This window comes from Lygodium microphyllum, chromosome 4, assembly GCF_053477565.2.
Source record: "Lygodium microphyllum isolate KBCC chromosome 4, Lygodium_microphyllum_v1.1.10, whole genome shotgun sequence".
NCBI lineage: Eukaryota > Viridiplantae > Streptophyta > Polypodiopsida > Schizaeales > Lygodiaceae > Lygodium > Lygodium microphyllum.
Genome location: NC_141138.1, coordinates 161,164,786 through 161,236,874, shown reverse-complemented (window position 1 = coordinate 161,236,874; position 72,089 = coordinate 161,164,786). Strand labels below are relative to the sequence as shown.

Here is a 72,089-nt window from a genome sequence, read left to right as displayed (position 1 = left end):
CTTCTTGCACTGTATGCCGGCACAGGGCGGGATGCACTGTTGCACCATCAAATGTGCACAAGGCATACAACCTCTGCACAAGTGAATGTGAGGATTACATCAATGGGTTTCAAGAATGGGCTACCCTCTGTATCTTTCAACAGAGTGTGAGATAGAGGGTGGGCTGAGAATGACTGGTGTTTCTCCTCAATAAATTTCGAGAGATGAGATTGAGGAACGTTACAAAAATTGGAGTTCGGTATGTTTTTGTTTCCCTATGCACACACGAGCTGGGTCTCTGCCACCATCAGCACATGACACGTCACCCTGTTTTGTGCACTGCACTATAAGACTCCCTGGCCTTCCTCCTTGCACCTATGCTAGATGGGTGGAACACATGAATACACTATTAATTGTGCACACTGGCATACTCCCTCCCAATCAGTTTCCCCTTGTTCAATTCTAAATTGGCCGTGAGTTATGGGATTTCATGCTTATTCATTGAGCGATGTGCGTCATGGGGTGAGCGACTATTCTATCATCCTCTTGAGTGCCTGGAGCTGAGAGATCTATTCTTCATCATCAACCCTTGAATTGACAGACTTTATCAACAAAACTACCTCACTGGGTGCTATTGCATGACCCCTGCCATGTTGGATGTATTCTGTGGCGTGCCCTGGTTCCTCTTGCCGTCGACGACTTCAATCTTTCTACATCAACAACGACAATTCCCTTCAACCATCTATGAAATGGGCCAAGTGTTCCTAACCCTACTTTTTCTGTTTGCCAGTGTATATTATGTCTTAAGTGTGGGGACCCCAACGTCCAGTCCGTTGAGAAGTCCGTGGCTGTGTCGATCAATCTATTCTAGCCGGTAAGGTCTTAAGTGTGGGGACACGTCCCTACGCGTCTGATGTGCATACCCCTTGCATATGTCATTACCCAATCATGCGAGTCTACCCTATATTAATTCTACCCTGACGAGGGTTTCTTCCTTACCCACCCACCCTCGTACCCCCTGTCGTCGTGGCCGTTTCCCTTATGGTTGCTTTTCTTGCGCACTTTTTTCCTTTTCTATGAGAACATCCCCTACGTTCACCAAAATCCTAATCCAACCTTAGAACCCTACCTTAGAACCCTGTTTGTCCCTTTGAATCACCCACTTTTCCTTTTTACAACCCCCTATTCCAGTTTATCTTTTTGCGTTATTAATTTTTGAAGCTTTTCCTGCACAATTGGATGTATTTCCATGCGAACACGCCCTTATCATTTCAAAATTGTGCTCTGACGTACCAGCCCTCTCCTTACGCCTTCCCTTGGACATTTTTCCTTTTACCCGCCTATTATTTTGATATACCATTTGTCTGTAATTAATTTTTGTACGATTTCGTGTCTTTTTCATGCGTGTTTTTGACATTTCCCCCTGTGAACTTGCCCTACCCTATTCTCCTCCGAATTCAATTCTGACATGATAGCCTTGTCTACCTACCCTTTCTGCACAATTATCATTTTTCTTCCGCCATATTTCAACCTCTCGATTTTGTGTTATTAATTTTTATTGGTGTTATCGAGCCCCATTTTATTGTTTTTTCCATGTGAACGCCTCCTAACCCCATCCGAACTGAAATTTGATATGAGAGCCCTGAAGATTCTATATGTCCTGAAATTTTTTCTTTTTTCCGCCCTCCCTTTCAGTGCACGGATCATTCGCTATTAATTTCTTAATCGCGTTTCAAATGTGATTTTTGGGTTTTTTCCATGCGAACGGGGTTTATTTTGCTGGCACTAAGTTCTCATGTGATAAGCTTGTTGAAAACAAAATTTTGCACATTTTCCCTTCTTCCCTCACTTCGTTTCGGCTAATGGATTTTTCGATATTAATTTTCGTATGCGTTTTCGAAGTCCCTTTTCACCTTTTTCGCATGCAAACCCCTCCTGATTCCCCTGGAACTACATGTTGATGTACCAGCCCTATGAATCCCCTTCTCGTGGACATTTTTCATTTTTAATGTCCTTTGTTCCGGTGACCCTATCTTTTTTTCCATGTGAACGGGTCTTATCTCCATTGGAACCATGTTCTCACATGATAGGCCTATCCAATATAACTTTTCCCACCATTTTCATTTTTCTCGTGTTTTATTTTGGTGAATGAATTTTTTGATATTAATTATCATATGGGTTTTCGGGTCTGTTTTTTGTCTTTTTTCCAATGGGAACGCCCTAATTTGATCCCTGACATCACATTGTACTTTTATATAGTCTCCTCCTCGCCTTCCGGTCCAATTTTTCTTTTTACGACAGTGTGTTCCAATGCACGGTTTGTGCATTATTAAATTTTCTTTGTTTTTTCGTATTCCTGCGTGGCTTGCCATGCGCGTGAACGTGTGCATTTTTTAATTTACGTGCCTCGAGACGCCCCTCGTCTTCCCGCCCTTTTGTCTTGACATCCTAGCTATGTCCCATCCCGTCACTGCAAGTTTTTTTTAAAATCCCCCCCCCCCCCCCCCCCCCCCCAAACCCCCCCGTGCATATGCACGGGACAAGGGCGCTCTTCCTTTTTTAGGCTTTTATTTTCTTAATTTAATTTAATTTTCCCTACGTTAATTATCTCCCCCCACTCATTGTTTTCATTTACCACAAAAATAATAAACCAACCAAAACTACAATTTACATTTAAAATCATGTTTTAAAAAAAAACCCCAATTAAACAAACAAAACCACAACAACAACCCGAACAGAATTTTTTAAAAAAAACAACAAAAACAAACTTTTTTCAAAAAACCCAAATAACACCCAAACACAAAGCAACAAAATTTAAAAAAAAAACAAAAAAAACAAACAACCAACAAAAACATTTTATTTTTAAAAAAATACGTGAAAAAATAAATATACCAAAAAAAGAAAACAAAACAAAACCACTACTAAAACACCCTTCCACAAACACAACCCACCCACAAAAAAATGATACTCATGCTTTTTTTTAAATTAAAAAATTTGTTTCTCCTCCCTCCCTGCACCTCTCTCTTCTCTTCTTGTTCCCTCATTTCTTCTTCTTCTTCTTCTCTCTCCTCTACCTTCTCCCTGCCTCGCCTCCTCCTCCGCCATTGCCTCTTCCTCCACTCCCTCTTTCTCTTCTCCCATTGCGCCCCTTGGTTTTGCCGCCCGCGCCCCCTGGCTCTATGTCCGTGCGCCCGTTGCGCCGCCGTTACGCCCCCTGGCTCTCTGTCCGTCGCGCCCCCTAGCTTTCCGCCCCGCTCCCTGGTCATTCTGCCACACGTCCTGGTCATTCCGTCGCCCGCCCGAGTTTGCCACTGCCCGACCGCCTGTAGCCCTCTCCCACACCCCTTTACCACCCCCCTGCCCGCCCCCTGTTTCCCTCCTTGACCACCCGTGATGCCAGGAAGCATATTCCACGGTGGATTCCGTGAGGTTTTACGGTGGATTCCGTAAACTTAGATGACCGGGGCTCATACGCAAAGAGGATTCTTTGTGCGAGAAGTTGATGGGGACGCCTGTCCTTTTCGGGCGTTTCATTAATTTAGTGTGTACATGGGTGATTCCATAGCGGGTGATTCCGCAAAATGCATATTAAATTAATAAACGTTTATGAGTTTAGAGTGCGCACTCGTAATAAATTAAGGTTAGGATTTATTTCTAACCAGTTGATTTATTTATGTAGCTGAAGACTGCTAGGTATTCACTTTTGTCGGTTTAATTGTGTTAATTTACTAACGATTGTGAATGCTTCAGTTGATGTGTAGAGATAGCAGCAGTGGCGGAGGAAAGCATTGAAGTCTAGGGGGTTTTCGATCTTTGGACTATATTTTGATAGGCGCCACGCCTATATTTTGTTATGTCTATTGAGACATCGATTATTTATTATTATTTTGTATGCGCTTATGCGCCTGGATATGTTATTTCTATTTGGACATTGAGATTGGGCGTGCCAGACTCTATAGGCACTGTCCATTAGCTTTATTTTCCTATTTTTGGTAGAAAGCAAACTCAAAAGCTTAAAGCTTGTCATATTTTTGTAATTGGGCTATTTTTGAGCATGAAGATTGGAAATATACATTAAATACATGCTTTGTGAAGCGCTCACACAAGGCATGGGGGAGATTGAACCCAATTTGTCTCTTGTCTCATGTCGTGCTTGCTTTTACATTGGTTTTTGTGCTAAAAAGTAGAGTACTTTGTTCTTGGGGACCTTTGGGAATTCACTACGTGAGCTACCTGCGTCCGATCTGCGCACCAGTGGTATCAGAGCGGAGCAGAGATCAAGGGCTTCCAATCGCTACCAATCTCGGGCGAAGGCGGAGCTCCAGGAACAAACGGCCTCTACAGTCAATCTCGTCGCGAACCGTCGATACAGGCAGACTTCTGGCGATCAAGAACCCCTATTTCCACTGTCAGATCGCGAAGGACCACTCTCTGTCGGCGGAGGACCACTCAAACACTTCCTTCATGAAGTCGTGGAGTTACAGATAAGATCTTTCCTAATCAAGTTTAGTTTGAGCTTAAAGCTTAGTCTTAAGCTTAAGAAACTTTAAAAAGCTTCAAATCGTTAATCGACTGGCAAGAAGACACCTCCGAAAATCGCGCGCAGTCAAAACGGCCCCCCCCCCACGATTGAAAAACGGCGGCCTTCTTCTTAAGCTTATTAAGCTTAAGCTTAATAAATTAAGCTTAAGTCATCAAGCTACTCTCAAGTCAGACAAGGCAGAGAAGTCTGTAAACTCCGGGTCCTGCGCATCAGAAGTCAAGTTTCGCAAGTCGACACTAATCAAGTCCTGCAAGTTCTGCAAGTCGGCTAAGTTCAGCAAGTTCACAACCCTGCAAGTCTGTTAAGTCTGCAACTCTGCAAGTCAGACTAAATCAGAACTGACTAACGCTCGAAACTCCTAGAAGACTTGTTCGTTTGCAAAAACTCAGAACTGGAAAGTTGTTCGCAGCAAGCTGTTTTACCTATCTGCAAGTTCGTTGAAGTACTTTCAGCAAACGGAGACAGAAATATTTCAGAATTTCTGAAAATTGAAGAAGAAAATACCCAAAAATACATAGCCTTGTAACCCCAAATTTGAGCTACGCTCATCCCGCTAACTGTTTTTGAGTGAGAAAGGTTTGTTGAGTTTTACAGGATGACTACCCCACATATGGATGATCCTATGGCTGAAGACGATCTACCCGAGCCTACCATGGAACAAAAGCTGGATCTTATCATGCTACAATTGGACGAAGAGCGAAGAGCTAGGCAAGCCTTGCAAGCGCAATTGACAAAGCTACAAGGAGCGTCCACTGATAAAGAAGAACCTCAAGCTGAAGATCTGATTCGCCGTACCATCGACGCCACTCTTGAAGCACAAACCATTCGCAAGGAATCCAAGATAAGTAAACGAAGTTTCAAGTTTCGCACTTTCAATGGCATAAGAGAAGGAAAGACTGTTTTATCATTCATTAGCCAGTTTGATGACTATTTCCATGAGGAAACTTATCCTGAGAAAGATAAAATCAAGTGTGTTACTAATCATCTGATAGATAGAGCATCACTTTGGTGGACTGTAGTCCGCAAGAGTATAGAATGTCCTGCTACATGGGAAGATTTTAAGAAGAAGTTCATGCAAAATTTTCTACCACCGCAATTTCATGAGAAGGCTATCAAGCAATGGGATTTACTCCAACAGCGTGACCGTGAGCCTATTCCACAGTATACAGAGCGTTTTTGGAATGCACTCCTACAGCTACGCATGCTTGAAGACGTACCAGAGACGACACATAAGCGGAAGTACATGTCTGGACTTCTTGGACATTACTACGCGGAGGTGAATATGTTCAAACCTGCTACCCTTGAAGACGCCATCTCCTTAGCTTACGACACTGAAGATAAGTTACGTGGAAGAGATCGACGACCACAGCCATTCCAAGCAAACGGTAATTATGGATCTAAACAATTCAATTCCAATTTCAGAAGGTTTAATCCAGGTCGTTTCTCATCACCATCTTTCCGCAAGAATTGGCCTAAACCACCTGCATTACCATCCACTGTCAATCCAAATCCTAAGCTTATCCAACAAGCAAATCCAAATATACCCAGACTCCCAGCCATTGCAAATAATGTGACCAAAGCCAAGCCAATCGTATGCTACAAGTGTCACCAGCCAGGCCATCTCGCAGCAAATTGTCATTCAAAGAAGCCATTAGCACATATCAACTACCTTGGAGCTATGGACGAGGACGAGCATGAGGATATGCCGGACTTCACTAAAGAAGAAGATGATCCTACTACTACTTCCGACACTTTACCAGGTATGCCTACTTTACATTCATTGTTGACTATGAAATGTATGGTGCATGGAAAAGAAAGAACTGTATTGCATGATGATGGTAGTACGCATGACTTTATTTCAGCAAAATTGGTAAAGGAATTAAAATTGCATACAGTACCTACGCATTATCGCATAAAAGCTGCATTTTTAGGCACTAGGTACAATGGCACACAAGAAGTTCAAGATCTAGAAATTCAAATTGGTCCATATATTGAAAGAAGAAATTTCTTAGTTGTCCCATTACAATCTAGCGACATTATTCTAGGAATGCCATGGAGACACCAACATAATCCCAATATAGATTATTCCACACACACAATGAATATTAATTTTCAAGGAAAATCTATTACATTATTTGGTATGCATGCATCTCATATGTTTCCACTGCTTTCGCATACTCAAGCAAAACGTGCACTACGCAAGAATACTAAATCATATCTCATCTGGGTGAATGAATTACACGCAAAAGAAACTCATATGCACCCTAGGCATAAGGAATTTCTTGCATATTTTAAGGATTGTTTTGCAGAAGACCTACCACCAGGTTTACCTCCATCACGTCCAGAAGACCATAAGATTGACCTAATACCTGGCACACAACCACCTTGCAAAGCCCCATATAGGCACAATCAAATAGAGCAAAAAGAAATCCAGAGTCAAGTAGAAGAATTACTAAATAGAGGTTTAATTCGACCTAGCAGTTCCCCATTCGGTGCACCTGTGCTCTTAGTCAAGAAAAAGAATAATACTTATCGGATGTGTATTGACTACCGAGCATTAAACAAGATCACTGTAAAGAATAGGTATCCTATACCTAGAGTTGATGACCTTATGGACAAACTGCAAGGATCTTCTATATTTAGTAAAATTGACCTTAAATCTGGATATCATCAGGTGAGGTTAGATAGATCCAACATATTTAAGACTGCATTCAGGACACAGTTTGGCCATTACGAATTCTTAGTTATGCCATTCGGATTAACTAATGCACCTGCCACTTTCAGTAGAATGATGAACCGTATTTTTCTAAAATATCAGTATTGTGTGATTGTTTTCTTTGATGATATTTTAGTATTCAGTCAAAGTGAAAAAGAGCATTATGAGCATTTATCATTAGTTTTTCAATTACTGAAAGAAAATCAATTGTTTGCAAATCCTGACAAGAGTGAATTCTTTAAGATAGAAATAGAATATCTAGGTCATATTGTATCAAAAGAAGGAATAAAAGTTGATCCTAAGAAAATTGAAGCAATATTGCATTGGCCTATTCCTAAAAATGTACATGAATTACGTTCATTCCTTGGTCTTGCTAGTTTCTATAGGAAGTTTGTACGTAATTTCTCATTACTTGCTTTACCATTGACCAAACTTCTTAAGAAAGGCATTGTTTATCAATGGACCGAAAACCAGCAGAAATCCTTTGATTTACTTAAACGTGCATTGACCAATGCCCCTGTTCTACAATTACCTGACTTTAACAGACCATTCTTTCTAGTTGTGACAGATGCTAGCGGATCAGGAATAGGAGCCGTGCTAATGCAAGACAACCATCCAATAGCATATTCTAGTTCTAAGCTGAAACCCTCTGAGCTTAAATATTCCACTTATGACAAGGAACTCTTAGCAGTTGTACAAGCATTGAAACAATGGAAGCATTATTTAATGGGTTCAGAATTCATGATAAAGACTGACCAGCAAAGCATTAGACATCTACTTAGCCAACCCCAAATTTCTGACCGTCATATCAAATGGGCTTCATTCATTCAAAGTTTCCATCCTATCATTCAATACCAACCTGGAAAAGAAAATGTAGTTGCCGATGCATTGAGTAGAAGACCTGCAATTCATAACATTTCTATCATATCTTTTGATTCTTTGATTGCTATGAAAGACACATATCACCAGGATATTACTTTTCATTCTGATTGGCAAAAATTAGTTCAAAATAATTTCATTCCTGTTGATTCATTGTCATATAATAATGGATTTATGTTCTTTGAAAAGAGACTGTGTGTTACTATTCCATTCCGATCTTTTGTTTTGAATGAAATTCATTGTCCCCCATATCAAGGTCATAGAGGTATCATTTCTACATTACGCATGTTAACTGAAGATTTTTATTGGCCGCATATGGATGCAGATGTGTCTAATTTTGTTTCTGAATGTCTGATTTGTCAAAGAATAAAGAGACATCATGGTAAACAGTATGGGTTATTAATGCCTTTATCTATTCCATCTAAACCTTGGGAACATATATCTATGGATTTCATTACTGGCTTACCAAATACTAAATCTAACCATGACATGATTTGGACAATTGTAGATAGATTTAGTAAGCAAGCATATTTCATTGCATGTAAGAAAACTTTAACAGCATCACAAGCAGCACAGTTATTTTTGAAAACTGTTTTTACTAACCATGGATTGCCGAAAGTGATCATTTCAGATAGAGATTATCGATTTTGTAATAATTTCTGGATTACACTGTTTGCAAATCTAGGCACAAAGATTGATTTCTCATCTGCATTTCATCCAGAAACAAATGGACAAACAGAAGCCACAAATAGCACCATTTTAGATCTTTTACGTGCATACACTATCTCTAAACCTCAGACATGGGATACTCATTTACATTTATTACAATTTGCATATAATAATACACCGCACACATCTACAAAGAAAGCACCTTTTGAAGTTATTTATGGATATAGATTATCTACACCTGTTGCATCTTTGTCTAATAGAATACAAAGTGCTGATGATATTGCTGTTATGCATAACACTATTTTTGATGAAGTAAAGGATATGATTGCTAAAGCCCAACAATCATATACCAAACAAGCCAACAAGAAAAGACAAGCCATGAATTTTAAAATTGATGATTATGTTTGGCTTAGAATAGAAAAGCGTAGACTGCAAAATGTAGATAGACATCCAGTTGTTAAATTAGCCCCTAGATTCTACGGACCATTTAGAATCATTCATAAGATTAATGACAATGCATTCAAGTTAGAATTGCCATCCCATTGGAAAATTCATAATACATTTCATATTAGTTTATTGAGACCATTTAGAGGACAATTACCTATCCACCATGTCTATGAAAACCCACCTTTACTAGAAGAAGAGACTGAAATCCTTGAACCAGAAGCCATCATAGACACTGATTACATGACCACTAGAACTGGCCGAAGGTACTCTAGATATCTCGTGAAATTTAAGAACCATCCTGTAGAAGAAGCACAATGGATGCACGCTAGAGACCTAAATGCTTTCCCCACTCTGTTAGCTCCACATTGAGCTAATAGCAATTGAGGTCAATTGCTATCCCACCCCGGGGGTATGATGCCATGAGGCATATTCCACGGTGGATTCCGTGAGGTTTTACGGTGGATTCCGTAAACTTAGATGACCGGGGCTCATACGCAAAGAGGATTCTTTGTGCGAGAAGTTGATGGGGACGCCTGTCCTTTTCGGGCGTTTCATTAATTTAGTGTGTACATGGGTGATTCCATAGCGGGTGATTTCGCAAAATGCATATTAAATTAATAAACGTTTATGAGTTTAGAGTGCGCACTCGCAATAAATTAAGGTTAGGATTTATTTCTAACCAGTTGATTTATTTATGTAGCTGAAGACTGCTAGGTATTCACTTTTGTCGGTTTAATTGTGTTATTTTACTAACGATTGTGAATGCTTCAGTTGATGTGTAGAGATAGCAGCAGTGGCGGAGGAAAGCATTGGAGTCTAGGGGGTTTTCGATCTTTGGACTATATTTTGATAGGCGCCACGCCTATATTTTGTTATGTCTATTGAGACATTGATTATTTATTATTATTTTGTATGCGCTTATGCGCCTGGATATGTTATTTCTATTTGGACATTGAGATTGGGCGTGCCAGACTCTATGGGCACTGTCCATTAGCTTTATTTTCCTATTTTTGGTAGAAAGCAAACTCAAAAGCTTAAAGCTTGTCATATTTTTGTAATTGGGCTATTTTTGAGCATGAAGATTGGAAATATACATTAAATACATGCTTTGTGAAGCGCTCACACAAGGCATGGGGGAGATTGAACCCAATTTGTCTCTTGTCTCATGTCGTGCTTGCTTTTACATTGGTTTTTGTGCTAAAAAGTAGAGTACTTTGTTCTTGGGGACCTTTGGGAATTCACTACGTGAGCTACCTGCGTCCGATCTGCGCACCAACCCGTGACCCCCTCCCCCAAATTTGGCCACCCCCCAAATTTAACACCTTGCCAAATTTGGCCCCCACCCCCCAAATTTGGACCCCCTACCACATTCAGCCCCCACCCACCAAATCCCCCCCCCGCCACCCAAAAAAATTGGACCCCCTACCAAATTTGGCTCCCACCCCCTCAATTGGCCCCCACCCACTAAATTTGCACCCCCCCCTACATTTGCCCCCCCTTCTAAACCCCCCTCTTACCCCCACTTCTAAGCCCCCTTCCCATGCCCTTTCTAAGCCCCCCCCCAACTCCCTTTCCCCACCGAGGCCTCGTAGCCCTTGTTCCCCCCCTTGGGCCCTATGCACAACACGCGGGATCGTCATGTGCAGGTGCCAAGGCGTGCTTGAGTGTTCATGAGCTGCCAGCAAGTGGTCACGTGCGAGGACACACGTTTGGTCTTCTTCGTGTGGTGGTGCATGCTCACCCATTTCCACACAGCCATTCACACGTAGTCTCGAGTACCTATCTTTAATTTCAAAACTCAGTTAAAAACCCGAGAAAACACCTAAAATCCTAAAAATTCTTTTAAAAATCATAAAAATTCAATTAAAAATAGAAATTTTATTGAAAATTCCTTTAGCAAATTGGAAAATTTTTTGGTTTCTTTTCTTAGTTGAAATGCAAAAAATAAATTGTAGACAAATTACAAATATTAAAAATCCTTCAAAATCCATTGAAAATTGAATAAAATTCATTTAAAAAGCAATAATAATAATAAATAATTTTAAAATAATCTTTAAAAAATTTTCCAACTCATCTGAATATTTTTAGAATGTTTCATATATTGAAAATGCTTTGCTAAATGGTCCAACTATTATTTTAAGGCAAAAATGTTAAATTCAATACCTAAATTCATGGAAAAATCATTTTCAATTCCAAAAATAAGCTGAAAAATACTAGATAAATCCATAAACATTGTTGAAATTTGATGGTCTATTTTTTATTCACGGTGGATTGCTAAAATCTCACCATCAAAATTTATAATATCTTCATGTGTCTCATTTATCTCATTTTAATCATATTAAAAAAATAAAAAATAAAAAAACAACCTAACAACACAATCAACAAAAACAAAAACAAAATAAATCGTGCACACCAAACAAATATACTTTCACTAACCTTGCCTTGACGTGTCATATCATTTTCAGTTTGTGGTTTTTTTCCTTTTTAAACTACTGATTTGCATCTTGGGATTGAGATGTGTGCATTCCATTTCATTGCATACACACATATCCACTTTCAGGTACTTTGTTTTTTCCCTTCCTATTTTTTATTTTTCGCTACCCCAAAATTAATGATCAATTCTTAAAATGAATCCTAAACACCACCATGGCATGCGTGCTCGTGTCAAACACACATTTTTCTAATAAATTAAAATCAACCCACCATTCACTTTGCATGCGCTACGTGTGCTTCAGAGGCACCTTAATTTCAAATAAAAATGAACCAGTCATCATCACCAAAATGCACGTGCTGAAAAATAAGAGTGCTTCAGACACATCAAATTTTTAATCAATGAATATGCATTTAGAGACCTGAGTGTGGGTATCAAAGTCTGGGATTCGTTAAAAGCACTATTTTACATTAATAAATTATAACTAACAATTTAAAAATGAACCATTGTTTTCTTATTAAGGTTTACAACCTAATAAAATTTCAACCATTATTAATAATTTATTAAAATGAACCCTTCACTAAAATCATTCCTCTCACTGCACTTTTTTTCCTTTTTCAATAAATACGCTTCGTGGGATGACACGTGCAGTCTTTCCAGTTGTCATTGCTCATAGAAGTTCTGGTTATGTCCTGAGAAGGTTATTGAGGTATTATGGTTTGATTGTGTGACACAATTATGGGTGCGGTCTGTAGTTTTCTTTTCTGCCTGATACGGTGTCTTGGGTGCATGTTTGTTGCATAGCATGAAGCTTTTGGTTACATATGTGTAGAGGTCATGCCGAATTTTTTCTAGGATGTGGATTGTTTGGGTTGGTCAATCGGTTAGTCACATTTGTGTGTGTGTATGCTTATTCTAATGATAGATATTTTATTGTTTTGCAAGCATTCATTGTGATTGTCTATGTGTGGTGTGTGTGTGTGTATTCCATCTGAATGGCGCCTCAAGCTCCTCCTCCTATTCAGTATGTCCCATTGATAAGTAGGGATTATTCTTCCCTACTGAATTTGAGCCTATTGTGAAAGCTGGCCTTGCATCTTTTGTGGCTATTCCACTCCCTCTGATTTTAGAGGATCCAGTCCTTTTTGATGAGTTTCTCAGGTCATACGGTAAGAAATCAAGCTTGGTTCGTGGTACTTCCATGGTCCTGACAAGGCTTTGTTTCTTCCCTACAAAGAAGAACCCTTTGTCACAGCCAGACTGTTATTCTCAAATGAAGAGATCCTCAAGCTATTACAGAAGCAGACTAAAAAGGTCCTCGATGTCAAGAAGATGATTAACACTTCATGAGTGTCTTTCTCAATTATCACTGATCCTCTCTCGAAGCTAATTTGCCAATTTCTCCAGGACAGGTTCATGCCTGCCAAGACACCATCTCAATATTTATCCAAAGAGCTCTTCACAACCTCTAGGATGGTTTTAAAAGGGGTTGCCATTAACTAGAGTACTTACCTTCTTATGAAGATGGACCAACATTTTGTTAAGGTAACTAGAGGAAATGTTACCAATGTAACCTATGGTTCACATTTATATGCTTTCTTGATATATTCAGGCCTTAAGAAGGGTGTTTTACCTCCTCATCCATTTGATCTACTCCCTCTCCCTCCACCTTTAGAAGATTCAGAACCCATTGACATTGAGGATACTGACTTCCCTCCTCCATTGGTCATTCGATGGAAGCGCTTGAAGCGTGTAGCAGAGACAATTCCACCAGTCATTCCTTCAGTGTCAGTTCCTGCTACCTCTAGAAGTGATCTCCCTGCCTACCTCACATGCAACAACTTATTCAGGGCATATAGAGAGGGTTCTTTGGATATATCAGTTCCTTTGCTGAATAGCTTAGTGACAAGGGATGTCATTCCTTTCCTTTGTAATGACATCCAGAGTTCTATTGAACTCTCAGTGACAGCTTGTGTTCAATAGTTATATGCTTCTTTCTATGAAGAATTAATGCAATCCAAAGATCAGATGCATAAGGCAACCACAGAGTTAGCCTCTGCTAAAGACACTCTTTCCGATCTATTTAAGTAGGTGGAGCAACAACAGATAAAATGATTGAGACCCAGAGAGAAGAAATATCTTCTTTGAAAACTCAGTTTAGCAGAAGCTCAATCAGAGGTAACTAGAGTTTCGGAAGAGAAAGAGAAAATATCCAAAGAAGCTCAAGAGTTTAAGACTCTTCTGGATAAAAAACTGTCAGCTTTGCAGACTGCTCACAATACAGTGGAATCCCAAGCTTCCTAGATTAAACAGTTGAAGGATCAACTGGCGCAATTACGATCCATCCCTCTAAGTCCTAGTGTCCCCATGATTTCTTCTATATCTCAGCAAGACTTCGTAGTTCTCCAGAGATATGCCACATTATGTCCGTTGTTTCAAGCTAAAGTGGAAAGATTATAGTCCAAGATGGATTTATTATGGTCTACATTTAAGCAATTTCACGAGTATGTTCCTCCTGACCATTCCTTTTTTGTCCACTATTAGCTGCAGAAGTTGACCTTCTATATTAAGCTTTCAATGATGGATCTCCCTCTTCCAAAGGATGGTTGGAGTGGAGCTTGGTCTTCTGATTTACTAACAGAAGTTATCCGTATGGCCTTTGAAGATTTTGTGATGACGGATACCATGTTGCTGTCTTATATGTATCTATGAGGTGATCTGTTAATTTCAGATGATGTAGATCTGGCTTGGTATGTAGGGGATGTGGTCTTACAAGGTACCTTATATGTCAACCATTTGGAGTTGAGGATAGATGAAATGTTCTAATGCTATTCTTCTAAAGTGGCTACTTGCCTTGACACTTTATGGCATTCAATAATTGATTTTGTAGTCTTGAACCAACGACAAAATACAACCTCTACTCGGGTGCAGAATACTAACCAACTGAGGGTGGATCTTCTAGCTTATCTTTCTAAGAACCATCCATTTGATTCATCCTTCTTTGATGCCTACCATCGACGATCTATTTTAGGTCCCTTTGTTCCTAGCTTATTGTATTATTAACAATACCTTCTAATTTTCTTGCTTATCAATTAACACATTTCCTAATTGATTCTCCTAAATTTTTAGCTAATCCTTCTTTAGCTTATTCCTCATTTTATGATTTTGCCTATCCATCTCTTCATCCTCTTTTACTCATTCCTCTTCCACCTCCTACCACTTCTATTTCTCAACCCCCTCAGTTGGTTAGTGGATATGAAGGATTTGATTAGCAAATTCCAAGAAGAAGAGGATGGAGCTCAACTAATTCTCTCACAAGACCACAGATTATGTTGAGAATCTGCTAATCACACCCTATGTATGCCCCTTTGTATGGAAGAGCTAGGCTAGGAAGATGTAGTCCATTTGAGAGCGGAGTTTTGATGCCAAGAATTGCTTAAAAATAGCCAAAAATTACGAATACCAAGGGAAAAATATTCAACGTCGAAGGCGACGGCTCCAGCTAGGACGATTTTAAGCACAAAGTGAAATACGACTCTTAAAAGACGCCCGAGCGACATTTGTTGATTTTTTATAATTTTTTAGACTGCCATGTGGGTTGTCAGGAGTTGCCAGCCAATGCGGGATGTCAAGCCGAATGCGCAGAAATTTACAGCACTCGATTTGGACACCGGACGGGAAAATGGCCGGGAAATGGCCAATAAATGGGCAAGATGCGAAAGGGTGGACTTCTTTTTGGCTAAATGAGTGGTGACCTTTGGGAGCCCAAGACATTTTATGACACATGACATCAACCATAAAATTGTGGACATGAGGAGGAGAACAAAATGTGAGAATATGACACTTGCATCACGCCGTTTTTTTCGCCATGATCTTGGGGAATCCATCATGCAGCCTGCACACAACCCCCCCAAGTGACTATGGGGCTTGACTACCTTCTCCCTGCTGATCATATCGCCGCCTCTCGCTCACGCAATGATGGCTTAGATGAAGATTTCTGATTTTAGTCTTTCTCTCTCCTCTCTCTCTCTCCCTTAAGGGGTTGTTCTTGTGTGGAAGAAGACAATGAAGAATGATGGAGGAAAGCTTGTCCGGATGAGACCGGATTGCTTCCGGATGGATGAAGACATGAAGAGTGCTGTTCTTGAAGATGCTGAGCATTAGATGCATGCTGAAAATCAATCCCGTAATCAAGACCAAGAAACCGAGACCTGAAAATAAGCGGTAATGCTATTTTTATAAAGAAAAATGATCTTTTTATGCTATTTGCTTTATGAAACCTTGTTCATATGGGATGAAAGTTTATTATGATATTTTTTTCCATGAGTTTCAACTATTTGCAACCTGAAAATCAGAAAACATAAGGCTACATGGCTGGAATTAGTGTTAAAATACATGAAAACACGTGTTTTAAGGGTAAAATTGGGGATTTTGCTATATTAATGAGAAATATGATATGTCACACCAACTAAATTTGAGTTTTTGCTGTCAATGAACCTAAGGGCCACAGCCCACAATCAACTTTCATTTTTAGTCATTATTTATTTAAAAAATAGGAAAAAATATCAAAAAATAGAGAAAATGGATTTAAAAAATAGAGAAAAATTGAAAACGGACTGAGGAAAATTAGGAAAAATTATATCTATGTTTGTGCAATGTATAAAGATGGAAAAGCACAAGGTTGGCCTCGGTTTGTCCCTGTTTCTATATTTTGTGCGTATTTAGTAGGTTTTTAAAAGGAAAAAATGCATAGAAACCCTATCTAACCGATCAATGATGCAAAATGCTAAGAGTTCGATGAGGAGGGGCTGAAACGCTGAAAGATAAAGAAGAGATTTGATTTATTTATTGCACTTAGCATACATATAGGAACCGGTTTAAATAAAGAGGATGGTAGCATGAGTATATGGCTCGGTGCCTCCTTTCAACGCAGCACGCGCTAGTGAATTTCATGGAAAGAATGCTTTATGCACCATGCACGATGCTGATATTTCTTTTGTCTGAGCACATAGCTATACACGATTTGCATTAAGCATAATAATTAAAAGGTATCAGAAAAACCTCATGGATGCATGGCACTTGTCTTCCTTAGGTTGTGACCAACGATGAGCGTGAGAGGATGTCCTAAGCTGTAGGTTAGTCGTTGGGTCCTAAGGGGAAATTGTAGTGAGGAATAATACATCCTGGAACGTAAACTATTGGTACCTTGAGAGGAGTTTGTGCTCGTTTGTGTTATATGTTTAGCAACGCATCAAAGGGCCAATCCTTGCGATGTAGGAGAGCTGCAGTGGGGCTCCGACTATTAGTCGGTGGAGTGCCTCCGATGTGTGTGTGACGAGGCATTATGCCTATGTACTAAGGGTTCTCCCTTTAAGAAGCTTAAGGAAAATGTTGGACTATAAACTATAAACGCATAAATTAAGCTTTAGGGCAGTTTGTTCTTTAGCATTAGATTGACACTCCTTGTCCGCGAGTCCGTGAGGATGTTTGTGTGTCATGAACATGAAGTCCGGCTAGTGCTATAGCCAGTGCCGGCCCATTTTAGGTCCCATCACCATTCTAAGAAGAGAGGCAAAATCCCATATGCACAGTGGATGTTAAGTGCTACCAAAGAACTCTATATAATGATGTACTTGAACTATCACTTTCATATGATGATAATGCAATAGTACTTGTCTCTTTCTATCAAGTGTCTGTATCATTGTCAGTACTACACAAGAATGTCTTTATGAGTCCAAGTCTCAATCTTGGAACCTAATTCACTTGTGTAATAACAATTGCCTTCTTTGTCAATGTCATCATGAGTTCTCTCTTCATCTTCCATCCTCCATAGCTTCCGCAGCTTGCCATGCTCTAGATCCCGCATCTCTAATAGATTAATTGGCCATTAATTCCAAGAGACTAGACAATCGCTAGTCAATTGTACCAAAATTATCTCCATTTTTCCCAACAATATTCACAATCTCTAGATCCTTCAATGAGATTGACAACTCATTTTGCTTGGTACCTAGCATATATGCATAGGCATTCCCATAACGATAAAAAGGCCATTCCCAAGCTTTGTATGAATGTCAATGTGAACATTGATTCTCAACAATTGGATGTCCTATATTTTCATGCCCTTTGTTTACCTAGCAAATACCTTGTTTTGCTAGAATGGATGGCCTTCAATTCTTTGAGAATCCTCCAAAATATTTTGTATATGAGTCTTTATCCATGGATCACTTTTGTAATCATCAAGCTTTCAAGAGGCATCATCTTCACTAATACCCCTAAATGTATCTTCTATGCTTCTTAATGATATATTTTTTGGAGGTGCCATTTAGATGGTTGTTTTGTATTTGTGATGTATTAATTTTTATGTGATAAGTTCATGCTGGTTGAATAATTTGTTTGAGAACTCTCTTTTCAACTATTGATATTGATGGTGATGGTGGATGGCAAGCCTACGATGCAAAGTTGAGGAACCTCTTATATCCTTTACGAATTTGTTATGAGTTTCTATTGTTTATAAGATGTGTTAATGCATAACGATGTTTTCCTTTAGTAGTATTCTTTCTTAGATACATGTGATAAGTTGGGGTTGTGCTTGGGTGATTATTGAAGATACTAAAGAAGATCGAATTCAGCTCTTTACTAAACTTACATTCTTCTTTTCCTTAGGTCACGAGGACACTTTCTTTCTAAATGTGGGGATATGTTTGTTGAGAGTGGATAAAGATTGAATTTTTGACTGATTTTTGTTGTTTTTGAGGCCTAAATGGTTGATTTTTTATGGATTTTGAGTAATGTTTGGTTATTTTTAAAAGTATTTGAGAATTTTTTGGATGATATTGATTTCTTTTTGGAAGCTCATGATGATTCTTAGTAGAAATATGAGGCTAATAGGTTCTGATGCCTTCTGTTTAGCTTCTGTTTTGTTCTGATTTTCTTCTATATGAAGCATGGATTGATTATTGATGAAGGTTGAGTATTTTAAAATATTATTAGATAGTTTTTGATAGTTTGGAATGGTTTTGGTATGAATTATGAGGATTTGATGTTCTATGATGACCTTCTGTAGAGGCTCTATCTCTGCTCTGTTCCTGTTCTGTTCTGTTCTGTAGATCTTCTGTAAGTGTTTTGTAGAATGTATGTGTGACTTTGGGAAATTTTTCTAAATTTTGAAAAGGATTAATCTAAGTTCAAAAGAGCTCAAACAAATGGAAGAAGTAATTGCTGAAAACTGAAGAGAATACTGAAGTGACAGTGACGTTAGTGAGCTATGAAGAGACACTATAGTGGCTCTGGTGCCCTTTCATACCTCCCATACCTCTTGGGAGGTGCATCCATGACCTAAGAAGGGTTATTAAGTTCCATTCTTGAGTATTTTAGTGAGGAGATGATGTACTATTGAGAGAGAGAGAGAGAGAGAGAGAGAGAGAGAGAGAGAGAGAGAGAGAGAGAGAGAGAGAGAGAGAGAGAGAGAGAGAGAGAGAGAGAGAGAGAGAGAGAGTCAATTCTATAAAAAACAATGTGTCTGTCTATGAAATATTGAGAGAGAGTGCTATGAAGACATTGAAGATGAATACTATGTGATTATTTCCATTCAAAAATGGTGTATTCTTTTATGTTCTTGTTTGTTATGATGGATTCTATGAAGATATTGAAGATTATGGTTGATTCTATCAAATTTGTGGGAGATATCTACTATGATGATGCGTGAAGATTTGTTGTTTTCTTTATTTTGGTCATCAAAAGAATGAAATAAAAGCTTGTTGATGTTACAAGATAGATTTTGGCGTAGTATAATTCCCTTTTCCTTGGTGTTCCTCTTGGGGCTCCACCATCTCCTCTCTTCATCTTCTTCTCTTCTCTTGTCTCTCGCGGCTATGGAGGATGGATCTTGACGGAGAGGGATTGAGGTTTCTTGAGCTTGCCTCAAGGATCGCGGAGCCACCAGTGTGCAAGAGAGAGGAAGGTACTCAATCAAGCATCAAGGTAAGCTCACTGCATCCCATGGGTAGGGATAATGCGTTGGCTATGTGAGAGGTAGCCATGGCCGCTTGGCTTTAAATGCTTGACCAATAAGCGGTCCATAGGTCTCCGGGGTTGAGCTAGAGAGCTCCCTTCAACCAAAAAATTAAATAATAAAAACCAAAACCAAGAAATCATCCCAAACTGGGAAACGCTCAATTTGTGACCTAGCTCCAAGCCCACACACCTAGCCATAAGCTACATGCTCTCCTAAGGAGTGGTTGAGACCTTTGCACCAATAAGGACCCAAGCCCTAATCATATGCTTGACCTCGAGACCACACTCATGCCTTATTAACTGAGTTATCAATCTAGTTAAATGGGAGGGTCTAGACACAATGGTCAACATAATGGATTGGTTAGGAAACTTAGTAGGAAGTTTGATAACTTCCAAGCCACAATAGATAGCTTTCAATAGGCCATGAGCTTTGATATGTCTATCTTGACTCTTAAGACTATGGAATGGAAACTAGCCCAACTAAGGGGCAAGGGACAATTTATTCTCAACCACTTGGTGGACCTAAACAATGACACCAAGTTGTAGCTTGTCACCATGTAAGCAAAAATGGATGCCATGTCTGTTAGAATGCTATTCAATGGAGGAGTGCCAACTAGCTCTTCACAAGATTCACTCTCTAATCTTGTGTAAGAATTGATTGGTCCACCAAACTCATATCCTTCAGGTAGGAGCATACATTGCATAGACCATTCTAATAGGGATGGAAAACACTCCAATAGAGAGAGACCAATCAAAATTTCATTAGTGACCAAACAACTAGATAAGTATACGGCCAATGAAGATCCATACAACTTCTTAGAGCAATTTGAGCAAGTTTGTGATGTGAATAATCTCACATGTGACATAAGGTGGGCATAAGCCTTCGGGCTTTTCCTAGGTGGGAAAGAATACACCTAATTTAGTGGTTTGGATGTCATGGAGAAGACTTCCCTTGTGCTATTAAAGTATTTTTTCATCAAGTGTTTACCGAAGTAGGCTATGGGAACAACCTTATTGTTTGACTAATGAACATTAAGTAGCAAGAAGGAGAGAGTATGAGGGACTATTTCTCTAAAGTCAAAATCCTCTTCAACCACATCCCAATTGCTGAGAGACCTATGCCTAAAGTAGACAGAAGGCCTTCATCAAGGGTATCCATCATGAGAGGGTATATGAAGCTTTGGTTGAAAACTCTAAGTTAAACCTCTTTATCATAAAATATGTCTTGGATGAGGCTATCTATGTGGATGCCCTCCATAAGGAACACAACATAGATAAGCACCCTATAGGCTCCCAACACAAGAAAACCACACTGGAAATTCCTTTATAAAAAATAAGAGAACTCTAAAACTACTTATTGACATCAAGAAGAAATGCCAAGAATTTCTTAAGATGGTAGTCCCTTAAAATTTAAAGACCCTTCCTCTAGACTATGTACTCTATACACTATTGTGGAGATCACCTTCCTTTGGAATGTTTGATTGAGACCACCACAAGTATACAACAATTGCAAACATTTTAGCCATGATGTAGCTTATTGTAGAGCCTCAAAGGCTCTATGGCCCAAACTTTGCTTACCCATAATACAACAAATGGGTCAACTACCCATTTGGCAACCCCCACTCACGTAACCATTAGCACTTCCAACTCCATAATGCCCTTGAATAGCTATATAGTGAGTAGAGATCAATCCCTCAAGGATACCTAGATCCCCGATCATCACACATTTTCCTAGTGATGCTCTAGTCCACTTAACAGAGGAACCCATAGAAGAAGAGGACTACACAAATCTCTTTATATGTTATGATAAAGAAGGGTATCCAATCCTCAAGGATTATTAATCGGTTCCCATCATGATCTTAGGATGAGGCCTTAGGTGAGGGATACCCTCCACCAAAGATCCTATTGTATGCTAGACTTGTGGGCAACCAAGACATGTGTCATCATCGTGCCCACAAAGGCAAGAGCAAGTAAAAGGGAACAAAGCATGCCAACATTTCCTAGAATGCAAAATTACACATATGTATTCCAATTGTCCACAACATAAGGTAAATAGTAACAAGGCAATTGTGCCCTTTATTTCCCTAAGAATATTCGATATAGAGATGATCAAAGACAAATAAACTATTCCTGCTCCCGTACAAGCTATCACTCGTGCTCAATGCAAAGTCAGAGGAATTAGTATTGAGGGGTTGAAAACCCTAAATGGATTAGCTATTGGCAAGAAAAGTGCCAAGAAATGAAGAAGACACAAATTAAAGAGTGAAGACCTCTACTCACAACACCACCTATGATCATTGTCTCTAATGCCAAAAGTGCCACTACTACACCACCTACCAAAGAAGAGATGATAGCAAAGACAAAATTAAGTAATGGATAAAGAATGCTCAAGATGAGACAAAGGAAGTACAAGTTGATGAGATGATTAACCTCCCTAGCTTGTCTCATATGTCTAATGCATTTAACCAAGCACAAACATAAAAACTTGATGAGCTCACAACATTGAGTGAGGCACTACCCTTGAAACAAGAGGTTTCACTTGATGCAAGTTGATCACAATATCTCTACGACCACATTGAGCTTGCAATAATTGCCTCACTTGCATTAACACATGTCAAGATTCCACTTAGAACTCTACTAAAAGGTAGCCCAATGATCCGGAAAGGATTGAAGGTTTGGGTAGAAAGTCTTAATCCTAGCCGATCTCACCATGCCAAACACCAACCATAATGTACATCCAACATTGGGTGCCCTAGGGGCTGACACATTCTAAGAGGCTGTTGAATGGCATATAGTACTTCCTGTGGAAACCCTTGAAGCCACCACACATGGTGAAATAGTCAAATAATCTGTAAGTCGGAACAAGGGGGGCAACAAAAAGGAAAAATGTCTAAGGAATAATGGGTGAAAGGGTGGTCAAGCCAAATGCAATTCGAGTACAACGAAGGTGCATTCATATGGAAAAAAAGGGCAAAAATGTGTAAGGAAACACAATGAAAAATTAATAACAAAAAATTGGATGCTCAAAATGAGGGGAATTGAAAAGAAAATATTTTTGGGGGACTAATAGCTCGAGGCTATCCAAAAAGATCGTCATTTTGATGAGAAAAGAGCATATTCACAATGAAAAAAAAAACGGATGCAAAAATAAACCCGCAAATACGCAAAAACAAATAACGGCCAATTTGTGCATAAAAAAGAAGGGCTATAAAAAGAAAAAGTGTTTCAGAAAAGGGAAAGATTAGGGCTATCATATGAAATTGTACTTCCAATGCAAAAAATGAATATTCACATAGAAACAAACCCTAATCACGTAAAAATTCTTCAAAAATTAATAACTCAATAATCGTGGCTCGAAACTGAGGGCTGTAAAAAGTAAAAGTGGCTAGTTTTAAGTGACGAACAAGGTGTAAAGTGGGATATGGGTTCCAATGAATGTAGGATGTGTTCACATGGAAAAGTGTCAAAATAAAGAACAAAGATAGACAGAGAAGAAATGGTCTCGAGGATAGGGTGAAAAGAGGACGGTTGGGTGAGAAAGAAACCCCATCAGAAAAAATCAAGACAAGGTATATATGAATGATCATATAGGGGTGTTTCCATGAGGATACACAAAACAGATGTGTAGGAACACGTCCCCACACTTAAAATGGGACCAACACTTATAAAAAAAGGGGTAGGGCTAGAAAAACTTAGCCCAATTTGTAGATGGTTGAGATGAACTGTTACTAACATGTGAAGGATCATAATCATCAGTAGTAGGAGAGGTACCACGGCTTGCCACATCATACTTGTCTAGCATGGCAGCATGGACTATACAGCAGGACCTAAAGAGGTAGCATTGTTGATGAAGAGTTGGTTAAGTTGTTAATGGCAAGGTATATGTCACTCAATCTCGATATTCACTTGTGTTGGAATGATAGATCATTTCCTCACCCCATAACTCACATCACTTGAAGAGAATGATTGAAACCCATATCTCACACCCGATTTAGAAATGAATAAGAGGGATGGTTGAGAGAGAGTATGCCAGTGTGCACAATTGATGGTGCATCAGTGCATCCCACCCATCTGGAATAGGTGCAAGAAGAAAGGCCATGGATCCTTATCATGCAATACACCAAACAAAGTGAGGTGTGTAGTGATGATGGTGGAGGTCTGTCTTGTGTGTGCAAAGGGAAACGAGAATGTACATGACTCCAATTATCACAATGTCCATCACCTCTCAATAATTGATTGAAGAGAACACTAGTCACATGCAACCTCCCCTCTGTCTCATGATGTGTTGATAAATATGGGAGGGAAACCTATTCTTGAATCCCATTGATGTAATCATCACTGTCACTCTTGCGTGAAGGTTATATGCCTTGTGTGCAATTGATGGTACAACCATACATCATGCCCTATGCTGACATACAGTATGAGAAGGAAATCCATGGCATCTTATAGTGCCATGCATAGGAACAAATTGTGGTTTGTGTGTTGAGAGACCCATCTTGTGAGCGTGCAATGCTCCATTCACACATTGCATCTCTCTTTTGAATACAAAGGGCCAAGGATTGGTCACTCACCCCACCCTCATTGTCTCACGTTCATTTGATAAATACAGAGGGAAACCCATACTCACATCCCCATCTGGTTAGGATGAGAGTGCACATCACTCAAAGGATTGTCCATGAAGATCCCTTGTTGCTAACATCAGGGTATTGAGGATGATGCATACTTAGGGAGATAGTCAACAAGTATGGTACTTGGATTGCATATTGGAAATATTATCTACTATAGGATTCAAATGTACTAAGGAAGTTGCACGATACAGTGCACCAAGGGAGGCGGCTTCAAAACTACATCCTGGAAGAGTTCTACTAGTGATTAAGCTGTCCTAGATAGTGGGGTATTGCCACCTTTTCCATAACCAGCTTCTTGACTAAGGGTGTTTGCCACCTTTTATTGGAATGAGACCTGTTATGATAGGGAATTTCTTCCTTTTCTTCCATAACATTGTTTATAATTATTTTCTTCTTCTTTTTTCTCTACTTTCGAGGGTATTTTTACCTTTTCTGGAATAATAGATCGGCATGACCGAAACCGAAGTCATTTTCTCTTATGATCGATAGATATTTAAGTTTTTTTAATTTTTTTATTTTTTTCAAAAAGGAGAATGGCAAGAGTACAATGTATCAGAACCATCCTCACTGCCTCATCTATTGGAGCAGATGAAAAGAGAACAAAACAAGGGTGGAAGGCAATGGTGAGGGGCTAGTAGAATGAGGTCACCCCATCTCAGGATAAGTAGAAGGGCTATTAGGAGTAATAGGAAAAAGCTTACTGATTGACGTGCAAGGGATGATCATCCCAATCACAATAATGGGCAACAATTGTCCTTATCAAGATCGAGCAGAGGATGCAATTGGTGACTTTGATTTGGCCATTGGCTCTGGGATAGTAGGATGGGGACTTGCAATGGTGGATCTTGTACAACTCCATCAATTCTTCCATAATCTTGTTAAGGAAGTGACTACCTCTATCACTTACTAGCTTGAGGGGATTGCCAAAATGGATTATGATATTCTTGCATAGGATCAGAGCCACATTGTTTCCATCATCTCACTTCAGATCTTTGGCTTCACACCACTTTGTCACGTACTCTATACAAACCAAAATGTATATATTATTCTTCCTTCGTGTTGGTGGGTCAGTGGGGCCAATGAAGTCAATTCTCCGAATTTTCTCGAATGGCTTTAGGGGAAGGATGGGATATAGTGGCATGGTGCTAGATTTGGCAGGATTTTCCATCCATTAACAAGCATCACAACATTTGCAATAGCCATAGGCATCCTTGTGGAGGGTTGGCCACTAATATCCTATGAGCAAGGCATTTCTAACTATCACTTCTCCTACAAAATGTTCTCCACAAGGCTCGTCGTAGTATGCTTTCAGCACTACTCCAATCTCATATCCTGTAATACATCTTCTTAGTACTTTATCCTTGCCTTTCTTGTATAGAGCGCCACCTAATAGGGTGTAGGGGGCTAATTCCAATAGAAACTTCTTCTTCACCCTGGAGATTGGTGATATTAGGATAATATTGTTAAGTAGCCAAGAGGTTAGCTATGTCTGTATACCATGGGGTTATAGTTTTGACTAGAATGAGGGAAGCATCAAGGAGGTCTGGGCCATCCTACTTCCCTTCGCGTTGCTTTGAGGGATTTACGACAAATGATTAGCTAGGACATGAGAGTGATCAGGCTTAATAACCACTTCAAAGTCTATTTCCTAGAATGGAAGGAGCCATCTCATCATTCTTCCCTTCACATCTACTTTGTTCATTAAGAAGGATAGGGCCTCATGGTCCACATAGAATTTGAAATGCACCAATAGTAGGTAGCGTCGAAACTTCTCTAAAGCAAACATCATTGCTAGGCATTTGAGCTATGTCACTATGTAGTTTATTTCTCTATCAATTACTTTTCTTCTTGCATAATAAATGGGTTGATCTAACTTTGAGGAGCCCTTTTGGCATAAGATTTCACCTAAGCCTTTGATTGACACATCAGTGTGTACATGAGTCTCCTTTGTCCAATCTTGAGGCTACAAGATGGGTGCTTCAATCAGACACTATTTCAGGGTGTTGAACGCTTCATCACAATCAATGGTCCACATAAACTCTTGATCTTTCCTCAAAATCTTATGCAAGGGGGCTGCCTTTGTTGCAAAGTGTGCTATGAACCATCTGTATAGTAGACCACATGGCCAAGGAATCCCATCAAATGCTTGAGATTTGGTTGGGGTTGTTAAATCTATAATCTTCTTGATCTTGGTAGGGTCTATTGCTATCCCTTATGCAAAGATAATGTGGCTCAAAAGAACTTCTGAAGAGACTCCAAAGACACATTTTTCGGGGTTGAGAGAGATCCCATTCTCTCAACATCTATTAAAGCACTACTCTAGGTGTCCCTAAAGCTCACGGGTTAGGCTATAGACACAAAAATTGTCTAGGGATACCTCAATGAAATCATGTAGATAGTTTTGGAATGCGGCCATCATCACTCGTTGGAAGGTAAACAACATCACTGTATAAGCATATGTTCCCCATTCTATTATGAAGGTTGTTTTGGATTGATCTTATTCCATGATCTGGACTACGTTGTATCCACTAAATCCATCCAAGAGGGAATAAAGCTCATGGCCTGCCATTGTGTCCAATAGTTGGTAGAAAAATGATCCTTCTTAGTCTTAGAGTTCAGCTTCTGCCACAATGGGTGAAACCCATTCACTATTGGCCATTATAGATAAACTTAGCTTCAAGGAGCTTTAGCAGTTTGGCTTTCACTAAGGCAAAGTAATTTGGAGTCATGTGCCTTTGTCTTTGTCTCACAAGCTTGGCATTAGGCTCTAAGACGATGTGATATTGACACACCATGGAATCAATCCCCTTTAGATATTTGTACAACCATGCAAGCATATCCAAGTTCTCCTTCAAAAGGTCATGCAAGACCAACATATCCTCTTCTAGAAGACTAATAGCCACCTTTAGATGAGTTTCAATACCATCAACATCCACTAATGTTAATTTCTTTTCACATTCCACTTCTCGAATGAAGGTTCCACTAACTACTTCTAGATAGAGGTCTGACTCCTTCAAGGGAGTAGTCTCCTCTTCTAATGCTCCAATGGAACCAAATTCCTTTTTCAATGAGGTCTCTTCTTGCTACTTGGAATGCTAAAATGATACTATTGTTGTTTTGGATTTGGTGGGAGGGTTATTTATCTCTTGACTCGAGGACTTATCTTTTGAGAATGCATTTAGGAATGTCACACAATAGGAACCTTCGGAGTTTTGTTTGGGCTATGAGACTAGTGCTTATTGCCAAGGTGCATCATCATTATCCTTTCTTGAAAAGGGTAGATTAGGGTAGCAAGACTCACTACTGAAGGAATGCTTATTTGTGAAAACATTTGCACTTTTTCTACTATGAGGTACTTCAGCATTCTCTCTCTCTTGGACCTCTGGTCCTGTCTCTATAACTATCTATGTATTCTTCTATGTGTATTGCTCAACAGCTCTGTACTGTATCATTTTTTTCTATATTGTTCTAGTTTTCCTTTGGAAGATTGAACTTCACCATTTTGGTAAAGGGAACAGTTTCTTTTCAAATTGTGGATTCTCTTTTTTTGGCACACGTTATTAGGGAAACTTCTAATTCCACCAAGTTGGAGGCAGGTTCTTGGGTCTTCTGTTGGGTATCAATGGTAGCTTTCATAATAGCTGGACTAGGGAAATATTTTGTAGTGTGGCCTTCTCCTTTACATCTACTGCATAAGGATTTGTAGTCCATGGACCTTCTAGGGTTTGGGCAATTCGGTGAGATATGTCCCTTTTCTCCACATCTGTAACACTCCACCTACTCTGATCTTTGGCCACCCCTAGACTCTCATCCTCTATAACTTTGAGATGGAAACATCTATGGGCCAAAATTAAGACCAAACTCTCTAGCCTTTGGTCCAATATCTTGGGTGGTCATCTTGGATTCCAACAAGTTGAATCTTGCTTCTTCGTATTTCTTCATTCTTTCATGCATCTCCTTCAAAGAGCAAATATCCTCTCTATGGTTCTTTCTTAAACAATACACAAACAAAAGGCTCTGGATAGTTGGTTTTTGGGTACATTTAGTAACTAAATGTCCCGCTTGATGGCACTTTCCACACCATGTATTAGATCATATAACATCTCTTTCACCTCTTGGAGGACTAGATATATTGGCAGTATTCATCTTCAGCATTTGCAATTATTCTATAATCACATCCATCAGCTCCTTCTTGATGGTTGCAACTGAATTGGATAATTAGTTCTTCAAATTTCTCCTCCTGAGTACTTGTAGTAGGGTTTTGGGAAGCCTCTATAATCACTGTCTTGACTAGTTGGGTTGATTTAAAGGTTCCTCTATTCTAATTCTGATTCAAAGCTCCTATTGAGATTGGTAGTGGTTGTTGATTCCAGTTGGTAGCGTTCCACTATTGTTGTTGAGTTGCCATTGGAGGAACTATTTGAGGCCACTAATGTTGTGGTTGAACCATCATTTGAGGTACTGCTATTTGCAGACCACTGTGGATTTGCTGCACTATAATGTGGCACTATTTGCATCTGAGGGTAGGGATAGGAAATAGTCCCTGGGACTACATTTGGTGGATATACCATTCTTGGTATGGGAGGAGATAAAACTCCTCTTCCTAAGGTCATCGACAACCTCGCTTCAACTTCATCATACAATCTTGAATCTTCCACTAAGGCTTGCAGGTTGATTGCTCTTTTTAATTCCAAAAACTCACAAACTTCTGGTTGTAGGCCTCTAAGAAAAACTCCCTTTTGGATACCTTCATCCAAGTGATGGTTGGTCCATCTCTTCAATACGGATTCCATTCTAGAGACATACGCTTCCACCTGTTCACCAGAGGACAGACTTAAGTTCATGAACTCTCGCATCTGCTCTTCAAAACCTTCATGCCTGAATTTAGTGAGGAAGGTCAACTTTAGGTCACCCCATGTGCCAAAAGTTCCTACTATTTGTCTCTCATACCATTGAAATACCATGACTTTGAAAGTGGTGGGGAAGGTTGCCAACCAATGCTCAGGGGTTCAATCATTATTAGCTACATACACTACCATAAATTCAGTTACATGAAGATTAAGTTCTTCATTGTACTCTCCCTTAAAGATGGGCAATGAGACTACATTTGTTGGCTTGTCATCATCAACATTTTGAGGACGAGGGGAAGATATTCAATTCTAAAGGTATCAAATCTTATTCTTTTGAGCATCGTTGTGGTGCCATCATCATAGTAATGCCAGCTTCTGATGGTTTCAATAGTGTATATTGTAAATAATACTATATCTACCAGGTTCCAATGGGTTGCTAATTGAACAAATAGAAGGTTGTCAATACACCAAGTATCCCATGTATCTTGCTACTGAGCATCCACAAAAAAATTGCAACTCTTTTTCCTTCTTGTTCTTGTAACTTCAACTAACCATGACTCCTAAAGCTTCTTCACAATCTCCCACTTGATGATATCTAGAAACTCTTCAATGAAAGCAAATCTCCCATGGATGGTCATTCTCTCTGTTTCTGCTCTTTAGTTTGCTCCCAAACAACTTGCCACTAAGAAAACGCTTCAAAAAAGACACTTTTGTTAATCACGAGATTAATGAAAGAGCTAAAGAGAGTTTGCCACATGTGCAAGAATATGGTATTCTTGTCTCCTCCTTTTTGGAGATAATAGTGTCCACTTTGTGATTCTCTTCTCCTTTTTAGCCAAAATTTCCAAAGTTTGACATGTTTTGGTAGTCCCAAAGTTCTTATTTACTTATAAAATTTGAAAAAGGACATGATAAAGATGTTATGAATGGAAATTAGGAGCCCCATAAACGATTGGGTTACCATGCTATGCTCTTGCAAGGTCTCTCACAAGGTAAAAAGAAGAAAAAGAGAGGATATAAAACATCACTAGAAGGGACATATTATTGCTTTAAAAATTATGCATGAAGGGTGGTTTGTCAAAGTAGAACATGTTTACATGGCCAAGGATATGCACTTGCCTAACAAACATGTTTGCCAATAGACATATTGTAAGTTTTAAGTTGATAACATATGTGATATTTTTTCATTTAAGCAAATAGAAATATTGAATTCTTAGTTGTAAATATATTTCTATCAACAAGTATTGAATGGCAACTTTCTTGAGTGGAACTTTCAAATGCGATTCATAAGGCATTTGTGGACATTATCTATATTGATGACACCGTCAATTCTTTTAGTGAGAGAAGGGTTTTTATATATTTTGCACAGTATGTGGTTTCCTCTAGAGAATGTACATATCAACATATCGAGGATTTTCCATTGCCAAGTAGAGCTCTCATATCTAAATTGGGAGATTCCTGATAAGTCAACAATGCATAGTTTTAAATTCAAAATATGTCAAGATATTCAAAAGCCCATGACAATTGGAAGGATCTCAAGAAGAATATGCTTGTCATGGTTTATACCCTTGTATATCTTTATGGCCTCCTTCAAAATAGTAAATTTACAAAGGACAAAGGTATCTTGGCTAAGTAGAAATTTTACAAAAGAAAAACTAGACAACATTATAGGAAGGCTTTGGAAATCTAGAGAGTATGACCAGAAGCGCGATACCATGAGGTGTATTGTATGCCCCCAATCCTTGTCTTTGTGTTATAACATCACATGACAAACTCTTGCATTGGGCTTCGATTATAGGAGATACAAACGTAAACTAGGCATTTGGATTCCCTTGGATTCTAATATAGATTGCATGCCCTTCAAACTTAAGGTCCAAGTTATAGCACATGAATTTAAAAAAAAGAGGTAAATGTCACTTCCAATTGGAGTCTTAAGGATGTAAGGGGTACCTTGGAGTTGCTAAACAGTACATCCTTAAATATAAGTTCAAAGTAAATGATAAAACAATTGGGAAAAGAATTGAATGCTCTTTCTCTTGTATGAATTGCTTGCCTCCCATCATTGTAAGCTTCGAGCCATAAATATGAAAACATTGATTACATTTACATAGGATAAAAAGATTTTCATTGAATCAAGAGTTACAAAATTGAAGTGAAAATATACAAGGATACAAAATAACAATAAAGATCCCTTCTAGTTTCCGTTTGCATCTATTTGTCTTATTTTGGCTTTGTAGCTTCTTCATCACTACTAAAAAGATATCTAATCTCCTTACAATAGTTTTTTAATTTGATTGTTGGAAGAATTTGACTTGGATAGGGAGCCTCTTCTCTTTAGGCTGACAAGGAAATGGATGAGACTCCATAGGAGAAAGTGTTGGTATTTATTTCTTTTTGGAGTTTACCTTATTAGTCTTTTTAGATGACTTGCCCTTGGCCTTTGCCCTTGCCCTTACCCTTACCCTTAGTTGAGGATTTTTTTGGAGGGGAGTCGAGGTCGACTGGCGTGATTGTCCTATCCAAAATCAACTCAATACATCACTCCCTTATCTACCACATGTATGAATCAGGATAATCTTGGCACTCTGCAAGAAAAAATGTAATAAGTTGGAAAACTCAAAGATGGGTTTCTCAAAAAACAAAAAATGTGAAAAATACTTACATTAACCCCATCTATCTTGAGTATATTTGAATCTATTGCTCTGCAAACATTTGAAATCACTCTCCAACCACAAGAATGTGCATCACTTTGCAAGGGAACTTCTTGTTGGAGAAAGCTATATGGTTTTTTAGGATAAAAAATATTCTCATACGTGGTGTCCAAAAAGTAGCCACGAGCCTGCCAATATTGTAAATAGAAACATGTTACTAAAATAGAAAATCAAATAAAATAAACAATAAACTAAAATGCAAACATTATTCTATTCAATGCACATTTTTTCTTGGTTGTGGATACCACTAAGAGAATTCATGAGGATAATTTCTCTAGAAAGAATATCAATATATATGAGGCTCCAATGTCCTCTACAAAGTAAAATATTATTAAGAAATGCACACAATAAAGATGTATGTATTAATCCCTTTACAAAATTGCATATCTTTCAACATAAGGAAAAAACTAGGGTAGTTTGAGATTGAATCAAACATTTTGAAAAATATTTCTATATTTGAATCAAATTTTGAAAATAAATCCATCATAACAGTGGATCAACAATACATATACTTTGAGATATTTCTTGGTTAAGAGAAGCAATCAATGTGCTAAAACCAATAGCAAAAACAAAGGAGTGTTATTTGTAATGAATAGCACCATCATTCCATATACTAAAAATTTTGAGAGTCAAAATGCCTTACCTTATGCAACAAAAGACTACAGAATAAGACAATTGAACATCTTTTTTAACAAGCGTGGATTTATCCTCAAGAGATATACTAAGATAATCCATTTTTGAAGAAGTGCAAGAGACATTGAAAACCATTTGCCCATATGCCTCCCCCATTCTCTTCAGATTGACATGACCAAGGACAATGATTTTCCTCTTGCAAACTTCATCCTCCAACTCTATAACCTCTTATGGTTTTTCTTATTGGACAAACACTTACTGGGGCATGGTCTTTGTTGGGTATAAACCTGTCACCTCCTCAATCATTGGCCCTTTCGCTCTCCTAGACAATTTTTGGCAAAACATTAAGGGTCTCAAAGGCTTTTTTATCATCAGTAGTGGGCAAGGGCCTCAGTACCTTGTCGAACCTATACCTGATTTTGCTAACCATACTAAATTCTTTGTTCATCAAAGTCACCCTATGAGCATGAGCAGCACCAATGTAAGCATCATTCATAAAGTCAATAACAAAGTCTTCAGCTTCCTCTTGAAGACAAAGAATGGCTACAAGCTACCATTTATTTTGCATGCCAACTTCAGTGGACACCCTTGACAATCTATCAAAAATGCCCTTGACAACTCTGATAAAAGTTGTCTTTGGAATGACATGCTATGTAATTCTTTGTTCCTTCCTTATCTCACTAAAAAAAATTTGAACATAATTAAATCTAGACCTTCTCTTTCTCTTAGGCTTGGAAGGCTATTATCCATCAGCATAAGAGGGTCCATGTTGCTCTATTTGTTACTAAATAAGGGCTCTAGGGGAGGCTGAAAATTTGGTAGCTGTAGGAGAGGACTATCTAGCAAGGACACAAGGTTGATTGTCAAAAAAATGAAGATTGCTATGGGTAGGGGGAGAGCACATAATCTATACACTATATTGCTTTCATTGCATGGTAAGAGACTAAGGGAAACCAAGGGTAGGATGGATCTCAGGAGGGAGGGAAAGCTTGAGGAACCATTGATGGCCTTGGCTCTTCGTCACTATCCTTGCTATCTATATATACATTCCTTGCAATATGCTTTGTCTTGGCCATCACCTTTTGGAAAATGGCAGGTACACAAATCAAAAAGTAAAAACATGGGGTCAAATAGGTAGAAGCGATAGTAGATACATCACAAAGTGAGGGAAGCGCTATATTAGAGGTGATGCATTTGCATTGTATCTGCAAAATCAGACAAACAGGGACATTGCCAATAGATACGACACAAAGGGAAATGAGTGCTAGATTGGATGTCATGAATTCACATCATATCTACAAATATGGAATATCTCCTACGGCTCAAGGTATTTTAATGGCCTTGCATGTAGTAATTAACAGACATTTTTGGAACCCAAGGATAGCAATAGCAGATACAACGCTAACAAAGGTGAGCGCCAGATTGAATGTGACGTAGTTGCACTGTATCTACAAATAAGAAAGTATTAAGTCCGATACGGTGCAAAGAGAGGGGAAAGCGAGATCAAGCAAGATGTGCTCACACCATATCTACGAATGCACATAGGAATTGCAAATATGGTAAGAAAGCAGCATGGCCCAGGATCTCACATGATATAGTCATACCGTGTCTACATCTACATACTGGCAAGAACAGAGTGAGGTTGAAATAAAACTGTAGATATATGGTGGGAATATAGAAAATTGCAAGATGGCAGATGATCTATTCTCACTGTATTGTGTTGTGTGGATATGACACAAAAGGAAGAAATCGAGATCATGCACCAAACGTAATCGCGTCGTATCACTATGATCACCTTTGGCTTGGGTCTTGGAGAGTGCAAATCTATGAGCTTTCTAATAGGGATATCCCATATGGCACAATGGTGGAAGAGCATTGGAAGTGCAAGAGGTCGCTCCGTGTATCGCCATTTGCATCGTATTGTGGATGTCAAAAGTGAGCCACATAAGCCAGCATCAGTCTTTTATACTTGTGTGGTAGGTGACATGTGGCATTTTATGATTGGCTAGGGTTTGCAAAATGGTTGCAAAATGGCCATCCAGGTGGTTGTCCATGTGGAAAATCCCTCTCCTTGTCTATATATACGTATAATTAGGCATTTCTGGCTTTTTTAGCAAACTGTCAACCCTATCTAGATTTGAGCTCCTCTTGCTTTTCTATGTTTGTTATTGTGATGTATTACCACTCAACGATATGGAGAGAGAATCGTTTTCCCATCTTGTCAGCTTTGTCAATTCACGTTGTATCATACACCCTTTAATATGAAGCGAGTGGGCTCTCATTTTGTGAGCATTTTCATCTTTTTACTTCGTATGATGCATCCTCTAATATGAAGCGAGCAAATATTTGTCTTGTGGTCGAGTACACCTTTTGTATCATATCGTGCGTCCACTCATGTTTGAACCAAAGGATTTTGTAGGCTCCCAAGAGGTGGTCACCCCTAAGAGGAAAATAAAAAGATTGTCTTTAGGGTCAAGGGCCTCTAGTTGTATTGCCTTTTTCCCTAGAATTCCCACTACTTCTTCCCTTGCTCAGCAACAAGTAGTCTCCAGTCAAAGGCTAGCGTCGCCCCAGACGAACTACTTTGCGTAGAAACATCAAGGTCGAAGCGGATTTATACTGCACTTGGTTCAAGGAGAATGGGAAACGAGAGGGATGCGAAGCTTGACCTCTCTGCCCATAAGGCCTAGTCCCATTCCGTTCCCCTAAAACAGCACAAATCGGGACTCTAGCTTTTATTGATTCTAGGTCATTGTTACCTTGCTGTCAAAATCCTTTGAGAAAAGTTCCCGACCAACCGGGACCACCCTTCCAGAGGACGGACCCAGGGTCACATCCACCATACTTTCTTTGGGTTGCTTTAGTTGTCTAATTACCTACCATATTTAGTTTGACAAGCAAAAATAACTTCCTTAATTAACCGTTTATTCACTGGTTCCTTCACGTAACTTAAGCACTGACACAAAAAAACAATGTCAAGCAAATTCCTTTTTCAACATTTGATCTTTATTTATTATTCTTTGGAATACATCAAATATCCAACCTGAAGGCTATTCCAGCAATCCTCAGGGATCGCTATTTCAAGTTCCGCCCCCATTGACTAGTATGCGGGCCTCGAGATCCCATCTCGAGTCACGTCGGCCTCTTGTGCAAGATTCAGAGGCAAGGGATTTATGGCCAGAGCCTCCCCTAGCACCCAAGCGTCCTCCTGCTCCAAGTAGCACCAACAGAGAGACCTCTCACGGCGGGTTCAGTCCACGTATCCGACGCGGCTAACAACTCCCTTGAATAGGGTCAGGCAGACAATCAGAGGTAACTGGTACTGCCTCTCTCTCTAGGATTTTAACCTGAAGCATTAGTTGTTTTTCCTGAATTAGTTTCTTGAGCAAAGAAGTACAAACAGTGCACCTAAGTGTACAATCACGAGCATTCCAGTGGTCGTTTGTATGGCCAACTGCTAAGGTGTAATTCCTTCTCCTCGAATACTTCCAGCATTCGATCCTAGATCATTCGCGACTTGGCAAGATCCCAAGGGTTTCGTAAGCTGAGTTGCTTGTTTATCCTTTTTCCTTGGGTTAGGGTTTATACCTTGTTGACCAAATTGTCTCTACCTTAGGTTTCCTTAAATTATAGACAATAAATCCATGGCAACCTCATCGCCCTAACTTGGTTGGTTAATTTCTTTCTTGGAAATTCATTACTACCATGGCTTCACAAATCAGTCTTCAAGGAAGAGTGTTGAAGCATGACAACTACTCAATTTCTAGAAAATTAGACTTGTAATTAAAACATTGTCAAACTTGGTCTAAGGAGTAGTAGTGCTATTTTGTGACCTAGACACAAGAGCATATAACATTGCAGCTGTAGCATGATATAGGTGTCAATAACTTAATTTGTGGGATTATATCACCCATCATACAGTATTTCTTGATCAAGATGTAGGGCTTGGGAGTCCTATTGACCCAATCCAAAACCCTTACCCTACTAGGCTTGATAAACGTTTTGGCCCTAGGGTTCCTAAATTCCTTACGGAGGTCTCAACTGATCCTTAGGGTGAGAACCCTAGATCATTCTTGCATGGGAGATTAGACAATCCTAACATTTCGAGAATGTGGGTAGGACCTTTAGGATCGGAAATATTAAATCGGCATCCTAAGTGCAATACTAGGTAGAATTTTAACATAGCTTAACCCTAACTAGCACATTGAGGTGACCATCATATGCTAACTAATCATATCTTTATGAATAACATGTAGGTTACTCATTTACACGCGAATTACTTAGTTGATCTAACCATCCCACGATTAAAGATTATCTTCCCTTTAAAGATGCAATTAATTTCTTCTAAATTTGCAAGTACTTTCCTCTAAAAGATGTAAGTAATCGCAAGATGAGTGAGATGTATCATTCCATGCAATTTTGAGAACATAGAACTTTTTGCCTTTATGCAATTAAAGGATTGACATTCAGAGCTAACTCTTATAAACCCTACGTTGATGCATTGAATTCAAAGCTTTAATATTTTAATGAAGATGCATCCTTTCCCAAATTCAAACTTTGATAAAAGAACTCCATGCATGAGCGAATGCCATGAGTCCATCATTGATTTAATCCTTCCTTTATCACTTAACCTAACCTAGAATGTAACTATCATCAAATGCGATTTGCAAAGTACATAAATCCTTTCCATGCATTGCAACTATTCGGACATCATTTAATGGCCATCTACGATTATCTTATACACAATTCACAACTGGGAAATTATTACATAAGTGCATTATGTATTATATGCCCTGTCCTTTGCGTGATTAACAAGGACGCCTTTGCACAAATCCATATTTCAACTTATGCGACTACCCTTGATGACCATGGAAATGCAAGCAAATGCAAGTACTTGTCATGCAACTAAACTTTGTAAATTGAACGAGTACATAAATTTTACGATGCATTCAAGCTTCCCTACATGAATTAAAACATGCTTTATGCATCCTTTCCATGCGGGAATAATATTCGTAACCTGGGCATTCATTATCGGGGCGTTGTCCACTCTCGTACTTTGGGTGGAAGCTCGCGTGTTGTGCGCTCCTCTCAACTTTTGTTTAGGAGCCATTGACACAGTAAATTTCTTCTCGGCAACTCTTCCTTGGTTCACTTATGTGTTTCGAAGTCACTCTGTCCAAGATATCCTCTTCCGCGCAGGACACAGGCCTTACAAGTCACGGTTTTAAAAAAAATCGGGAGGCACGGGTGAACTAGGTCTAGGGAAGCTTCAATAGAAGCTTCCAAGCTTCTAGAAACAGGGAGATGATGTGGAGAGGATGATTGGAGATGATGATGATGGTGAAGATGATGATGAGGATGATGATGATGATGATGATGATGGTGGTGGTGGTGGTGATGACGGCAGCAGCGGCAGCCTGGCGGTGGCAAGCAGACAAGCGGTGGGCAACAGCAGCATAATCAATCCCCATATCTCTCACACAGCTTTTTTAAGCTTGTCCCAGGTAACTGAGCCTTTGGAGATCCCTTGGTCTCTACACCATTGTTTCCACCAAAGTCTTGCTTCGCCGGTAAGCTTCAATTTGGCGAGCATTGCTTGGTTCGTGGGTGTAGTTCGTGCTGCCTCGAAATAATCCTCCATGGATTTGATTGAGACCTCGGCGTCAGTTTGGATGGTCCTTCCCTTACCATCGAATCTAGATGGCTTGATTTGTTTGAGAAGGAACTTCTTCTCTTGAATTATAGCCGTATTTAGTGCAGGGGTAGGACTAGGAATCTGCACTTGTGGTTGCACCTGGGCACTAAGATTCTCTTAAAATATGTTTTTCCATGTTACATCCTCCCCCTTTGGAAATGAGAAGAATCCTTTCTAGGATTAGAGGGTGAAGGGTTAAGGGTAGTCAATGCGCATTCATGGTGTGTTACTTCTACATAAGCCAAGTGTAGAATTGCAGGTTGTATTCCAAGTAGGCATGGCAGTCCATGTCAACTTGCTAAACGTTTCTCACATTACATTAATATGCCCAGTTCATCTTTTAGCCCAGTGACCTAATCACTTACAACCATGACAGACAGTGATTAAAAAAATCTTATCATTCATGTGGGCATAACCCTTTCAAGTACATTTATTTTGGGAAGGTTGAAGAAGCTGATACATCAGTTTGGGGAGAATAAGATTGTGTTACATTCAGCTATGGGAACTGAGTAATAATATGGAAGAGAGTCATGGATTTTGAGGAATCGATAGGTCATAGGAAGCTTGGGGTATCCCTTCCTTTGATACCCGTTTCTTTCATAATGTCCGAGCACCTTGATTGTGTCGGTAGGGATTACTTGAGTCACTTCTTCGTACACATACTTGTTCTGCTTGACCTTTCGACCGCCGACATGTAGGGTTGCGTTTGCGTGAGCCTTGACAAAGATGAACAGCTTCACGATCTTTAAATCCTCCATCCACTTGATTCTCTTCAAGTTGGTCTGAAGGTACACAAGTTGGTGGGCCGCTATGTAATATATTCTTGATTCACCTGTCCATCTCTATTCCACATACATGGGTGAAGGATTGTAGATACGGTCTAGAATATTCATCATGCCTAGCCTTCATTGATAATCCGAAACACGCATTGCAGTCATAAACATAACCTAGAACACCAAGAATTTGTTCCACGCTTCGCGACTCTACAGGCCAGCATCCATAAGTAAGTAAGGAAATGTTCTTAACGGCAACATTGCTCTACTTTCCCTCATTAAGTTTCCTTGTAAATATTAGATTTTGTTGATTCACTCTGATACCAACTATAACATGTCCCCCTGTCCACTTGTAGGACATGTCTTAGCAGCCCATCGGGAAAAGAGTCTAGAAAGCACTGCCCGGCACTCACAAGGAATGTCACGGGGTTTGCGATCTAGGTCTTCCCGAGTCTGCCACATGAAGCGGAAGCATTCCGACCATTCCCACTTAGGACCGGCGACCTGAATCAGGGTTTTCCTAATAGTCAAGTTCCTAGGAGGTAGCTAGCCCCCAGATGAACTACTTTGTGCAGAAATATTAGGGTCGAAGTGGATTTATACTACACTTGGTTCAAGGAGAATGGGAAACGAGAGGGATGCGAAGCTTGACCTCTCTACCCGTAAGGCATAGTCCCATTCCGTTACCCTAAAACAACATAAATTGAGACTCTAGCTCTATAGATTCTAGGTCATTGTAACCTCGCTGTCAATTCCTTTGAGAAAAGTTGATTGGGAACTTTTCTCAAAGGAATTGACAGCGAGGTTACAATAACCTAGAATCTATAGAGCTAGAGTCCCGATTTATGTTGTTTTAGGGGAACGGAATGGGACCAGGAACTTTTCTCAAAGGAATTGACAGCGAGGTTATAATGACCTAGAATCTATAGAGCTAGAGTCCCGATTTATGATGTTTTAGGGGAATGGAATGGGACTATGTCTTACGGGCAGAGAGGTCGAGCTTCGCATCCCTCTTGTTTCCCATTCTCCTTGAACCAAGTGCAGTATAAATCCACTTTGACCCTGATGTTTCTGTGCAAAGTAGTTCATTTGGGGCTCGACGCTAGCTACCTCCTAGGAACTTGACCATTAGGAAAACCCTGATTCAGGTTGGTCCTAAGTGGGAACGGCCGGAATGCTTCCGCTTCGTAGCAGACTCGGGAAGACCTAGATCGCAAACCCCGTGACATTTCTTGTGAGTGCCGAGCGGTACTTTCTAGACTCTCTTCCCGATGGGCTGCTAAGACATGTCCTACAAGTGGACACGGGGACACGTTACAAACGGGAGTTATTTCCAACATCCCATTAAGTCTCTCTTATTTTGATTTGATCTCTTCTTGCAATGGTCTCTTGCTTCAAGTGCGCAAAGGAAGCCAAATCTGCAAGAGCTACAAACTCACATCACTAGTTCATACATGACCAACATAAACTAAATCCCACAAACCTTGAGTTTCTTTTTCATGTCTTCCAAGAGACCATGGCTACATTTGAAAACCCTAGTTCACCTATTGGTCAACCTACAATTGTGTTTGCCCTCGGAGAGTCCACCTATAAGAAATCATCTATATAACGTGCGTTCAAAGGATATTAAGAAATACCCTTTCGTTGCATGCTATAAGGCCTTAAAAATACCCCTTTTACTTTACTAAACTTACGGATTTTTTTCAAATCGTAATTTAAAAACCCATTTTGTAAATATAATCCTATAAATTTTACTAAATATAATATCCTTTCTTTTGAACTCACGTGGTATCTTACATGTTCTATAAGGTGGACTCCCTGGGTGTTTGCCTAGTCTTATTGTTGTGCATGCAATCTTAGAAACCTATCATGCGAGTCTTGCTTAAAACTCTTAAAACCAAACTCAAAACATAACTAAGAGGAACCTTGGCAACACCCGGAGTTGTTCTTTTAGCTTTTCAAATCAAGTGTGAGAAAGAAGGAGGTTTATATACCTTGAAAATCAATACCCCTCATGGACTTCTAAACCTTAAAGAACCTTAAGAGGCTAAACATGTAACTAAACCAAACCAAAGCAAGAGACTTAAAATGGACGGTTAAGAGGTTGTGAAAACCAATCAAAACCTAGATCAAGAACACAACTCTCAAACAAGTGACTAATACATATATGAACAAGTGAGAAATTGATTCATATAGCTTAATCCTCATAGGAATGACTTCACTAATCAACTTGGAACCCAAACCCAATCAATGTGATTGAGAAGTAGAATATAGATCCCAACCTTTGAGGTGTACCCTTGAGTATAACAACTAGTGAACTTTGCACTATAATAAGCCCTACATAAAAAGTATACTTTTTGGCTCTATGAAAAAGTGTCTATAATTAACTTCTGCTAATCTATCTTTGCTAAGCAATAATTTTGAAAAATTCCTCAACAAACATGCTTATTTTCCACCACGTAGGCTCCATTATGCAATTCAATTAGTCGATTATACGAAACATATTACAGTTTTGAAGACAGAGAGTAACACATGCAGAGAAATCTGTTCTATTCCTTCATAATCACAACATCGTTTACATGCTTATCTGTTCTCTTGACATGAATAGACACGAACAGATATTATGAACACCCCTTCTAACTTCCCAAAAAAGACTTATAGTCTACTCATGACTTTTCACATCTGAACAATTACAAAGGCTCAAAACTACACTTAAAGACTACTTAATGGACCCCTACGTTATGCCCTTACCCTACCTTTAACATATTGTATGCATTTGGCACTCAAAATTGGAGTGATTTAGGTATATTTTATGGTATTTATCCTCTCCATTTGTTGAAAAGTTACTGCTCCAAATTTCGTGAGGATATAATATCATCTCTACTTTGAGTGCAAATGATGGACATTCATGAACTTACTCTAGAAATTATCTTTGGCTTCTTTCTAGGGTTGACAATGAGAATCATGAAACACATGAGATCCACTTATGCTCAAAATCCAAGTTGAGTAGTTCTATATAGATGAGTGTGGCAGTAATTAGAATGGAGTATCCATCAAAGTGTTCCCAACTAGAACAATGTACTATTATTGTGTAAAGACCCATCTATTAGTGCCATCCTTAGTGCCACTTTACATGGAGGTCTAGAATTGGAAGGCATACTTTCAAAAAGTATAACTTTTACTAATTCCATGAAATGCATCTAATACTACATCTTCTTTTTTAGAGAGGAGAAAAGACACATGTAAAGATACAATAAGGCTTCTCTCCACATATGGAATGATTTGTACTATTGAAAGGATATTCCACCATATTTGTAAGTGTGATGTTTTGAGTTTCCCAACTTCCTGTACATTAAACTTGAAGAGCTTAGACTATCAAAAGCGGTGTCTTGAATAAAATCATCTATATCTCACACCTTGACACCTTCCAAGACCGATACAGCTGCAAATACCTCTACAAGGGAATTGCCATGTGTACGGCCATTATGGCTAGGTAGACTAAACATGTTTAAAGACTTGGGCAAGTCAAGCAAGTCAAGATTTGACTTGTGAGAGATTACGACCAAGAAAAGAAAAGAGCTTTAAGCTTTTTTAAAAAGCTTAATAGAGGAGAAGATGATGACTGAAGGCTCCCTTTTCACTTAAAAAAAGCGATGCCATAATCCTCTTCTCAATTTGGAAAATTAAAAAAACAAAAAAAGTGTGAAATCTCCCTTCTCAATCTTGGCAAAAGATTCTAGTAATGTCTCCCTTTTCTAAGTTTGACAAGAGGCCCGGATTGAAGGAAGATCACCCAAAAGCCAGGTGAATCAATCATGGCATCTCTACTAGCCTCTTTAGCCTCAAAGAATAGATTTCTAGCATCATCAGATTGCATTTCAAAAGCTTCCAGATAGTTGAATTTGCAAGATACCCTCCATCAAGAATTCTTCTTGGCCACAACTCATGAGACCCCCCTCCCTTCAATTAAATTATAAATATGAGGCATGAGAAGCCATAGTGGACATTATCTTGATTCAAGAGGAGAGACTCTTCTTGAATCGAGAGAGAGAGAGAGAGAGAGAGAGAGAGAGAGAGAGAGAGAGAGAGAGAGAGAGAGAGAGAGAGAGAGAGAGAGAGAGAGAGAGAGAGAGAGAGAGAGAGAGAGAGAGAGAGAGAAGAGGAGAGCGAGAGAGGTAATTCTTATTGCGAAGACAAGGAGGATGCTTTGCCACCTTTCTAGATCAAATCCCATCTCTTCTACCTTCATTCCCCTGTAGAATCAAGACTCTACTCGATTTCTTCTCAATTCCTATTGTCACCATCTCTATTGATCTAATCAAGACGGCCCACATAATCTCATGCATAGAAAAATTACTTAAAATATTTCTTAATCACAAATTCAAAGGATTAATTTGGATTACACAAAATGTACTAGAATGTAATGTGACCGCTCGTCCACTTGTGGGACACGTCTCAGCAGCCCATCGGGAAGAGAGTCTAGAAAGCGCTGCCTGGCACTCGCAAGGAATGTCACAGGGTTTTGCGATCTAGGTCTTCTCGAGTCTGCCCCGAGCGGAAGTATCCGGCTGTTTCCACTTAGGATTAACCTGAAGTCAGGGTTTCTTTCCTATCAACCAAGTCTCTAGGCAGTAACTAGCATCGAGTGATGAACCACTTTACGTAGGAACAACAGAGTCGAAGCGGATTTACGCTGCACTCGGTTCATGGAGAATGGAAAACGAGAGGGATGCAAAGCTCAACCTCTCTACCCATAAGGCATAGTCCCATTCTGCTCCCCTAAAACAGCATAAATTGGGATTCTAACTCTACTAACTCTAGGGTCTTCACAGTATCGTTTTCACGTCTTTTGAGAAAAGTTCCTAGCTAACTGGGACCACCCTTTTGTAGGACAGACCCAAATCACATCCACTGCACTTTCCTGAGTTTGCTTAGTTATCTAATTACCTACCAAATTATGTTTGACATGCAAAAGCAGCTTCCTTAATTAATCAATTTAAACATAGGTTCAACCTTCACGTAACTTAGGCACTGACACAAAAACAATGTCAAGCAAGTTCATTTTTCAAATATTTGATCTTTATTTATCATAGTCCCGGAATACATCAAGTAGCATGCCCGAAGGCTATCCTAGCAATCAACAGGATTGCTGCTCCAAGTTCCGCCCGTAAACTAAGTACACGGGCCTCGAGATCCCATCTCGAGTCATGTCGACCTCTTGTGCGGGATCTGGAGGCAAGGAATTCACAGCTAGAGCCTCCCGTGGCACCCAAGAGTCCTCCCGCTCCAAGCAGCACCCACGAAGAGACCTCTCGCGACGGGTTCGGTCCATATACCCGGCATAGCTAACATCCCCCTTGGATAGGGCCAGGCAAGCAGTTGGAGGTAACTGAACCTGCCACTCCCTCTAGGCCTTTAACTTGAAGCATTAAATGTTTTTCCTTGAATTAGTTCCTTAAGCAAAGAATTTCAAACAATGTACCTAGGTGTATAATCACGATCATTTCACTGGTTGTTCGTACAACCAACTACTAAGGTGTGATTCCTTTTTCCCCGATGCTCCCAACATTCGATCCTAGATCGTTCGCGACTTGGAGAGATTCCAAGGGCTTGGCAAGCTAGGTTGCTTGTTTCCCCTTTATCTTCGGGTTAGGGTTTGTACCATGTCGACCCTACTTATCCTTACCTTAGGTCTCCTTGTAAAATAGATCATGGACAACCCCGTCGTCAGTTGGTCAACTTGCTGGTTATCTCCTAAATCCCTTGTAGTACCTATGTACCTTTATCTTTGATCTTAATTGATCAAGATTGTCTATCCCCTTGACCATGGTTGGTCATGATGGTTCTGTTTAGAACACTCCTACTCTATTTTAAGTATAATCTTCTTAAGCCCTCTTAATAATACTCATAGGTGCTTAAGCTTTTACCTATCCCTCTTGAAGTCACCAAGGACTTTGACATGGGACTCATGGATCTCAATCCCGTTTGGCAGATTACAAACAACATTGAATTTTCCCAACAACTTTAATTCACGCAATGTAATGCCATGCCTTCATTTCAATGCTTACAATTTTTATATAATCCATACGATATTTTATGCCACACATGCGAAGGTTCTTTCTATGCATGCAATCTTAACATTATCCTCTATGTAATTATTTACACAATCTATAACCTTGTTGAATGATCTAACTTTATGTGATCATTGTATGAGTCTAGCTGCAATTTAATCTTTTCTGCAGATTATTACATGTACCTTAGAATCCATCTTGCGATATGGACATGCACTTTGTTTCTTTCAATATCCTCTGAAATGTATTTTAAGCAAGAACTTGTGCAAGGAGCAATGCACTTTAGGTAGGAATTCATGCAAGATGTTTTTGGTAATTTACGATGCAATTATCTAATCAATATCACCTATTATGATGTCATCTTACAATGGACATTATCTTGTTTGTTACATATATCACAACTAAGTTCATACCTAGGAAATTATCAAACACGCAATTAATGTGATGCATGTAAATATGATTTTTCACCGTGATATTTATAACCTATGATTTAATAATAGAGCAACCTGGGTTTGGAGTGATGTCTTGATTCCAATGGTATTGATGCTTGATGAACCATTCCCGGTTGCGGAGCCACCTTGTTTCAAATCTCCATCCACACTTGCAGGGTACCCGGCCATCTTTGTGGAGCTATGCTTTGGGGCCATACTCAAAGACGCGTGTATGAGGGATAGAGTTCTCACACTCTCCTATGCAAATTCTTGCTACCTTTCCTTGAGTGGAGGAAGAGATTGAAGGGGAGTGTATTTCCATAATAAATATAAGGGTGTGTGACCTCCCTTTAAGAGGGGGGAGAAGAAGCTTCTGGAAGCTTCTCTCTCTCTCTTTCTCTCTCTCTCTCTCTCTCTCTCTCTCTCTCTCTCTCTCTCTCTCTCTCTCTCTCTCTCTCTCTCTCTCTCTTGTGACGATGAGGGGGGGGGGGGTTTCTGATTAGTGGGGGGGCTGCGCTTTAGACGAAAAGGGGGGGCATTGTTCACGATGAGGGAGGAGAGGGAATGATGCGTGCTGACGACCACCAGGGGGGAGGGCGCTGCTTGCAGACAACCGGGGGGGAGGGCTCCCCTTTATAGTGGGGAGGGGTGGTGTATGAGGGGGGGGAAACGGCTGTTCACAGCCACCGCCCCTTCCACCTGGGGCTGCATACCTCCCTCTCTCACTTTACTCACACACACACACACACACACACTCTCTCTCTCTCTCTCTCTCTCTCTCTCTCCCCGCCATGAAGTTGGTAGGGGGAGAGAGAGGGAGAGTAAAAAAAATTAGAAAAAAAGTTATAAATTTTTAAAGGGGGGCATTCTTATGCCAGGGGAACGGGGGAATATTGCATCCTCTCCCCCTTAGAGGAATCGAGATGTCCTCATCTCGAGAAGACTTGGGGGTATTGTTGGTTGAGAGTTTATTTGTCCATCCATGTGGCACCCTCTTCTGGATAATCTTTCCACTAGATGAGGTATTCTCTCAAGGTCCTTGATCTCAAATGCCTCTCCCTAACATTTAGGATTCTATCAGGCCATAGCTCAAGGACTCCTTGGCTAGGCATTACAATTTGATGATCATCAAGTACATGATTCGGATTAGGTAGATACTTTTTCAATAGACTAATGTGGAATACATTATGAATCTTTAAAGTTGCAGGTAGCTGTAGTCTGTAAGCATTAGGCCCTAGGCACTTGGTGATCTTATAAGGTCCACAATACCTCAGACTTAGCTTCTTGTACTCTCCTAAGGATAGTGAACTCTTTTTAGGGCGTACAAGGATGAAGACCCTATCACCTTGGACGAAGGATCTATCTTGCCATTTCAAGTCAGCGTAAGCCTTCTTTCCATCCTTGGCAGCTTGAATGTCTTGTCTTATTGATTTGATTTGATCATCCATGTCTTCCAGCATCTACCTTGAAGCTTCTACCGTCAAAGTTGGATCTGAGAAGTTCAAAGGGGTATGACAATCATGCCCATACAATGCTTGGAAAGGGGTCATCTAAATACTCTGTTGGTAAGAAGCATTGTAGGCAAATTCAACCAGTGGTAAGTATTGAATCCACTTTTTGGGTTCACGATAGCAGTATGCCCTAAGCATATCTTCAATGACTTGATTGACTCATTCTATTTGACCATCATTTAGGGGATGGTAAGCTATACTGAAACAGAGTTGAGTTCCAATAGCCTCAAAGATAGTCCTCCAGAAGTGTGATGTGAAAAGAGAGTCACGATCACCAATGATTCTTCTGGGTAACCCATGAAGTTTGAATATTTCCTTAATGAATAATCTTGCGATGTCTGAAGCTTTATAGTTCGTCTTGATAGGGATGAGATGTGGGACCTTGGTGAGCATATCTACTACAACCATAATAGAGTTATATCCTCCCTGAACTTGGGGTAAGCCAACAATGAAGTCCATACTAATGAATTCCCATTTCATTTGTGGAATGTTAAGTGGTTGCAATTTCCCAGGCATTTTAACATGTTCTACCTTAATGCATTAACAAGACAAACATTCCGTGACATGCTTGAGTACGTCTCCCTTGAGCGTTTCCCAATAATAACTCTTTCTGACCGCATTAAGGGTCTTGGCATAACCAGGATGCCCTGAGAAAGGGGAGTCATGGGCTTCCCACAGTATCTTCTGCTTGAGAGTTTGGCTTGCAGAGATACATAATCTTATCCTAAAGTAGAAAAGTCCACTACTGATGGAGAATTCTTAATACCTCATCTTTAGCTTTGGGTCTTGATCCTTGAGGGGGATCTCCCTTAGCATTTTTTGATAGACTAGGTCATGATATGCCTCTTCTTTTGCTAGCTCAAGAATCGAGTTGTTTGGCATTGATACCTTTGTGGCTAGAGACCTTGGTGTTGATGGATCTTGCAAAATAAGAGAATTTAGAAATGCCTTGCGACTGAGTGCATCGGCAACTACATTCTCTTTTCCAGGCCTATATTTGATTTCAAAATCGTATTCTTCCAACACTTCAATCCATTGACGTTGCCTCATATTAAGCTCATTCTGGGTGAAGATCCATTTAAGACTCTTGTGGTCCGTTACTAAGGAAAATTTATTACCTAGCAAGTAATGTCTCCAAATTTTGAGAGCATGGATAACAGCCAACAGCTCTAGGTCGTGGGTAGCATAATTCCTTTCATGGCTCTTCAATTTCCTTGAAGAATATGCTACGGGGTGACCTTCTTGCATAAGTACACATCCTAAAGCAAGTGCGCTAGCATCAGTTACCACTCAAACTCCTTACTAAGATCAGAAAGTTTCAGGATGGGTGCTAATACTAAGCTTTGCTTTAGTTTGTCAAAGTTGGTCTGTTCAGCAGGTGACCATACAATTGCTACTTGCTTCTTTAGTAGATCAGTCAGAGACACTGAAATCAAAGCATAATCTTTGATGAAAATTCTGTACCACCCTGTCAACCCAAGAAAACTTCGTATTTCTTTGACAGAAGTTGGTGTTGGCCATTCCAAAATTTCTCTAGGATCTACTAAAATTCCTTCTACTATGCTACTGATACAATGAATCCCAGATATTCAATCTGTCGCTTGAAAAATGTGCACTTCTTCTTCTTGGCATAAAGCTTGTGTGCTCTCATTGTTTCAAGAAAAATGTGAAGCTGGGGTTCATGATCATTTTCCTATTTTGAGTAGACTAGGGTATTGTCAAAAAAGATGAGTACGAAGTCATCAAGATAGGGCCTAAAGATATCCTGCATTAACCTGTTGAAGGTAGCAAGAGAATTCGTCAGCCTGAATGACATCACTAGGAATTCGAAGTGTCCATACCTTGTACTGAATGCAGTCTTCGGGATATCTTCTTCTTTGATCCTTATCTGATAATATCCAGATTTGAGATCTATCTTTGAGAAGATCTTTTCCCCTTGAAGACGGTCAAGTAATTCATCTATTCTTGGAATGGGGTATTTATTTTGTATGGTTGCTTGATTCAACCCTCTGTAGTGAGTGCATAGACGAAGCATTCCATCTTTATTTTTTTGGAACAACACTGGAGCCCCCATGGAGAACTACTAGGACGGATGTAGCCTTGATCTAACAGTTGCTTGAGTTGCCCTTTCAGTTCGATAGCTTCCGCAATGGACATCTTATACAGCCTCTTTGCGATTGGTGCAGCTCCTGGCACAAGTTTAATTTTGTGGTTGACTTCCTTTTGGGAAGGAAGTTCCGTCGATCTTTAGGAAATACATCAATGTATTCCTTTAACCATGAAGGTTCTTCTCCATACACTTGATTCCGATCTAGCCTATTCAATTTAATCAGATAGATAGGTAGACCCTTTTGAACACCTTTTATTATCCATCTTGCTTTTTCCAACTGTATTTTTGGCTTACGAGCCTCACCTTGAGTCGTGACTAGTTTCCCTTCATAATTTCGAAAGGAGACTTGGCCCTTCCCATAGTGGATGTGGGCATCATTGGGTATTAGCCAATCCATTCCAAGTAAACATTCGTGGACACCTCGGTTCATTACCCTGAATCTCACAGAAGTTGGCTTTCCACCCAGTAGGAATTTCACCTTAGCAGATTTCCTCGTACAAGTAACCTCACGACCATTTGCTAATTCCACAAGTAAAGTAGGTGCATCTATTGTGGCTATCCCTAATCTTTTTGCACAGATTGGTGAAATGAAGGAATGTGTATTGCCACAGTCAATCAGGGTTTTGAAGCTTTTACCTTGATATTCTAATGGGGTTTGAATCACTGAGAATTGGCGGCTTGGACCCTTCTTGTGAAGAGTGACGTGAATCATTGCCCTCTCAATGTCAGCATCCATGGATGGATCTTCTTCATTGTCCAGCTCCTTGTTAGAAACATTGGAGGTTCTCCCTCTGGCCATAATGGTAGTTCCTTGGCCATGAGCGGCTCTATTTTGACGTTTGAATCGCCCCTGGAGATGTCCTCTGGCAAGCTTGGGACACTTCCTCTTGAAGTGTCCAGGCTCATTGCAATGGAAGCAATGTGGGTTTCGATCATTGCTTTGCGTTGGAACAAAGTTGTTGAAGCATTGGCCCTAGCTTTCTTTCTTTGGACTTGATTCTGACCCTGTGCTCTCTTAGTCTGAGCCTTAGACATGCCCTTATTATGATCTTTGTAAGGACAAATCTTATTGTTCCTTGGTTTGGTTTGCACCCCCTATATTATTGGAGTAGCTCGAATGAGTGCGTCTTGTAGGTCCATTGGGCACATTGATTCCAATCGAGTGTTTATGGATAGATTCAACCCAACACAGAATTTTGACACCTATTGTGTCATATCCATTGGGGGTGCATCCTTTAGGAGTGAAACGAACTTCAAATAATATGTTTCCAGGGATAATCCTAGCTACTTCAAGTCATAGAATTCATTCATCTTTTGTGTGCGGTAGGTAGGTGGCAGATATCTCCCTCACACAGCTTCCTTAAGCTTATCCCAAGTGATTGTCCCCTCCAAGATTTCTTGGTCTCTGCACCACTGTTTCCACCAAAGTCTCGCTTTGCCTGTAAGATTAAGTTTGGCGAGCATGGCTTGGTTAGCAGGTGCAGTTCCTGCTACCTCAAAATAGTCCTCCATGGACTCAATCCAGATCTCGACGTCAGCTTGAATAGTCCTTCCCTTGCCATCAAACTCGGGTGGCTTAATTTGTTTAAGAAGGAAATTCTTCTCTTGAACCAAAGTTGGACTTAGTGCAGGAGTCGGATTTGGAACGTGCACTTGGGGTTGCGTCTGAACAATAAGATTCTTTATGTTAACATCTTATCACATGTTCCCATATTATGTTAATATGACTAGCATAACTTTTTAGCTAGGTGATTTAATCACTTAACACCTTGGCTAACATTTACAATCAAGATAAACAATTGTAAAAAGTCTTATTTATTCATGAGGGCATAACCCTTTGAGTACATTTATTTGGATAAGTAGGACAAGCTAATTGATACATCAATTTGGGGAAAATAACATTGTGTTACAATCGGCTACAGGGACGGAATAATAATATGGAGTGGGGTCATGGATTTTCAAGAAATCGTAAGTCATAGGAAGCTTGGGGTATCCCTTCCTTTGATACCCGTTCTTCTCATAGTGCCCTAACACTTTGATTCTGTCAGAGCAGAGATCACCCGGGTCACTTCTTCATAGACATACTTGTTCTGCTTGTCTTCCCGACTGCTAACGAGCAAAGTTGCATTTACACAAGCTTCGACAAAGATGAACAGCTTCACAATCTTTAAATCCTCCATCCACTTGATTCTCTTTAAGTTGGTCTAAAGGTACGCAAGTCGGTGGGCTGCTATGTAGTATATTCCTGAGTCTCCCGTCCATCTCCGCTCCTCATATAGGGGTGAAGGATTATAGATGCAGTCCAGAATATACATCATACGAAGCCTCTCGTGATAATTCGAAGCATGCGTTGCAGTCATAAACATGATCTAGAACACCAAGAACTTGCTCCATTCTTCGTGACTCTGCAACCCAGCATCCATAAGTGAGTAAAGAAATGTTTTCAATAGAAAACACTGCTCTATTCGACTCACCTTCCCCTCTTTATCCCCTTATTCCCTTTATTTTCCTCCATTAAGTTCCCTTGTAATCCTTAGATCTCGTTGGTTCGCTCTGATACCAACTTTAATGTGTCCGCCCATCCACTTGTGGGACACGTCCTAGCAGCCCATCGGGAAGAGAGTCTAGAATGTGCCGCCTGGCACTCGCAAGAAATGTCACAAGGTTTGCGATCTAGGTCTTCCTGAGTCTACCCCGAGTAGAAGTATCTGGTTGTTCCCACTTAGGACCAACCTGAAGTCAAGGTTTCTTTCCTATCAACCAAGTCTCTAGGGAGTAGCTAGCGTCGAGCTCCTGATGAACCACTTTACATAGGACAACAGAGTCGAAGAAGATTTACACTGCACTTGGCTCATGGAGAATGGGAAATGAGATGGATGCAAAGCTCAACCTCTCTGCCCATAAGGCATAGTCTCATTCCGCTTCCCTAAAACAACATAAATCAAGATTCTAACTCTACTGACTCTAGGATCTTCAAAGTATCATTTTCACATCTTTTGAGAAAAGTTCCAAGCCAATCGGGACCACCCTTCCGTAGGACGGACCCAAGTCACATCCACCACACTTTCCTTGGTTTGTTTAGTTATCTAATTACCTACCACATTATGTTTGACATGCAAAAGCAGCTTCCTTAATTTATCAATTTAAACACAAGTTCCTTCACGTAACTTAGACACTGACACAAAAACAATGTCAAGCAAGTTCCTTTTTCAAATATCTGATCTTTATTTATCATAGTCCTGTAATACATCAAGTATCATGCCCAAAGGCTATCCCAGCAATCAACAAGATTGCTGCTCCAAGTTCAGCACGTAGACTAAGTACATCGGCCTCGAGATCCCATCTCGAGTCACGTCGGCCTCTTGTGCGGGATCCAAAAGGCAAGGAATTTACAACCAGATCCTCCCCTAGCACCCAAGCGTCCTCCCACTCCAAGCAGCACCCACAGAGAGACCTCTCGCGGGGGGTTCGGTCCATATACCCGACGCGGCTAACATCCCCCTTGGATAGGGCCAGGCAAGCAGTCAAAGGTAACTCAACCTGCCACTCCCTCTAGGCCTTTAACTTGAAGCATTAAGTGTACATTAGTTCCTTAAGCAAAGAAGTTCAAACAATGTACCGAGGTGTACAATCACGATCATTTCAGTGGTTGTTCGTACAACCAACTACTAAGGTGTGATTCCTTTTTTCTGGATGCTCCCAGCATTCAATCCTGGATTGTTCGTGAATTGGCTAGATTCCAAGGGCTTGGCAAGATAGGTTGCTTGTTTTCCCTTTATCTTCGGGTTAGGGTTTATACCCTGCTGACCCTAGTTATCCTTACATTAAGTCTCCTTGTAAAATAGATCATGGACAACCCTGTCGTTCATTGGTCAACTTGCTGGTTATCTCCTAGATCCCTTGTAGTACCTATGTACCTTTATCTTTGATCTTAATTGATCAAGATTGTGTCGAAATGAGTGGGATCTAGGACATGACTATGAGCTATGGTGGATGGAAGAAGAAGAATAAACTCATGATGATAGAGACAAAGACACAGTTTGTTACACAAGTCAATTAGGTTCCAAGATTGAGACTTGGACTCATAAACACAATCTTGTGTATGACTGACAATGACATGACACTTAACTAAAAGTACAAAGCATCATGACATTGTATTCATTCCATATCAAAAGTGGTAGTCAAGTACAATGCTTTATAGTTGTTGGATGGGTCACAATCTTCCCTCTCTGTGCATATGGGATTACTACAACTTGCATGTCCTAAGCCCAGAATACCTCATACAAAGAGGCTACATTAGGTGTGATTGCAAATATCTCAACACCCCTCCTCAATCACAACCAGAAAGTACAAAGTGTGTAGAGGCTTTAGTGAAAGTAACACCTGCAAAGTGTGGGCACACCATAAACATGGCAAAACACCAGAGGCTGTCGCAGAAAAGGCTGTGTGAGTACCACAAACATGATGGTCATCCAAAGGCTATAGTAGGGGCCTTATAGAGGCTGTAGTACAAGGCTACATGAGGAGTTTTAGAAGCTTATGATAAAGACATTTGGGCTAGACATTACAAGGCTAAAGAAGTCAGTAAAAAATTGGATCAAGGACCGGCAAGCCCTTGTGGTTTTTAGTCTTTTTAGGTATGGCATTATGAGCATAACAAATCTTCTTGTCCTTCTTCATCTTGATGTAGGTCTTCTTCTTCTTCTTCTTTTTCTCCACCTTTTTGCTTGCATTGGTCATTTGGTCCTCTTCTTCATGGTCCTCTTCAGTCTCTTGGTCTTTGATTGCATTGGTAGTCTTCATGTCCATGTCCAACCCTTCAATCTCCTAATCCTTGCGATGCATCTCATGAACTGCAATACGCCTCATACTCTCAACAACATCTACATTCACAAGTTTCCTTTTCTTTCCAGAAACCCGCCCATGAGGGTATGAAGCTGCTTCAAAATTTGGAGGTGGTAGCAGGCTCTCTAGCAACCTCTCATGACCCCTCTTGGGACCCAAAGGTTCAAACAAGGAGTGCCTGTGCTCACTCATCATCTCCACATCGTCTCCTAGAGCCACTTGGTCACCAGCCTCTGAATCTGGCGCCTGATTTTTTCCTACAGACATCCTTAGCCTAGCTGGTGTCCTTGCTCCAAATGTGGGTGTGCTGACAAGGTCCTCATCCAGAAGCTCATATACTACTATTTCAACGTTCTTCCTGCTGCGAAGCCTCACAAATGTCTTTGAACTAGAGTGCAATGTAGCATCAATGTTTTAAACCTTGGTGTGACTAAGGTCGAGGCCCTGCAACATGGGAACCTTCATCACTTCTACTATGTATATAGGCACTTATATGTGCGTAGATATGACCGCCAAGGGAACTGAGTGTCAATCAAGCCACTGCAGATCACAAGCCCGAAGTGAAATGATTTTTGAAGGCTTTAAAATCAGATTTATCAATCACTCTAGCGTTGATTTCCTGTCAACTATGCATTTGAATTCAATCTGGCTTTCTACTAGAAGTCACATAACTAGCTTTCTTGAGAACCCATTTGGAATGAGTCTTGCTATGCCACAAGCAGAGGAAACCTGCCTTTGAAACAAGTCATGCAGATGCACACAATGTGCAGCCGGCTGATATGGTGGAATGGAGGATCAAGGAGAGACCTTCGATCCAAGCAGATTTTCTGGTCTTCTGAGGAAGGACAGGTAGTTGCTCTCTTGGAAGAAGAAGAGAAGACAGGGACAAAGGGAGAACTCAGGTGTTGCAATTCAGACAATCCATCTAAAATCTATTAAAAAATAGGCCTGAGTAGGAGATATTGATGGTGCTATGCAATCTGCAAAAGGCCAGATAGCTGGAATCCCTGGTGATTGACTCTTGGAGAGACCACACTGCTGATGCTGTGAGTGGTGCAAGCAGTGAATTCACGGGACACATAGGCTGCGGTGGATCCGCCTTTGTTATTTGCGATGGTCATCCTGGCAAAGGAGGTTAGTTTTGAGATCCAGGATGCAAGCATGCAAGCTCCAATCAGCAGGATGATGTAGTAGATGTTTGAGTCCATAGGAGGAGGACGATTGCTCTCGGCCAGCAAAAAACGATGAATGACGAAGAGACAAATGGGAGAGAGAGAGAGAGAGAGAGTGGAAGCTATGGCGTAATCCGGTTTCAAGGTGGTGCGTGTGGCCTAGAGGGGTTCTCGATTTTTTTGAGAGGAATCAAGAGAGGATGGAGAAGCAATGCCATGCCCGATTGGGCTCTGATACCATGTCGAAATGAGCGGGATCTAGGACATGGCAGTGAGCTATGGTGGATGGAAGAAGAAGAATGAACTCATGATGATAGAGACAAAGACACTGTTTGTTACACAAGTGAGGTTCCAAGATTGAGACTTGGACTCATAAACACAATCTTGTGTATGACTGACAATGACACGACACTTAACTGAAAGTACAAAGCCTCATGACATTGTATTCATTCCATATGAAAAGTGGTAGTCAAGTAAAATGCTTTATAGTTGTTGGATGGGTAGCAATCTTCCCTCTCTATGCATATGGGATTACTGCAACCTGCATGTCCTAAGCCCAGACTACCTCAAACAAAGAGGCTACATTAGGTGTGATTGCAAATATCTCAACAGATTGTCTATCCCCTTGACCATGGTTGGTCAAGATGGTTCTGTTTAGAACAGTCCTACTTCGTCTTAAGTATAATCTTCTTAAGCCCTCTTCATAATACTCACAGGTGCTTAAGCTTTTACCTATCCCTCTTGAAGTCACCAAGGACTTTGACATGGGACTCATGGATCTCAGTCCCATTTGGTAGATTACAAACAACGTTGAATTTGCCCAACAGCTTTAATGCACGCAACGTAATGCCATGCCTTCATTTCAATGCTTACAATTTTGATATAATCCATATAATATTTTATGCCACACATGTGAATGTACTTTCTATGCATGCAATCTTAACATTATCCTCTATGTAATTATTTACACAATCTATAACCTTGTTGAATGATCTAACTTTATGTGATCATTGTATGAGTCTAGCTGCACTTTAATCTTTTCTGCAGATTATTACATGTACCTTAGAATCCATCTTACGATATGGACATGCACTTTGTTTCTTTCAATGTTCTCTGAAATGCGTTTTAAGCAAGAACTTGTGCAAGGAGCAATGCACTTTAGGCAGAAATTCATGCAAGACGTTTTTGGTAATTTACGGTGTAATTATCTAATCAATATCACCTATTATGATGTCATCTTACAATGGACATTATCTTGTTTGTTACATATATCACAACTAAGTTCATACCTAGGAAATTATCAAACACGCAATTAATGTGATGCATGTAAATATGATTTTTCACCGTGATATTTATAACCTATGATTTAATAATAGAGCAACCTGGGTTTGGAGTGATGTCTTGATTCGAGTGGTATTGATGCCTGATGAACCGTTCGCGGTTGCAGAGCCACCTTGTTTTGAACCTCCATCCACACTTGCAGGGTTCCCGGCCATCTTTGTGGAACTACACTTCGGGGCCATACTCGAAGATACGTGTACGGGTGATAGAGTTCTTGCACTCTCCTGTGCAAAATTCTCGCCGTCTTTCCTTGAGTGGAGAAAGAGATTGAAGGGGAGTGTATTTCCAAAATAAATATAAGGGTGTGTGACCTCCCTTTAAGAGGGCGGAGAAGAAGCTTCTCTCTCTCTCTCTCTCTCTCTCTCTCTCTCTCTCTCTCTCTCTCTCTCTCTCTCTCTCTCTCTCTCTCTCTTTCTCTCTCCCTCTCTTTCTTTCTCTCTCTCCCTCTCTCTCTCTCTCTCTCGTGGATGATGATGAGGGGGGCAGGGGGGTTTTCTAATTACGAGGGGGGGCCTGCGCTACAGACGACGAGGGGGGGGGGGGCGCTGTTCACCACGAGGGAGGAGAGGGGTTGTTGCGTGCTGACGACCATTAGGGGGGAGGGCGCTGCCTACAGAGGATGGGGGGGGGGGGGGGGGGGGGAAGGGCTCCCCTTTATAGTGGGGAGGGGTGGTATATGAAGGGGGGGGGTAAAGACGGCTGTTCACAGCCACCACCCCTTCCACCCGGGGCTGCATGCCCCCCTCTCTCACTTTACTCACACACACTCTCTCTCTCCCCGCCATGCAGTCTCAGCAGGGGGAGAGAGAGGGAGAGTTATTTTTTAAATATTTAAAAATATTTAAAGGGGTCGTTCTTATGCAGGGGGCACGGGGGAATATTACATAGGAATAGGACATAGGGAAGTTGCTACACTACTTGAAATAATTTATGATTTTATTGTATCAAATAGGATTTACTAAGAACAAGATTTAGGGACTATGATTTTTGCAATAAGAAATATTTAAGTACTTAAAATTTTGAATCCAATTTGTACTAAAGCGATGGAACCTCTAATTAATAAATAAGAATGCTAATCCCTTGAAAAATCTTGAGATAGAATTATTAGAATATTTTCCATAATAAAATTTCCAAGGGTTTTGAATCTAGTGAGTTACCACTAGACAAGGACAAAGAAAATTCCGTTAAGAAAAAAAAAAGAGAAAAGAGATCATCACACAAAAGTCTTTTTTTTGGCTCATCGAAGTCCTTTAGCAATCTTAGAAGGATTGATAGGTTGTCCAAACCCTCAAAGACATGAGTTTTGAAAAATAAACTCTTGTTGAAAATTATCTTAGACCAAATCCCAAGGGGAAGAGAAATCCAATGGGATTATTGAAATATATTACTACTTACGCTAAGTTTAGCCCTGATATTGTCAACCTAAGAAAAGGGTTTGTCTTGGAAGGAAATTCATTAAAGATTGTTGTGTGTGATATATTTGAAGTAAGCTATTTGTGGTTGTAAATTACATTTTTATTTTTCTTAAATTATCAGGATAAAAAATGGGTAATTGAGTATAGATCACCATCGACTAAGGCAGTATTTTGATAGGCCACATTGAGGTAGTGTTCCTTCATGATGCTAGAACTCCCTAAGGTCAGCACAAATAAAGCCTACTCCAAGGGACCTTTTAATTTTCACATCGATGAGTATGGACGGGACCACAACGTGAAAGGTCCTATCGTAGGGAGTTTTAGTTGAGTAGGAGGAGTTGAGGATACCAGCAGGGGGCTTTGTTCATAAATTTTGTAGACTCTTACGAACTGTCTAGGATAATACTTTGTGTAATTTGGTAACTATGCTCAACTTGCTTCATGAGTAATATTCATAAGTCATGACAATATATTTGTGTTATAACTAGTTTAAAACCAAGAAAATAAGAAAAAATAGATGATTTAGTTTTAGAATTACTTTATGGAATCATTTTATAGTCCTATTGTTTAAAAATATTGATATTTCACTACTAGATGTTGCATTATCAACTCATAATTATTGACACAATCAATAAATGAACTTTTGTGCTATATCCTATGGCTAAAATACTTCTACACTATTAGTGTCACAATTTGGGGGGTGTCGGTGAAAGCATGCTATGGCGTACCCATTTAGTATTGTTTTTGAACAAAAAATCAAGGGTGCTAAATGCACTTATAGTGCTTCAAATGGTAGGAAAAAGAATTCAATCAGAACTCGGGCCAAAATAACAAAGGTTTGGAATTTGTATGTGCATGGTAGTTAGTGTTATCTCCCTTCCCTCCATGTTACTCTAGTGTTACTACTTCATAATTTGCATTCATGCTCTTCTCATCCTCTATGTGTACCAACCTTCGTCCCTCACTCTTTCGGCCAATTCTGTTCTCCAACTCTTACTTCTCCTCTCCTCGTCTTTGTTACTCTCTCCCTACCTTTTCCTTATGCTTTACCCCCTCTCTCTACTTCTCTGCCTCCCTCGACCCCCTCTCTCTACTTCTTGCCTCCCTCGACCCCCTTCCTCTCTACCTCTCCCATTAACATGTCTGTACTTTATCTTATTTATGTATATTTAGAGATATTAAACAAATGTCAACTTAGCAATGCATGTCCATGGGATCATTCAGTGGGTATTCAAATTGCTTTGATAGAAACAAACATTGTATTGCACTATTTACAATGTGTCACTTCCTCGATATTACTAGCAATTTTGATGGAGAAGGATGATTAGAGATATTTGGAAGGATTTATAGTATCAAAAACTACAATGAATTGTGAAGAAGATAGTCTCCCCTAACTAGACAATTTCAAATATAATTGTAGAGAACATAAAGACATCACTAGGCATGGCCAAAGATGTGGAAAGTATAGATAAGATTTCAAAGTCACAGCAACCATGTCTTCATCTTCAACCTGTGAACCATCAGATGCCAACTGATCCGCAATGGTCTTAACCTCCGTGACATAATCCTCTATAGATCTGCTCTTCCTCTCCATGTTGTTGAACTTCTACTTTAATTGTATCTTCATGGCACTTGTGGTTGTACCATAATACTTGACCAAAATGTCCCATGCATTCTTAAGAGAGCTGCAGTTCATTATCTGCATTACCATAGCATCTGAGATACATAAAGAGAGCCAGTGCAAGACTCTACAAGCTCTTTCTATCCAAGCTTAGTGTAATCGTCGCTAATAAGTTGTAGGTCGATCTGGGAGCTCAGGTTTAGGTTCCGCTCTAGTCACCAACTCCCAATAGCCTTTCCCTATTAAGAAGTTCTCCATGTGGAACTTCCATATGGCATAATTGTTACTGTCAAGCTTTTCCCCCACTATCTGGGTTATGTTGTCAGTCCTCTCTGCATTAGCCATGTCATATGCTCTGTTTGACTACTTGCAAGCCAACAAGTGCCCCTGACTCACTACAGTTCTTGACTATTTTTGACAATTTTATGCAACCAATTTATTGTCAAAACCAGGGCATTTCAGCCCTTTTTCTGCTCAAAAACATCCACAAACATGTGGTCCCACCTGTAGATACATTTGTCAATACATATGCTATTTAGTTGCTTCAAGTCTGTAACATGCAGCCTTACTGCCAGGCATGCAATCTGAAAACAGTAAACTGCCAGTGACCAGCAGCTTATTCAAAGCCAAAATTGAGTCATATACATGTCATACATGTCCCAAACCTTCATAGACAAGTGCTAGTACATGTAGCAGTCCAAACATAACCATACAGGCACAAATCAGTGCAGAGACAGCAAGTAGGGGTGTCAAACTTCTTGCTCATAAATTGTAGTCAGCAAATGCTCAGTAAAACCTTGTCTATCTAGCTCCAAAATAGCCTCAAATCATGTCATACATTCACTTTGAAGTGTTAGGTTCAATACATGAGCATTCGGGTAACAATAGACATCCTGTCTTCACAAATCCAAGTCATAGATTGCATTTACAGTTTGTACCTAGCCAAGACAATGTAACTGCATTAATTTCCAACTCCAGACTTCAGTTTTTAGTAGTATTTAATGCTTGTCTTAGTCCTCCAGACATTCAGTAGACATATCCCAAGTCATACATTTGACATGAACCAAGCAATGTCATGTAATGCTTCAAGTGTAACCAATGCTTGTTGTCTACAGATTCATGACAGTTTTCCAACCAAGTAAATGCTTCAGATCTAAGTATACTTGATCATAATCTTCAGCTTACAGGCAAAACATCCAAGACATATGTCTGCATTAGCATGTATGTACTTTAGTAGACCCTTTTTGGGCATCTCTATGAGCTCAAGGCTCTTTCCAAAGTCATGTACATGCTGAATACTCTCTGTCTACAGTAGTTTTGAACATATTTCAGATCTGCAGTCAACTCTCATAGCTCATATCTCATTCCCAGTCAAGCATTAGCATGCCACAAGCCTTTAGCAACCTTGCCAAGGCTTGTTTATAAGCCATAGATCAGTGTATGACCAAGTATTAGCATGGAGTCCATCAGATGCATTCAGCCTACAAACAGGCGCAATTCACATAGCCTGTCAAGCTCTTCCAATAGCACATGGTGAAGGTAATAATGATTGTCAAGCACTCAAATGTGCTCAATGATGCTCCCAAAGAGTCCCAGACAAGTCTTCACCACTGCCATGAAGCATAGAATCTCACATGAACAAATGCATACCTTGGAGAAACAATGGTAGCCTGTTTGGTCCTTGAGAAATCTTGATCTTCAACTCCTGCAAGTCTTCTTGAGTTCCTCCTACTCTAGAGAGCCCACCTAGCATGGCTGTGATACCATGTTGAGATTGAGAGAGGCAGAGACAGAGTGACGAGCAAGCATGCTCTCTTCTTCTTCCATTCATTATACATAACCACAAACATAGAGTAAGTGTATACAATAGTACTAAGGTCCATAAGACCATTCACACTAGGTCTAAGACCACTGACTTATTTAATGTCCCACACTTGCTGATACAGCTGGACAAGACTAATGTCGGTCATACATACTAACATGAGAATAATATGAGCTTGATATTCTAGCATCTAGCCTCTTCCATATCCACCCTTTCTTGTGTAGGAAGGTTAATGTTATCCTTGCCATCCCTTTCTAACAACTCATAAAGTGGTTTTGGGAGGCTTATGCTATGCAATAGGGAGTCTACCCCATCACCTACTGATGATATCTTAATAATTCTATCCTCATGTGCTACCGTTTCCCTAGAATCGGAGATAGGTCCCAATAGAACCTTCCTCTCTAACAAGGGTTTCCCACATATATAGATATCGTCCAATGCTTTATGGATTTTTGAAATTGTGCTTTGATACCCAACTGCATCATGCCCTAGCATCGGATATATATCTCACTCATCGACATGTATTACTCCAACCAATGGCATCACAATCTTTTCCTCTAAAAACTTGCCATTATTGAGGATCATAGATGACTGTGCCTTCCTAGCCTCACGTTTTCTCCCTAATATTTCCTCTAACTCCCATGGTTATTACTCAAGGTCACTCCATGGGTGCTTCCCCATAACAACCCAAACTCGAGCATGGTGTCACTTTTGGGGCAAAGAATAAAGTAATCGGTCACATGCCTAGTTAAAAATCCTACTAAACCATTTAGAATGAACAAAGTATCTTTTGGGTTATGCATATTCCTTGGATTGGTTGTCATGCCAATTACCATAATTGTAATCGGTCAATTTTAACAACCACCGCTTCAAGGTGGCTCTCGATTATAGAATAAGACTAACAGGTCCCTTATACGGCCAAGATTCAAAAACCACTACTTGTAGGCAGCTTTTGGCAAATGCACCACTTGTTGGGACCTAAAATGGGCTTGACACTAGCTATAGGCACTAGCCGGGCCTCTCTAACACTCACAAGACAACCCCACATAGCCTCCACTCTTATATATTTCAAATGCTCCATGATATAAATTAATTTCTCAAAGATTCGATTGTCTAGCCTATAGCTTGGGTTTCCTCATAACTCAATATAGGTCACATGTTGGACAATCAATTGATATGCATCCAAGAGTTACCATGTGATATGCATAATGCAATTGTGGATGACACACCTCATGCTCAAGCATTTTATGATTAAAAAAACCCGCCACGTGAGGTGTAAAAACAATCCTATAATGATTTCCAAGCTACTTGTAATTACGGCATTGCTAGAGACTAGCACCGAGTTCCCTCGTGCTACTAGCCTCTCTTAAATTTAAATGGTGATTGGCATGTATACTATGCATAATCAAATAAATCAAAATTTAAAACATTTTTAGTGACCACTCCCTTTTACAACCCCTCTTTCCTCCTATTAATATAGTTTAGGTTTTGCATTCATTGGGGATAGGTGTAACGTTCATTTTTGTGTAGTTTTTCATATAAAAATCAATAAAAACCATACTCTAACATAGAGACAAGTCTTGAACGAGGCTTATCCCTCATGCTCTAACCTTGTTATACGTTCACAAACATAAATTATATTTTTTCCTAAATTTTTAGGTGCAAAAACTAGAATTTTCCCTATTCTTCCTTTTTTTTTCATAAAAATGTGGTATTTTTTAATTTATGTTTCTTGACATATCATATATACTGAGAATTTGTTTTTATCAAAATTTTATTCCATATGAACTTCATTCCCCAACCCAAAACGGAAGAAATCCTCATTTTTCCTCTTAAAAAATGCATTTTGGGTTTTAAATGATTTATTACGACTATATATGACTACAGGTTCTACATTTTATCATGTGCAGCCCTCAAACATACTTCAAACATGATTCATACAAATTTGCCTTCCATGCGCACATAATTAAAGCCATCAGACATCAAAACAATGAACTTTTCTTTGTAAAAAAAAGGTTTCAGGGCAGCCAATAGACCCATCCTCAATTCCCCAACAGTGCTGGACATTGCCTCTCAGCATCCTTTTAATCTTGTAGCAATCCGGACAAGCATCCTTCATCCCGCTTCCTTCTTGATTCTTTGCATGTGATCAATCTCTTGGAGGAGAGAGGAGGAGGAAAGAGAAAGATTGATTTTTTTATTTTCACATCTGGGCAACCATTTCACAAACAAAGACTAATCGAAGGCAGAAAATTAGAGAAATCCATGGCTGACATCTATTGGGGGGGCTGCTTAAAAGCCTTCAATGGTTAAGTTAACGAGCAGTAGGAAAAGGTTCCCCATGGTAGGGTAAAGAAAGAGCTTTGCCCAAGCTCTTAGGCATCATGAGGATAATTGTGTCACGAACAAAGCCAATCCTCTTGTTGTAGAAGAACTAATCACACATGTTAGGATCATCAAGGACCAGTGGTAGTGTAAGAGCCACAAATTTGGATAACCCAGCCACCTTAGAAATAAGGTCCAATTCTAGCAATTGCAAATAATCATGAGAAACCAATGGAACATATTGGACCAGGGGAGGAGTACAAGGTGCCATTCAGATGGATCACACACACACACACACACACACACACACACACACACACACACACACACAGACACACACACACAAAAGCAACCACAAGGAATGCTTGCAAAACAACATGATAGCACAATGGATAAGATATCGACAAAATAAATGACTCATAGACATGACCGATTGGCCACCCCCAGGCAATCCACATCTTGAAAAAAATTCGATATGACCTCTCTACTTATGCAACTGAAAGCTTCATGGTATGTAGACATACAGGCACCCAATATCCTTGTAATTAGGAAAAAAATAATAATACACACTATACCTTGACTCAAATCAACATGACCAAAGAAAACTAGACTAAACCAAACCACAACACATTGATAACCAAACCACACCTGACTAAGATGGTCAACAAGGAGACTGAGACTAACAACCATATCACCCACCCCATGTAGCGCTTCATTTAGAAGGGGAATTATGCAATGTGAGGGAAATATGAAAATTTAGTTTAGTGTAAATTTTAATAATTAATTAACAATATGCAAGTTTTATTAAGTGATAAACCTAATGAGGACATTTTGAAGCTTTTGCAGAAGCAGATCACGGATGTCTTGGATCCTAAGCGGGTCATTACTACTTTGAGAGTTAGTGTATCCATGATTTCTAACCCTTTCTAGAAATAGTTGTGCCAATTCCTTCAGGATAGGTTCATGCCTACTAACACCCCTTCTAATTATCTTTCAAAGGAATTGTTTATAGCTTCCTGCATGGTATTGAAGGGTATCACTATTGATTGGAGTTCATATCTCCTTTCTAAAATGGATCAGCATTTTATTCAAGTTATGAGAGGTAATGTGACTAATGTCACATTTGGTTCCTACCTTTATGTTTTCTTGACATATGCTGGCCCTATGAAGGAAATTCCCTCACTACTACCAATTGATCCTCTAGTGGTTCCTCCTCCTATACTAAAGATCCTGATGTAATTATTGCGGATACTTATCCTTCTCCTTTGGTCTTTCAAAGGAAATATCTTAAGTGAGTGGTTGAATTAGTACCAACTTCCACTCCTTCAGGTTCAGTTCTTGTCCATCTTGCAGTCAGCTACCTACTTTCCTTACAATGCCCAATCTTTTGCAAGGCACATAGAGATGGTACTCTGGATATTTTAATTCCTTCTTTGCAATGTGTGGTGATAGGAGATGCAATTCCATATTATGCACAGACATTCAAAGCTCTATTGAACTCTTGGTTTTATTGATTGTATCCATTGAAGAAATGAGTGGAAGATTGCATAGAGTATTGATGTATCTCTAATGTAGCAAACACTAGAATATGATCAAGAATGACTAGTGACCCACCTATAGAATCTTAGTCCATAATTTATGTAATTGGCTAGGTAATTTAAAGTTTATGCGAGGATTGAAAATGTCAAATTATCATGAAGCTCACCTACTAAAAGATGCCTCACATGACTTATCAACATCAAATCATGTATTGATGGTACCACTAGTTCAACTTAAGGATCTAAATTTTAAGTCATGGCTCAAGTATCAAGACTTATGGATTGGAGAGGAACTTATGTATTTTAAAAGGAAACTATGTATTCCATCTAGTCAAGAGCTCAAGAAAAGGATAATTTGGAAGCTCATGATTCCCCATTTTCACAATATCCTAGCTATGCCAAGACACCTAAGGTAGTTAGGAAAAGTGACCACCATTGGTAAATACTAAGAAGTGATGTGCTTAAGGATCTAAATGAGTGTCTAAGCTACCAAAGAGTGAAGGGGTAACATGTCTAGATGCCAAGTACACTTCAACCATTGGGAAGAGAACAACTTTAAACTTAATTTTAAGGTCATTGTTGCAAAGGATATCTAGTTTCTATTGAAAGTGTGGAGTGATTATGAAAAGTAGTGGTATCTAGTTGTATGCTTCACTTTGGATTTGGAAAGGCTTGAGATGATAACTCACTTGAGCTATTCCTTCTCTTGCAGCACATCTTTGCTTCACTTTGGATTTGGAAAGGCTTGAGATGATAACTCACTTGAGCTATTCCTTCTCTTGCAACACATCTTTGCTTGTGTTGCAAGCTGAACACAAAGACCCCTAAAAAGAATATTCTAGCTTACAAAACCATCAAAATAATGGAAAGTGTCATTTGGTTGAGAAAGTGTGGTTCAATGTTGAAAAGTAATGTGAAGTATCTTTTTATATCACTCTATAGGGCTAGTAAGTGAGCTTCATGATAATTTGAAATTTTCAATCCTAGGTAAACTTTAAATTACCTAGCCAGTTACATAAATTGTGGGCTAACATTCTATAGGTGGTTCACTAGTCATTCTTAATTATCTTCTAGTGTATTTTAGATGTGGTTTGGTTAAGAAAGTGTATTTTTAGAGGGGAAACATTGAGGGTGTTTTACTAAAAGATAATTCAAATTAAAAATTCATCAATAACTTTCTCAATAAATTCTTGAACACTTGAAACTTTTTATCAAAGTTACTTTGACATGTAAGAAACTCATCCATCCATATGGGTACTATATCAATTGAAGAAAAATTGGCAACTTTTTGAAGCACTTGAAGTTATAGGTGTAGAGAAAAAATAATACCAATTTTGTGGCTTTCTTTGTACTACCATTTTTAAAGTCATTCAAATGCATGAAATAAGTGCATTAATTTTCTCTATCATGGTTATTATTCTAAATTGATCAATACTTTTAAATAATGCCATGAGGGTTTCTGATGATTTGACAAATGGTAACAACAAGAGTACCACCAATATTTTTTATTTCTATTTGGAATATTGGTGTTTATGAGTGGCCACATATGAAATGTTAATGTTCAAGAGTGTTGATCTATTTTCCATACAGTTGCTCATTCTTTGGTATGCTTGTTCCCCATCATTTGTGGAATGCGAATTCTCAGGAGTGTGACATTACTGAGGATGCACTCATGCACCTCTTAGGGGATAGTAAACTCTTCTATACCCTTTTGCCTTATGCTTTGCTTGCATGATTGGAAACTTTATTGCAAGTATTACACCAGTGTGCAACATTGTTGTAGGCGTGTCCTATAGGCAAGACATAACTATTTTTGCATTGTGTCAATTTAGCATAGTAAACACCTTGCACCACTGTGTCTCCTTTGTTAAAAACATTGCCCAAGGAATCCTTCACTTGCTCAGGAAAGGATAGTCTTGGCTTCTTTGTTGAGAGGTTGAGCTCTACATGGATCTTGGTGATATGAGATGATATTATTTACGAGCGTGTTAGGTGAGTGACATGAGGATACACCAATGATTCTATAGTTGGACTACACCCACATAGTCCATCGCTAGTTACGGCACATTTATTATGCCACCTCTTCTTTCCTAGTAGGTTCACACTTAGTAAGTCTATATACATACATTATGGTACTTTCATATTAGTCTTTTATCATGTTGTAGACTTAGTTCTTTTTGTGTGAAGAAGAAGAGGAAGATTTCAGCCCTATCTCTTTGTGTTCTCAAGTCTCCATTGCTTTTATCATGTTGTGGACTTAGTTCTTTTTGTGTGAAGAAGAAGAAAGAAGAAGAGGAGGATTTTAGTCCTATCTCTATGTGTTCTCAAGTTTCCATTTCTTTTGTGTGTATGTGTGTGCTCTTGGTGGGTGCTTCACCTCTCTCTTCTCATATCTATTTTTATGGTGTTAGAGTCATCCCACAACTATGCCAAGCTCGATTGAAGGCTAAGATTAAGACATTGGAGCACATAAGCAGGCAAGAGAGCAATGGATAAGACACTCTTCCACCTTGCTCAATTTACCTTAGGTTATAGTTGCAAGAGGCTCCTGATGCTAGTAAGGTTGCAATCTTCGATTGTAATGAAACTTGGTGAGCAAGAAGGACTATGTATATACTATAAACCAATCCTTTGGGGTTACTCTGCTATGATTTTTGGTATCTAAGTTCATTTTAGCTTCCATTCTGATTTTTGGTATCTAAGGTCATTTTAGCTTCTGTTCTAGACCTGTAAATGGTCTTGACAGTAGGTTTTGGGTATACTACAGTTTCGGCTATGTCCACAATTTATAGGTGCACAAGATACAAATTTCAAATATGTAAGATTTCAAGTGTTTACTAGGTTGTATACACAAAAGGCATTTTCATACAGATTGCAAATTTTAGTTATTATTGTGTAGTCAGTGAAAAAGGCTATGTGTTTAGTTGTGGTGCATTTGGTATCAGCTTGCTTGCAAATTGGTTGTTTTTGCAAGGTTTTCTATTTTATCTAAATGTCTGATAACTTCAACTAGATTGTTAGCGAGAAGCTTGATAAGAACAATTATCCTACATGGAAGTTCAAGATTACAAATTTCTTGAAGAGCAAAGGTTTTTGGAATTACATTGAAGGAGACATGGTAGTAGCACCTGAAGTTCATGCACTAAATGCTATTGGAGAACAATTAAAGGTTAAGAAAGGTTGGGAGAAAACACATAGTAAAGTCATGTATTGGCTATCTCTCAGTGCCATAGATAGCATGATGGGCTATTTGCAAGAATTTGAAACCCCTGCTATTGCATGAAAGAATTTGGCAAGGCTATTCAAAGTAAAGACAAAGGGAAAAAAGCTGCAACTCAAGTTAGAGGTGAACCAAGTGAAAAGTGGGAACCTATCCATTAATGATTATGTCTTAAAGATCAAGGGTATTGTGGAATCTCTTGAATCTATCCATGTGGTAGTTTGTGATAATAATGTTATGCGTGCATGTTTAGATGGACTTGGAGATGAATACAAGAGCTTTAGGTCATCTATGAATGCAAGAGATAATGTCCTTAGCTTTGCAGACTTGATTTCTATGTTGATACTTGAGTTAAAAAACCTTGGTTTGGATTCCTCTTCTTTTCAAAGCAAGAACAAGTCTAAATAGGTGTTTTACTCTACTAGCAGAGGTAGAGGTCATGGCAGAGGCCAAGGTGGTGGTCGTCATCAAGGTTATAATGCACAACAAAATAGAGGAGGATAGTCCTAAAGGGGGAGCCAAAAAGAGAAATTTTTGTTGATTCTAATATGCAATATAATTTTGCTGATAGTAGAGAGTGTTAGCATTGTGGTAAAAAAAGACACATTTCTAAAATTTTCTCCAAAAAGAATGCTAAAATTAGAAATAGAAAAAAGTAGCAAGGTAACTTTACATCCATCAGAAATAATGATGATAAAGTGGGATAGTTTTTTGTTATGCAACACTATGAATGTTGATGGTTCATCAAAGAATGATGTATGATATGTAGATTCAAGTGCCTCTAACCACATGACTTCTTATGGAGAGTGGTTTAGATAGTTATGCAATCCAGTTTTTGGGCTATGTGGAGAAAAGGGGTGATATAGCTCACTCCATTACTCATGTTGGAAATGTTTCTTTGAGTATGCATGATGGAACAACTAAGTACTTGGCTGATATGTTATATGTAAACAAATATTACAAAAAACTTGGTAAGGCTTTGGTTGAGAAAGAGATAGGGTTTTCCTATTAAATGTCTAAGATCGGATGGAGGGAGGAATATCTCTCCAATGAGTTTTTTGACTTTTTGTAAAAAAAAAGGTATATAAATGTAGTATAATGTGAATATACTACATAGAAAATGGAGTTGCTGTAAGTGAAAAAAACATATATATTATAGATGTGGCTTGTGCATTGATATCATAAAGAAATTTACCTCATTACTATTGGGCTAAAGCAATTGTTACTGTTATATACATTTTGAATAGGACACCCATTGCTATTGTACATGGTCTGAAGAGAAATTTACGGGTGGAAAGCCAAATCTATCCCATGTGAAAATATTTAGATGTATTGCTGATGTGTAAATTCTTGATGAGTTGCACAATAAATTGGATCCCAAAGCAGAAAAATGTGTATTTGTTGGATATTCTCTTGAATAGAAGGGATATATATGTTATAACCCTATTACATGTGAGTTGAGAGTTAGCAGGGATCTTGTTTTTTATGAAATGAGTAGCTAGTATAGTAATGTACAGAATACAGTCAGGGTTGATGAGCATGAGAATGGGGTTGCACATAAAATAGATCAACATTCATAGACTTTGAATGGTCCACAAGAGTCTCCTAGTCACAGTTCTATTGATAGACCTTAGAGTGGAAAATTGAGATCACATGTTACTCCATCTACATTACAAATATCAAGAAAAGGTAAAGAGAAAGTTGGGAACTCCCCTATTGTGATAGATGTATCATTAGGTTTCCCTCATGTTGATGTTGATTCAGAGGGCTTTGAGCATAGCTTAGATGAGGAGTTTGGGATATCATCTATTAAGACACTTGGTGTGCAAAAGGCATAAGAGGATGCTAAAGCACCTAGTAGTGATCTAGATCCATGCAAGTCAAGTAGAGTGAGAAAGCCAATTTAGTGATTGACATATGATAGCTATGTAGCTCATCACTATGCATACATGGCTAAGGTTGTGCAAGATGTGAAACTCGCTTATTTTGAGGATGCAATGGCTAATGAGTATTGGGATCAAGCTATGAATGAATAATTTGTTGTACTTATGGATAATGAAACATGGCAATTAGCGCCCTTATCTAAAGGAAAGAAAGGTATTAGCTACAAATGGGTTTACAAGGTCACAAATGGATCTATTGAGCACTATAAGGCATGACTAGTTGTTGCCAAAGGGTATATGTAGACTCATGGTAATGATTATGAGGAGACCTTTGCTCCACTAGCCAAAATGGCCACTTTAAGGTTTGTCATATTAGTGGATAAATCAAAATGTTGGATCATGCATCTAATGGATATTAAGAATGCCTTCTTATAGGGAGAGTTGTAAAAGGAAGTTTATGTGGAGCAACCACCCGGTTATGTGAATGAGAATCATCTAGATTATGCATGCATGATTTGTAAGGCCTTATATGGACTGAAGAAAGCATCTAGGGCATGTCATGACATGATCATAGAATATTTTGTTAGTATTGGATTTCATAGAGCATAGGCTGATTACTCACTCTATGCATGTGAGAGTGATGCATGTATTATGGTCATTACTATATATGTGGATGATTTGATCATTGTGGGTGATATTGAGACAAAGATTGACAATGTAAAGAGTCTTCTCAAGGCTGAATTTGAGATAAAGGATTGATTTAGGAGAGTTGCAATACTTTCTTGGCATAGAGATAATTAGGATTTTAGAGGGTATATGGTCATCACAAAGATAATATGCATTGGATACGTTGAAGAAGTATGGTATGGTTGATTGCAAGCCTATTTCTATACCTTTGGATGTTATTTCTAAGCTTAGTGTACATGAAGGTGATGATTGAGGATGTCACTATGTATTAGAAGATTGTGGGCAGCCTTATCAATTTGACGGATCACTAGGCCAGACCTAAACTACATAGTTTGTTTGGAGAGCTAGTATATGCAACTTCCATGGAAGCCGCATTTGGATGCAATGTAGCACACACTGCGCTATGTGAAGTCCACATTGGACTATGTCTTATTCTACGGTGCAAGTGTACCGCTGGAGTTTCATGGTTACACAGATGTATATTAGGTTGGTAGTATTTTAGAAAGAAGATCTACCAATCATTTTATATTTTCCTTCAAGAGTGTTGCTATTACTTGGAGTAGCAAGAAACAATTGATAGTTGCCTTGTCTAATACTTATAGAGGTAGAATACAGAGGTGCTGCAATTGTAGCATATGAGATAGGTTGGTTATGCAAGCTACTTGGTCATTTGGGGACACATGTGGGTCCATTACCATTTCATTCAGGAGCCGATTCTCACAAGTGATATTGACTTGGTTTATGTCAGCATAAAGGATTAAGTTGTTGACATTTTTACCAATGCCTTGGGAGCTAGAAATCTTCAACACTTCAAGACTATGCTTGGAGTTTATGAGTTCATATTGAGCTCAAGGGGGAGTGTTGAGATGTTGAGTTCTATATGAGCTAGCATGCACTATGTACCTTAGTGATATGGCATGATATTATTCACTAGCATGTTAGGTGACTGACATGAGGATACATCAATGATTCTACAATTGGACTACATCCATGTAGTCCATCCTTGGTTATGATACATTTATTGTGCTACCTCTTCTTGCCTAGCGAGTTTACACTTAGTGACCATGTGTACATATGTTGTGATACTTTCATATTAGTCTTTCTTTTATCATGTGGTAAACTTAACTATT

The 72,089-nt window shown here is 39.4% G+C and overlaps 1 pseudogene; it reads right to left on the bottom strand.

The window, feature by feature from the left end:
• Nucleotides 1–33,821: 33,821 nt before the first annotated feature.
• LOC148037841 (uncharacterized) lies at nt 33,822–54,400 on the bottom strand (annotated as a pseudogene).
• Between the last annotated feature and the right edge of the window lie 17,689 nt (nt 54,401–72,089).